The sequence below is a fragment of the Trichosurus vulpecula genome, chromosome 3 (genome assembly GCF_011100635.1).
Source record: "Trichosurus vulpecula isolate mTriVul1 chromosome 3, mTriVul1.pri, whole genome shotgun sequence".
Lineage (NCBI taxonomy): Eukaryota > Metazoa > Chordata > Mammalia > Diprotodontia > Phalangeridae > Trichosurus > Trichosurus vulpecula.
Window position 1 is genome coordinate 111,661,315 of NC_050575.1, and position 72,089 is coordinate 111,733,403.

General features: G+C 41.2%; 1 protein-coding gene across 1 annotated transcript; it reads right to left on the reverse strand.

Annotated features, from left to right (window-relative positions):
- Positions 1-516: 516 nt before the first annotated feature.
- BPIFB1 (BPI fold containing family B member 1) lies at positions 517-37,261 on the reverse strand. The gene is made up of 15 exons (XM_036749783.1): positions 37,153-37,261; positions 35,811-35,946; positions 34,330-34,434; positions 33,736-33,885; positions 22,849-22,930; positions 18,240-18,303; positions 14,889-14,974; positions 13,538-13,717; positions 10,249-10,302; positions 7,725-7,883; positions 6,970-7,037; positions 6,762-6,807; positions 5,079-5,142; positions 4,057-4,133; positions 517-609 (listed from the first exon to the last, which is right to left on the reverse strand). Exons 1-15 carry the CDS (start codon positions 37,259-37,261, stop codon positions 517-519), a joined length of 1,473 nt encoding a protein of 490 aa, XP_036605678.1.
- Positions 37,262-72,089: the final 34,828 nt, after the last annotated feature.

Sequence of the window (72,089 nt, forward strand, 5' to 3'; positions counted from 1 at the left end):
TTTTGATAATTATCCTCCCATCCAGGACAAGGATGGACAAGGAGTATAGAAGTGGGAATGGTGGATAGTTCCTGAATCATAGGGTCGTAAGATCATAGCATGCCTGAGCCAAAGGATACATAGAGGATGCTAGCTAGGTCAAGCCCTTCCATTTATAAATTAGGAAACTAAGGCCCAGAACAAGGAAAAAACCTGTCCAATATCTCATAGAAATTTAGTGGCAGAATTCTGTGCTTGAATGATGTGTCTGGGCCCAGGGTAAGGGAAAGCATGAGGTTGCCCCAACACCAAGTAGAATCCTTGAAGTATAGCCCTGACCATCCATCACCCTGCCCATACTAACCCTTTGAAGAGGGCCCTTTGGACCTCCTTCCTCAGGGAAAGAATGGCTTGGACAGGGGCCCTAGCACAAGAGGGGAAATGGGAAACCTATAGGGAAATGGGTCTTCATGTCAGCAGGGATGACATGGGTTCCTGCCTCATCCACTGCAGAGAAAGCTTGGGGAAACCATCTGATCAGGTTGAGAGCATGGTATTGCCATTAGCTTTCATCCCTTCCTGCTTTGTGAGAGTCCCGTTCATTCTCAATGTCTGGGCCTCTCCAAAGAGCTGCAGGAGGCAGTTGTTAGGAGTTTCATATGGACACAGGAGTGGGTTGAGGGCGGTGTCATGTGGGGGTCAATGCCCTTTCACTTTGGCCACATATGGCCTGGTAATGAAGCACTCCCTGATGCTATGCACAACTAATCCCTCCCTCCCTCCCCCATACATGGTGCTATTGAGACCACATGGGCACACACTCACTTGACCTCAGATCAGGAATGTTACCATAAGCTCCAAGTTGAACTGTCTTTGTACTTTAGCAAAAGATCTTGACCCTTTGCCACTTTTCCTCCTCTCTGTCTGGGCCAGGCCTTGCTCACCACGAGCAGGAAGAAAGAGAGATAAGCGTTTGGCATATTGCCTCTTTGCCAACATGGCAGTGGGGGGGGGCGTGGAAGGGAGAGGCAGGTGGATGTGTCAAATGTCTCAAATTCTTCCCCCACACACCCATGTACACACTTGCGGCCTCTAGACTGTCTAGACATTGCTCAACTACTTAATAAGGATGATTAGTTAATCCTGGAAACTATTTGATGGCCCCCTGGAGTAAATTTCTTCCCCATCCTGCATGGCAAGGGGTGCCCTGTGCCTCTTCAACTGAAGACACTTTCTTTACCTCTTGCCCAGGGACAAAAATTCCTAGTTTTAGCTCTATGTGCCCTCTTTTCAAAAAGATTGAGAAACATGCTTTTGTAGGTATGTGGTGCATACCCACGGAAGAAAGAGATCACAGAAACTCCAGGGGGAGGGAGAAGGAAAGCGGGGAAATGGGCTGTAATACTATCTACATAGCACTTTAAGTGTGTGCGTGTGTGTACGTACATATACACACGTATATAGTCTCAAAAAGATAAATATCGCTAAAGATAAAGATCTTCCTGTTTTTCTATACTGAATTTGGTTTTTGATGAAAAGTGTTAGGTTGAAAGAACATTTGGCTGTTTTGGGTCCAATCAGAGACCGTGAATGTCTCAATCAGTCCCAGAACCCTGAATATCAGAGGTGGGCTTAGGACAAAGACCACAGACTGTTAGGGCTGAGGGGGGGGTCAGAGAACACCAATCTAGAATGTCACCATTAGAAGGAACTTTAGAGATCATCTAGTTCAGTGCCTTTATCTTTATAGAGACTCAAGATGATGAGGTGATTTGCTCAAGGTCACATAGTTAGTGGAAGAGTGAGGACAGGCACCCAAGCCTTTTGGGACTGTTGGTTCAGTGCTCGGTCCATGACACTGTACTGCCAACATCCACAACCTGCTCTTTTCATTCAGAGACCATCTCAGCACCAGGAACCAAGACAGAGGCCACAGAGCTGGGAGAGAATAAATCAGGTGTACTGATCCAGACCCCCAGACCCACCTGTCTACCTGGGGAAGTTAAACAATGCCACCAGTGCAGGGACAGACATGTTTATTGATAAGTTAGAACATCTACAGACTAGGAAGTTCTCATGTTCTCCCACTCTCAGCTCCTCTCAAGTCTGACTTAGGAGCAACTTGGTGATTTCTTCTTCCATCATCTTCATCTCCTCTGACTTCCTTTTATCAATGGGTCTGCTGAGTCAGGATATTCTAGAAGGATGGCATGATCCAGAGTGCACCCTAGAAAAGGACAAACCGAGCCAGCATCCTGGATAAGGAGACTATGTCTGACACATAGAGCAGAGATCTATGAATTTACTGGTGGAAGTATTCATTCCGCCTACATGAATCACAAGCCCATGTGCCTTAGCAGATTGTCTAAGAATCACTATGGCTAAAAACAAGCAATACCCCAGTGACCAGCCTTCTGGTCTCTCTCTGAACCATCTCAATTCATCCTCAAATGGCAGACACAGTCTCTCACCCAGATGGTAGCTACTCTTTTGTACTTTGGTAGGCCCAAAGATTAAGAGATGGATGGCATCTTAGAAATAATCTAGTCCATTTATCTAACCTTATAGATGAAGAAACTCAAGTGACTTGTCCAAATTTCACGAAGTTATTTTATTAAGTGGCAAAGTATGGATTCAAACCCATGTCTTCTAACTCCAAGTCCAGAATTCTTCCTTTTGTGCCATTCTACCTGCTTCAAAACTTCATTCTTACTGGATGCAACTCCTCCAATAATACTAGCTAAAGAATATGAATTTTCTTGAGCTGGAAAGGTTACTCGAGCTGCAGGCTGAGGGCTAAGAGCCTCCCTCGAAGGTAAATAATGCTGCTAAGGACAGAGCAGGATCAGCTGAGACCTGATGGACAGTCAGATCGACAGTGGCCTGATCTCTATGGACATGGCAAAGAGAGAAGTTTGAGGCCATGTCATTGCTTTAATTTCCGCCTGAATTGCCTGATCACCTGTCTTTGAATTGTTGTGGCCAAATTCGGTGTTGTATGATGTATTGGTGTTGGTGTTGGTAGTGTTGGTGGAGGTGATGGTGTTGGTGGTGGTAATGGCATTGGCGTTGGGGTGTGTGTGTGTGTTAAATGGCCTAAATATATCCAGATGTATCACTTTCCTGTGAGACAGCATATGGTTCAATGGAAAGAAGACGGGACACTGGCCATGCTGCTTTTGGACTTCTTTGGATCTCTTCATCATGCCTTCCTTCCTCAGGAAACCTATCATCGGGAAATGTCATGATCCTGTAAGACTGAGTCTGCCTGGTTCTCACATCTCATCAATACCTCTTGCTCCTCTAATTGGACCCTCTGACTGGAGGGCAGGGCTTTGGGCTTCAGGAGGGGGCTCAGTGTAGTTTTTCTCCCCATTTCCCATAGGTGATGCTGTCTTTTTAACTTCTCTGAAACTCTCCACCGCATCTCTGTCCTTGGTACCTTCTCCACTACTCTCCTTAAGGTTAAGAACTACTTTTCAGCTTCCTTTTGTGTGTTATCTAGAGGGAGCTAGCGGCACAGTGTCACAGTGTCAGGCCCAGAGTCAGGAAGATCTGACTTCAAATCCAGCCTCAGACACTTACTAACTGTGTAACTCTGGACAAGTCACTTAAGTTCTGTTTACTTAGCTTCCTCATCTGTAAAGTGGGAGTGATAGCATTTACCTCCCAGGGTCGTTGCGGAGATCAAAAGAGATATATAATTGTAAGGCTCTTAGCACAATGCCTGGCACACAGTAGGTGTATTACTGTTATTATTATCATCATCATCATCATCTTCTTCCCCCATTAGATTGTAAGCTCATTGAGGGCAGGAACTGTCTTTGTTTTTATTTGTATTTGTATCTCCAGCATTTAGCAGAGTGTCTAGCATATAATATGTGTTTAATAAATGTTATTGATTGATTGATTTGATTTGGGAATCCAGAGCACTAAATTCTAGTCTGTTAGATTTTCTATGTGACTTTGGGCAAGTGGCTTTCCTTCTCTGTGCCTCCAAGATCGATGTTCTTTCCCCTTTACCATAAGGCCTCCCTAAAACAGCAGTGTCAGGGGCTACCAGAATGTCTTACTCACCTCAATAGGAAACACTTTGGTTTCATTATATCCAAAGTTCTTAAAGATGGACAAGAAAATTCCATTTCGCAACAAACCTTAAACAAAGCACATGTGTTTGAGTAGGAGAAGAGGGCCGTGCCCAGGAATCCACCATTTGTATTTTAGGAATCTTGGCTTCTTAGGACAGGCCCTGGAAGCTTCCACAGTGGAGGTATTCTCACTCCCACCAACTGGGGCCTCCCTGATATCCTATTTTCCCAGTTTCCCAGGACCCTTCTCTCCCTATTCACACCTTTGGGCAGCTTATGAGAAAGGTAGCACTTTTTGATATCTTTCTTCTGTTCCAAATCCCTTAGTGGCTCTCCATGGCCTACAGAGTAAAATCCTCTACCTTTGCTTGATCTATTCCTTATGGAATCTCCTTTCTCTCCCTACTCCTCCTTTAAAATCCAACTCAAGTTCATATTCTCTAGGCAGGTCTCTGATCTATGCTTTCCCCTTCCCCATTTCATAAAATATATTCTTCCTTAAATGTCACTAAGCATCTTGTTTGACCCTCTAATGCTCTTACATAATAAATATTGCATGTTGTGGCTATCTATGTTTGTATTTTATTCTATGCTGAACTATGAGTTCTACAAGGACAGGAACTATATCTTATTTTAATGCTATTTATCTGCTTTAACACCTAGGACAAGGCCCTGTGTACAATATGCATCTAATAAGTACTGATTGGCATTTGAGGCCCTTCAAAATCTGGTACAATCTCCCTCCATCTATTTATTTCCAGCCTTAGGTCCCAATTATTTGCTTACTAATCCCCCAGTTCAGTCTTCTCAAGGACCTCCAACCACTACATATACATTCTTGCCTCCCTGGCCATTGCTCAAGGTGCTCCCTTCCCACTGCTCCCATTTTCTTGCTAACTACCCATCCTTCAAGGTCCATCTACCATCCTGCCTCTTCCAGGAAGCTTTCTTTGACCACCTTGGCAAGGACAGGATCTACCTCCTCTAACCACCTTGAGTGGCTATGCTTACCATTCTGGTTTGGCAACAACACGGCGAGTAAGATTTCGCTTATCACGGTCCCCATAAGGTCAGGCTGCAACAAAGAAAAATGAAGCCTTACACTCTTGCCCATGCAGTGATTCTTCTCCATAGCCCTGTAGGCTTCAGCTAGTCCCAGGGGAAACAAGTGAGAGAGAATGTGTATGAGGGATTTAGTGGGGGAGGAGGGAGGAAGAGAGAATGGATGACTGATTGAAGCTTATCCCTACTGCTAAGTGGAACAACTGAAATCTCATGTCCTCTGGTGGGTAAGTGAGAAGATCAGATATGAAAGTTTGTCCATTGCTACTGTTGGGGTTAGGGAAGTTAGGAATTCTTAATGGTGGTCCCAGGGCAAAGAGGAGGGAGAGAACAGAAGATGGTGCCATCATAGGCTTTGTTAGCTTCCTACATCATACCAATGACCCTGGTGTATAGATGTGGCCTAAGAAGAGATCTCTTCCAGAAGCCCAACCCAGAAAAGAAGTGTCTGTAAATCCTTTTATTACCCTAGTTCAGGTGCTGCTTTCTCCACAAAGGCTCTGATTTCTCCCTGGTTGAAGGGAATTCATTCCTCCTCAGTTTTCTCATGGCCTTTGGACTGGATTTTCTTTTGTCCTCATCCTACTCTACCTTGTAAATGCTAATTTGTACATGTATAGTATCTCCCTTAATAGACTGTAAGCCCCTTAAATGGCAGAGGCCAGGCCATTTAGCATGTTTGTGCAATCCAGTACCAACCACATGGTTCTAAAATATAGTAGGCGCTTAAATGTTCATTGGATTGAATTGAAGTCATGACCTTATCCTTGGAATTATAGACTGTCAGAATGTACTAGGTCCCTAGAGATCTATAATATAAGTGAATTAGAGGTTCAGACAAGGTGCTAAGTGATATTTGAGGGAGCATATAGAGATCTAGAAGTTCAAGTATCTTGTTTTAGCAATGGGGACACTATGACCCAGAAAGGGATGCTCCCAACTTCACTGAGGCCGAAGCTACATAAACACCATGAGCCAGCTTGTTGAGGGAGACAGGAGTTCTAGGTTCAAATCCCAACATTTGGGCAGACTGATTTGGGTATGTGTGTCCTTGGATGAGTAGCTTTCTTTATCTGGGTCTCAGTTTTCCATACCTTAACTTCCCTTCCCTACCCTATGACCTAGGGAAAAGTCCCCTTGGCGCAAAGCTGACCATCAGCTTCCCACAGGTACGAAGTCACCATCATTTGACCTGAGAAGTCTAGGACCTAGAATTGGCTTATAAAGATTTAATTAGATGACGTCTAAAACTCATTCCAGGTTCAGTGATCCATGATTTTCACTCTAAGTGGAGAACATAGACAATGGTTTACTTAAGTCAGACCAGACATAAAACTCCATCCAAGAAGTACTTTTGTTTGTTCCTATTCATAGCATTTGGACAATGCTCAGCACTCAGCACTTGGTGTGGAAAGGAATTAATCTAGATGCTTGGTCTCCAGGACCCAAAGTGCTTGGGCTATGATGATGTCTGGGGAAAGCTGGGTTTAGATAAGTCTAAACTTCTGCCTTTTCCTTGAATGAGTCCATTTTCAGGGAAAAGGTATTTTGTGCCACTGTGACTCCAGCCTAGGCTCTCACTTCAGTCTCTGATAGGCACTGGACTCAACACTGACCAAAGCAAAGACTTACACTGAACAAACCTGTTCCCGAGTTCATCAGATAGATGCGTTCAGAGCTGTAACAGAAGAGCCAATGTCAGGATCTTTGAGGGCAGGAACTATGACTTATTTAAATTTCCATTGCCCTTCAACACCTAATACAGTGATTTACAGAGAGAAGGTACTTTAATAAGGATTTGTTGGATGAATAAATGAATAAATGGTGTTTTATGTTTTACCTGATTCCATTGAGGTTAAAAAAGAGTCTGTTCCTTTCAGTGTAGAACTGACCTTCAGAGCTGGCTTCCTGTTCAAAAAAAAGGTCATTGTGATTTGACCTGAAAAGCCAGAGATGTTGGGTGAAAGCAATCCTTAAAAAAATAGGAGCTTAAGGGGCTAAGGGGGCAAGGGACAGCTATTATAGGAGACTGAGGCAAAGGTCAAAAGTTCAATACCACTTCGAGAAGTCAGCTCCTGCCCTGTCTTCAGAAGAGATAATGGTCATGGAGGCATTTTAGAGAGTGGGGAAACAGAAGGAGCCTTAGATTTAGAGTCAGAGATCTGGAGTTTGAATTCTTACTCCACTACTTACTGCCTATGTGACCCTGAGCAAATCGCTTTAGATCTGTCTCAATTTCCCCGTCTGTCAAATTACAGGAGTGGACAAGTTAACCTCCAATATCTCTCTTCAAGCTCCACCAGTCAGTGCTCTGAGGTCCTTCCCACTGCTGCTCACCTGAGTGATACTGGCAGTCACCTAGCTTTCCTGAGCCTCAGCTTCCATATCTATAAAATGAGAGGGTTGAGATAGATGATTCTAACTTCCCTTTCTAGCTCTAACTCTATGATTCTGCATTATAAATGTTCCTTCTTGCTCTGACACTCTCTGTTCCAATGTCCCTTCCAAGGCTGATATGCTAGGAATCCACAAAAGACTTTGCCAACTTTTTTGAGGGGCTTTGAGATGATTGTGGCTGTTGGCCAAACTACTTACAATGCCCAAAGTGAAGAGAGGCCGGGTAGCTGTGTTGGTAGCAAACACCTCAAACACAATCAGCTGGGCTACTCTGGCACTACCATCTTTCAGGACGATATCTGGAGGTTGCTGGGTGAAGATCTTCACAATCTGAGTCGGTCCCAATTGTATGGAAGCCTGAATAATGATAACAACTCATGCACATCTACACTCTTTAACATTTTCTATAGCCCTTCTTCACAACTCTGTGAGGTATGTAGCATGTGGATTTATTATTCCCCTTTGAGAGATGAGTCAATTAGGGCCCAGAGGAAAAGTGACTTAACTTTGCTTAAAATCCTCTCACTGGATCCTCATAGCTACTCTGTGAGCAATGCAGGACAGGGATAGGATTATTTCCATTTTGCAGATGTGGAAAGTGAGACTCAGAGTAGGGTTTCATGAGAATGAAGGACCCGAATCTCATGTGACTTTATACCCTAGAGATAGGTAGCTCCAGGGTCCTGGATCACTTGAAGCAAGCCTGGAAGCATCATTTTTTTGAGGGGAGGGTATAGGCTTAGGACACAAGGGACAAGAGGATAAACTGTGAGGTAATACATGGAGAGTCCTTGGAAGATGAGAAAAGCAAGACACTAGCTTTGGAAGATATATTATTTTTTCTACTGGTTCGGGGACTACAGCTAACTCTTGATTTGTTACATAAGTGTACAGGGGGAGGAGCCATGGATACTCCCTCCATCTCCCCTCCCCTAGTAGGAAATCCAAAAACCATTTCTAAACGAAAAACTTAACTAACTGTTGCTCTGCCATCTGAAAGCCTCCACTGAGTGCATTTATTCTACTCTCTTTTGTTTCCAGAAGGGGAAAAGATGATATAAACAAATAAAAGTCAAGCTGATCTATAATGGAAAGAGCACTTGGTTTAGAATTGAAGGAAATAAGTTTAAATTTCAACTTTCCAACTGTGAGCCTGGACAAGTCATTTATCCTCTCTGGTCCTCAGTTTCCTTATCTGGAAAATGAAAGGGTTGGACTAAATGATCTCTACCATCTCTTCTAGCTCTGATAGCCCATATTCTTAGAGTTCTTCCAGGATCAAACCTTCTGATCCTAGTTAAAAAAAATAGCTAAAGTAAGTTTGGGTTTATTTCTAATTCTCTGCCCTTTTCCACTGGTAGGCTCAGCCTAGATGGAGGGAACCCCCAATAGGAAACAAAAATTCCTATAGTATTCCTCAACTCCAGAACATAAAGAGAGAAAGGGGACTCCAAATCTACACTAATCACTACAGAAATCACTACAAAAAACTATTCCTAGACCAGCTGAGTCCCCCTAAATCACCCTGTTCTGCCAGAGACCCTTTCCCTTCTATTATTAATGGATATTGGACTTGAACTGCTGCCATACATCCCAGCTAGGTTTAAAGCCTCAAGGATTACAATTAGCCACATGATGGTGGTTACTACTTTGCATTTTTTTTTTGAAAGGGAGGCTAATGGCTGCATTTAAACTCGACTTCCTTCTTCTCTAGTTTAGTCATTCTTGCCTAGTGTTTTTTCCCTCAGCTCCCCAATCCACCACCTATACAATACCTATTATTATGATAGAGTAAAAAGAACCTTGGATTCGGAGTCAGGTGGTCTGGGCTTACATCTTGGATTGATCCACTATTTTAGTGCTAGCTCTTTGTAGACCCTAAAGTGCTATATAAATGCTAGCCATTATATCCACTTGGGTAAGTCGCTTTCCCTCCCCCTCTCCTCCAACACACACACACACACACACACACACACACACACACGCACGCACGCACACTCACTCACTCACTCACTCTCTGACTCTTAGCTGAGCCTCAGTCTTCTCAACTATAAAATGGAGATAATACTTCATTTGTACTACCTATTTCACAGGGTTACTATAAGGTAAGTGTTTCAATTTTTGGAACCAATATCTGCTGTCCTTTTTCACTTCTACCAGCTGCTCTGCTCCTAGCTCCACCCTCACTCAGTACAAGCCTGATCCTTCTTCTCCATAATAGCCCTTCAGAAATTGGACATCACTGACTGTGTCCTTGAAGTCTTTCCTACCTTTCTTCCTCCCTCCTTTCCCTCCCCTACCTTAGCTAAGCACCTCCAGTTTTTATAACTATTTCTCAGGTAACTATGGCTCATCTATGTCATACCACAAGAACAAAGGACAAACCACAACACACAACCACACAGCAACCAGCCAGAACGCATTAGGCTGATTTATATCTGTTCTATCTATGAGCCAATTTATGCGTCTGTCTTCAGAGGCAATGGCCATCCCTCTGAAAGCTTTGGTGAACAGCCATGCTTCTGGAGAGGGAGGCAGGTATCCCAGAGCTGAGGAGTTACTGAGTCCAGAGAATGGGGCAGCAAAGAGCCCATCAGAAGGATCTCTTAGAGACAGACAGTTTGTTTGACCCTGGGCTCCTTGAGCCTATCCCATCCTGGAGCAACTGCAGACAGACACTTTACTTAAGAGATATGGAAAATAATATAGATAATAGACTAACCTTTGTATTGATTTTGTTGAGGACTGATTTCAATTCACGAGCCAACTCAGGAAGCTAAGGATAAGAAGAGACCAAAGCTTGTTAGAAGTTGAGTGATACCAGAAAACTGCTTTACTGATTGTGTGACCTTAAGAAAGCCCCTTCCCCTCTCTGGACCTCAATTTCCTCATCTATAAAATGGAGGTGAGAATCTACTCAAACTTAGGGCAATAACAAATTAATGGATGAATTGGAATGGAATGGAAAATAGATAATAGAAAATCCATTTTTCTCAGTAACAATGAGATCAAGGAGATATTCTTTACAGTTCCCCATTCTTGGAGCTAGAGGTAACTCTCAGGATAAGAGTGAGAAGGCAACTCAAAGGTTGCCTGGTTCATACCATATATGAACATGAATACCGTCTGTGGCATACTTGGCCATGCTGCTTACTCATACCACCAATTCAAGGCACAATTGTGAAGTCCTGGTGCCTCCTTTGTATCCCACCAGTCAGACAGTCAACAAGCATTTATTAAACATTTACTACGTATAAGGCACCATGCTAAGGAGAAAGTCTCTAAGGAGACAAAAACGTCAAACAATTCTTGTTCCCCAGGAGCTACATTATATAATGAGAGAGATAACGCAGACTTAAGTAGGTATGTACAAGATATAGACAGAGTAAATAGCAGACAATCTCAGTGGAGGAGGGACTGGAGCTGAGGGAACTGGGAAAAACTTCTCGAAGAATATCAGATTTGAGTAAATTCTTGAAGGAAGCCAGGGAAATGAAGACAGTACTAATGAGGGAGACCGTTCCAGGCATGGGGGACAGCCAGTGCCAAAAGCACAGACACAGCAATGTACTGCCATGTGTCAAGACTAGCACATAGGCCAGTGTAGTTGGACCATGGAGTGTACAGAGAGGAGCCACATGTAAAGAAGAGTAATGTGTAAGAAGGAGGAATGATACCCAAGAGTGGAAAGAAAGGAGGGAAGTGATCTGGTCACAAAGGGCTTTAAATGCCAAACAGAGTACTGGAGGTCATTGAGTAAGAGAATTACATGGTTAGATCAGCACTTTAGGAAAATCACATTACCAGCTATGGGGAGGTGGCCTACTGTAGAGTAATTAGAAGACTATTGCAGTAATCTAGGTGTGAGGTGTTGAGGGCCTGCATGGTACTTATATGAGAAACTTATATGAGAAATTCTGGAAAGGTAGAAATAACAAGATTTAGCAATAAATGAGGAGTGAGAGTGAGGATTTGATGATGATAGCAAGGTCATGATCTTGGGTTTCTGGGGGAATGATAGTGCTCTAGATAGTAATAGGCAAGTTTGGAAGAAAGGAAAGATTGGAAGGAAAGATAATAAGTTCTGCTTTGTGCTGGCTGAGTTTGATAAGTGACTGAATACGGGACAACTGGTTCAAGATGTCCAATGATATAGGATGTAATTCAGAAGAGAGATTAGGACTGGAGATACAGGTACATAATATATAGATAGGAATATGGCTACAGATCTTCATAGATACATACACACCCCCACACACACACACATATACATTTATAATCTGGGAATCATCTACATCAAGATGAGCATTGAAGTCATGGACACTGATGAGATCATCAAGTGATATAATACAGAAGGAAAAGAGAAGAGGACCCAGACAAACATGGATGACCAACATGGTTACCATGTGTGATATGGATGAAGAATTAGCCAAGGAGACTGAGGAATGGTCAAACAGGGAGAAGTAACAAGAGAAGATAGTATTACAACAACCTGTAGGAGAGAATGTATCCAGGAAGAGATCATCAATAGTGTCAAAGGCTGCAGAGAGATCAAGAAGGATGAAGACTGAGAAAAGATCCTTAGATTTGGCAATTAAGAGATCATTGGCAACTTTGGAAAGAGTAGTTTCAATTGAACAATGAGGTTAGAAATGAGATTTCAGATGATTTAAAAGAAAATTAAAAGAGAAGACGTGAAGGCAACAAGAGTAGATAGCTTTCTCAAGGAATTTAATGGAGAAAGGGAGGAGAGGTATAGGGGTATGGCCTGCAAGGAAGATAAGGTCAAGAGGGATTATTAAAGGGTGGGAGAAACTTGGGTGTGTTTGTAGGCACCAAGGAAGGTACCACTAGACCGAGGCTGAAGATAAGAGTAGAGATGATAGTAGGAACAGCATACTGGAGAAGATGGGAGAGGATGGCATTGAGAATACACATAAAGGGGTAAGGGAGCTTATAGGCAGCTCAACGGAGAGAGTGTTGGGCTTGGAGTAGGGGAGACTCATCTTCATGAGTTCAAATCTGGACTTAGACAACTGAGTCTGGAGGGGTGGGGATGACATAGCATATTCATAGATAAATCAGTAGAAAACATACATATAGTAAATTCAAAGAACTGTTAATGTTTGTGGAGGGGATGGTCTGAGGACAGGAGAATCAGGAAAGGCTTTCAGTAGGCAGTGGCCCTTAAAGAGAGCTTTGAATGGAGCTAAGGATTCCAGGATGCTAAGGTGAGAGAGGCAGACCTCTGGCCACTGGGGGCAGTCTTTGCAAAGGTGTATCGACGGTAGATGAAATGTAGGGGGAGTAATAGATGACAAGATGAAAAGGTAGATGGGAGCCAGACTATAAAGGGTTTTAAATGTCAAACGGAGGAGTTCGAACTTGATCCTAGAGGAAAGAAGGGACCACTGAACATCCTTGAGCAGGTGAGTAACATGACTGAGACTCTGCTTTAGGAAAAAAATCACTTTGGTAATTGTGTGGAGGATGGTTTGGAGAGGGAGGATGCTGGAGTCAGGAAGCCCAAGCACTGTTGTACTCCAGGTGAGAGGCGATGAGAGCCTGTATTGGGGTTTGTGTGGGTAGAGATTAGGTGAAGGATGGATGAAGTACTGTAGGAGATTTTCTCTTCCTCTCACAATGGAGGGAACTTTAGGGAGGTGTTGTCTTTTAAAAAAAAAAAAGCAGTTAGTTGTTGCAGTGGATAGAATGCTGGGCCTGGAATCAGGAAGTCCTGAGTTCAAATCTGGTCTCAAGATACTTACTAGCTGTATGACGTTGGGCAAGTCATTTAATCTGTTTGCCTCAGTTTCTTCAAGTGGAAGGTGGGGATAATAATAGCACCTATTTCCCAGGGTTGTTTCCCAGGATCAAATGAGGTAATATTTGTAAAAGGCTTAGTGAGTGCTTAATAAATGCTTGTTTTCTTCCTTTTACCAGATGAGAGATTGAGATGGATTCCACCCACATCTCACAGGCAGCCCCTCCATAAGGTTGGAGTTTCTTACCACAGAGTCCAGAAGAACTGTTAGCTCTTCGATGGGCAGCAGTGCCCCAATGGCAGCATTCACCACATCCTGTTTCACTATGAAACTGAATCCAAAGTCATCCAAATTGGGCACTGTCAGAGAGCTCCAGGAGTCATCGAACACCTTGACCAGATTTCCTGCTGAGTCCTGAAGCTTAGCCTGGGGAGACATACAGGAAAGAAGAAGCTGTGAGAGGATTCCATTTGTGTGGCCACCTCAGTCTGAGCTCTGATTGCATCTTTGGGTAGGAGAGCCCAGCTGGTGCAGGGCTTCCTGCTCCCTGGGTTATCAGTCAGAAACCCACAGGTATGCTATGGGGGCCAGCTTTAGCTGCTAGGAGCCTCAGAGCCGAGCTCACATCCTAGTTGTGATGATGAGTTGATCAGGAAAGCCAGTCACTCCCCTGCTTTGGCACTCAGGTGTTTTCCTCTGCAAAATGAAAGGATTGATCTATGATTCACTCCAGCTCTGTTATTCTCCATTTTAAGGGCTCCTCTGGGTTTGACAGCTTATGTTCTAGGTTTTAAGGGCTCACTCATTTCCAACATTCTATGCTCTGCATTCTAAGGTCCTTTTCAACTCTGACAATATATGTCCTTTTTTTTCTAAGACAAAAACAAACCAAAAACAAGCTATTCAAGGGTGCCTGAACCCATATATTCTCAAAAACTATCAAGAGGCAATATGACTTGGTGATCAGAGCATGCTTTAAAGTCAGGAAGGCCTGGGTTCAAGTCCTATCTCTGATACATTGGCAGTGTCACCTTGGACAGGTCACAATCTTCCAATGCTGTAGGAAACTCTAAGGCTTTAAATTATAGAGAAGGTATCATCCCTATACCAATGATATCATAGTTCTAATCCTGCTTGAATGGAACTAAAGTTGTATGGAGTGTGGTTCTATCTATCTATCTATCTATCTATCTATCATCTATCTATCTATCTATCTATCTATCTATCTATCTATCTATCTATCATATATCTATCTATTTCTAGTCCCCAGTATACACATAACCTAGAGGCAAGAAAATGGAAACATCAGAGTGAGTGGTTAGTCCCAAACTGGAATGGTACTGATTATGCATTGCTTCCAAGAACAGTGAGCCTGAGCGGGGAGGGGACTTGTTTTGGAGAGATTCAATATCTTTTTAGGGCTTCAAAGAGAGCCAGAATCTAGAGGACTTCTGAGCTTTGTTCAGTGCGCACATCAGCCCCCTCCCACTATCCAGGAAGACATACTGTTTCTTTAAAGATTTTAAGGACTTATCTATAAGTTCTCTCCCTGATGGGCGAACATAAGCATATCCATGAGGATCACAGCTATACTCACATTCAGATCTAGCTCAAAGTTGCTGTCCACAGCTGAAGATGACAGGACCTTGAAACTCAGGGAATTGGATCCAATTGACACTGATGCTGTAAGAGCATAGCAGAATATTTGCTAAAAATACACAGTATGTTACATAGAATATACTGGACGATAGTATGAAGTATTGGAAATAGACATGGGCTACGGGGCTTGGGGAGGGCAGTGTCTCTAAGGTCCCTTAGAGTTCTGTCATTCTGGATTTTAAGGTCCCTTCTAATTCTGGTATTCTATTTTCTAAGGCCCCTTCCAGCTCCAACATTCTACGTTCTCAGGTCCCTTCCATCTCTGACATTCTTTGGCTTTATGATTAAGGTGTTTAAGGACTGCTGCTTTGAGATGAGAGTCTGATCAACTCATTAATCTGTTAATAGCCCTGCAAGACCACTGCGGGGCCAGGGAAATGTGAAAGTGGGAAAGAAAGGGAAATGGAAAAGCAAAATTATGGCATCTTGCCCTAAAGAGCTTAGAATGTAAGAATTTAAAAGCCTCCACAGTCTACCATCAAACTACCTTTCTAGCCTTATCTCTCTTCCCTGATATGAAACTTCTGCTCAAAAGTGCCACCTCATTATACCACCCTCCATCAATAGTTCCCTGCTGTTTAGTTGTTTCAGTCATGCCCTACTCTTTGTGACCCCATTTGGGGTTTTCTTGGCAGACATACTGGAATAGTCTGCCATTTCCTTCTCCAGCTCATTTTACAGATGAGGAAACTGAGGCAAACAGGCTTAAGTGACTTGCCCAGAGTCACACAGCTAGTAAATGTCTGAGGCCAGATTTGAACTCCGGTTTTCTTGACTCCAGGCCCAGAGTTCTATCCACTGTGCCGCCTTCTTCTTCTTCTTCTTCTTCTTCTTCTTCTTCTTCTTCTTCTTCTTCTTCTTCTTCTTCTTCTTCTTCTTCTTCTTCTTCTTCTTCTTCTTCTTCTTCTTCTTCTTCTCTTCCTCCTCCTCCTCCTCCTTTTCCTTCTTCTTCTTCTTCTTCTTCTTCTTCTTCTTCTTCTTCTTCTTCTTCTTCTTCTTCTTCTTCTTCTTCTTCTCTCCTTTCTCTCTCTCTCTCTCTCCCTCTTGTCTCTCTCTCTCTCTCTCTCTCTCTCTCTCTCCTTTGTCTGTCTCTGTTTCTCTGTGTCTCTTTCTTTCTCTATGTCTTTCTCTGACTCTCAGTCTCTCTCATTGAAGGGTCAGGTCCACATAGCAGTTTAAAGAGTGACATAGCATCCCCATGTGGCCAGGATGAGAATGGTACCTAAGACCTTGGTTAAGTCTACAATGAACAAATGGGAACAGCTAACCCTATCCTCCTATACATTTCCTCACTTCAGGAAGGCAGCTACATTTTGGTGATTCCCCTCCCCACCTAGTCTACCTTTCAGTCTCTCTCCACACTACCCAGGAATGACACCCCCATTTTACTTCTCTGACTCTCAGGCTCCTCATTTGTAAAATAGTGAACATAATACATTATCAATTGTAAAACTTTGGCTGAGAAGAAAGTGCTATGCAATTGTAAAGTGCTAAATAAATGTGATTTTTTTTTGCGAGGGGGAGGATGTCCAGATCCCTGTGATTTAGTATGTGTAGGAATACAGAATGACAATTCAGATGTAATTCATAGCCTTAGAGATTTGCTTGAGGACAATGAGATGCTAAGGGACTTGGCCACAGCCTTATAGTTTGTGTGTGTCAGAGGCAAGACTTGAATTCTAGGTCTTTCTAAGCCTATGGTTCTCTTCTATCCCTTATGGCAGGACACATATCTCTACTGATGATGATGTTGTTGATGGTAGTGGTGGTGATAATGATGGGACAGCATGGCATAGAAAGAATACTAGCATGACAGGTAGAGGACCCGGGTTCAAATCCCACCTCTGCTACTTTCTACCTATATAATCTTGAACAAGTCACTTCCCCTCTCTGGGCCTTGGTTTCCTTTTTTGTAAAATGAGAAGGATGACTCCTCAGATTGTTTCTGGCTCTAGATGTATGAGTCCCAAATGAAGCTAAATTCTATTGCCCTCTAACTTCTACCTATTTCTCCTAGTTCTGGCCTCTGAGGTCAAGCAGGACAAGTCCAATCCCACTGTCCTATGATGTCAAAACCCTATGGGAAAGGTGGGAAGAAGACCTTTCTTTTGGATTCCTACTGACTGTACATGGGACAGATGGAATGGATGGCATGAGGGACCAACATTCAAGCAAATCTTCATGATTACCCCAGGTCTTTATGAAGCACTCAGCTCTAGGTAGTTGACAATACTTTATACTTTCCCAACTTTCCTTGTTCTCTGCTCATTGAAATCCTTCCTTTCCTTCAATGCTCCTGTCACATGCCTTTCCTAATTTTATCTCTCCCCCTAGCTTAAAGCAATCCCTCCTTCTTGAATTTCTCGCTGTGCTTTGTTGGCATTTCTCCTTGACAAATATATTTCACTTCAGTATTTCAAGAAATTAATTGGATTTTATTGGTATGTGTCCTCCCTTCTCTGCTGACCTAGTCTCCAAACTACACCCTTTTATTAGACAGTCTTCATTCCACGCAGAGCACTGGAGGAAAACCATCAGAGTCTCAATCCAATTTTGTTGTATTTATCTGTGTCTATGTCTTACTCTCCTACTGGATTATAAGCTCCTTGAGATCAGGAACTGCATCTGAACCATCTTTGTGCCTAAGTGCCCAAGACAGGGCCCTGTACATGGCACGTTTTTAATTTGCTGAACTGAATTCCCAGAAGATGGAATATTCCTTTCTCTTTCAACCTAATTATACTGCCTAGAAGCCTTTGGGCTTCTATCTTCCCTACAATTTCTCTGAAGAACTTCAGATAACCCCAGAACTTTAAAATATTTGAGTTTCTAATACTACCCTGCCTTATGTTCATTTATAGTTGCTTGTAGTATATGTCTTTTCTGTAACACTGTAAATTCTACAATGGTAATGAGTTCTGATACTTCTCTAATAAAGTCTCTGGGTGACCATAGGCAAGCCATTTATTCTTTCAGTTTATTCTTCATTTATTCTTCAGTTTCTACATTTGTAAAATAGGATTAATAACACTTGACCCATCCACCTCCCACAATGGTTGTGAGGAAAGGGCTCTATAGATCTTAAAACCATACTAGAAATAGGAGTGGGCATGAGAAGTACTGGGGCACACAACAGTCACTCAGTGAAGATGAGAGTGGCTGGCCTGGGGAGGGCTCCCCTCCTGCCACCCATGCCCCAAGGTTTATATAGGCTGCTCAGCCCAAGAGGCAGAGAATAGGACTCATTTGATAAGGAGAGAAAAAAAAACATGAAATGCCTAGGACTTACAGGTTGACCAAGCATAGATTTTGGAAGTCATGCTCTTAAAGGCCTTCTCAATGACTGGGCATACCTATAACAACAAAAAATTTCGGATTTCAGTGGAAGCTTAGTGAGAGCACCAAGCACTGCTATCAGCCTGGCCTAAAGGCTTATGCAATCTCCCATGGAGACATGAAGCAAGGTGTCACAATGTTAGTATGAGACTGAGTAAGGGTTTCATCTCCTAGATTTTCAAGTGGAAGGAAGGAGGGAAGGAAGGAAGGAAGGAAGGATTTAGTAAGCTAAAGCTTAAGTTCTAGGATCAGGATTGAGAATTAGATAGGATTTCATTGATCATCTGGTCTAACCTATACACCAAAGGAATCCCTGCTAAGACATACCTAACAAGTTAACTCAACAATCTAGCCTCTTCTTGAATGGAGGAGGAGGGGGTACATCATCTCTTGAGGTTGATGATTCAATTTCTCTTGGACAGCTCTAACTGCTAGAAATTTTCTCTGACATCTAGTCAAAATTTTTCCCTGTGACTACTACCCATTGCTCTTGATTCAGCCTCCTGGGGCTAAATAGAGGAAGTGTAATCTTTCCTCCACATGCAGCCTTTCTAAAATTTGAAAACAGTTATTGGTCAAAGAAGAGTAATTAGGCATGATGAGAAAGCACATTGAAAATGTCTGTGCAATTTCAAGTCAGTGACAACATCGGATTAAACCTATAGAAATTTAGTTTACACACAACTATTCAACACAGTGAAACATGACATTGCTTCACACAAGACAGCTCAACAAAGGAGTTGTAAGATGGGAGTACAATATGGCTGCAAAGGAGGCAAAGGTCAGTTGTACCTCTCTTCTTGAACTAGACTTTAGATTGCTATCTGACCCATATGATTATTGGCAGTCCAAGTATTTAGTCTTATCAGTTGTAGAATTTGGTGAAACCTGGGAGTTGAGTGGGAATGGGAAGCAGACGTCCTGTCTAAAATATCCTGGACAAGCAGTCAACCAACCTCTGTTTGAAGATCTCCAATGAAGAGGAGACCAATGCCTCCTGAGGCAATCAGCTGCACTTTGGCACAGTACTGATTGTTAGGAAATTCTTATAATGAGCTAAAATCTGATTCCCTGGGGCTTCCATCCATTGCTCCTCCTTGTACCCTCTGGGGCCCAGTAGCAATGAATGAAGGAACAAATATGAATTAAAATACTAAGGGCCAGGGAGGCAGAGCCAAGATGGTGGCTGGAAAGCAGGGACTTGCATGAACTCCCCCCCGCCCGGGTCCCTCCAAAACCCTATAAAAAATGGCTCTAAACAAATTCTAGAGCTGCAGAACCCATGGAATAGCAGAGGGAAGCAGGACTCCAGCCCAGGACAGCCTGGATGGTCGCTGGGTAAGGTCTATCACCCAGAGCTGGGAGCAGAGCAGAGCCCAGTGTGGGCTGCGCCAGGACCAACCAGACCAGAAGACGGGTGGAATAGGCCCTAACACCCTGAAACAGTGACCTGTGGCAGTTACCAGACTTCTCAACCCACAAACACCAAGGACAACAGAGAAGGTTAGTGGGAAAAATGGGAGGGGACAGAGTGAAAGGAGTTTGAGGTTTGGCCACTGCCCTGGGGGCAACCGAGGTGGTGCAACTCTGAGGACAGAACTACAGCTGCAGTTGCTTCTGGCCCCAGGCCCACCTGGTGAGAGGAATTAAGTGGGGCATCCAAGCAGGAGTGCAGAGCCTGCTTAAGATCTGAATCCAGTCCAGGTTGGCGGTTCTTAAGGGAGGAGGAATGCTGGTGTGGCAGAGCTTGTTGTGTAGAAATAGCTCTGAAAACAACAGCATAACCCCTCAAGCTTGGGACAAAGTACTCTCTACTCTGTAAGCAGTCATACCCTGACAAAAAACTCAAGGGTCAGGTAGTTGGCTGCGAACATGGCCAGGCAGTGAAAATGGACTCAGATTCAGACTCAGACTTTAGAATCTTTCTTTGTTGACAAAGAAGACCAAAACATACAGCCGGAAGAAGTCAACAAAGTCAAAGAGCCTACAACAAAAGCCTCCAAGAAAAACATGAACTGGTCTCAGGCCATGGAAGAGCTCATAAAGGATTTGGAAAAGCAAGTTAGAGAAGTAGAGGAAAAATTGGGAAGAGAAATAAGAGTGATGTGAGAAAACCATGAAAAACAAGTCAATGACTTGCTAAAGGAGACCGAAAAAATGCTGAAGAAAATAACACTTTAAAAAATAGACTAACTCAAATGGGAAAAGAGCTGAAAAAAGCTAATGAGGAGAAGAATGCCTTGAAAGGCAGAATTAGCCAAATGGAAAAGGAGGTTCAAAAGACCACTGAAGAAAATACTACCTTAAAAATGAGATTGGAGCAAGTGGAAGCTAGTGACTTTATGAGAAATTGAGATATTATAAAACAGAACCAGGGGAATGAAAAAATGCAAGACAATGTGAAATATCTCATTGGAAAAACCACTGACCTGGAAAATAGACCCAGGAGAGATAATTTGAAAATTGTTGGACTACCTGAAAGCTATTATCAAAAAAAGAGCCTAGATGTCATCTTTCAAGAAATAATCAAGGAGAACTGCCCTGATATTCTAGAGCCAGAGGGTAAAATTGAAATTGAAAGAATCCACTGATCATCTCTTGAAAAAGATCCCAAAAAAAGAAAACTCCTAGTAATATTGTCGCCAAATTCCAGAGTTCCCAGATCAAAGAGAAAATACTGCAAGCAGCCAGAAAGAAACAATTTGAGTATTGTGGAAACACAATCAGGATAACACAACATCTAGCAGCTTCTACACTAAGGGACTGAAGGGCCTGGGACATGATATTCTGGAGGTCAATGGAGCTAGGATTAAAACCAAGAATCACCTACCCAGCAAAACTGAGTATCATGCTCCAAGACAAAATATGGATTTTCAATAAAATAGAGGACTTTCAAGCTTTGTCAGTGAAAAGACCAGAGCACAATAGAAAATTAGACTTTCAAACACAAAAATCAAGAGCAATATAAAAAGGTACACAAGAAGGAGAAATCATAAGGGACTTACTAAAGTTGAACTGTTTTGTTGACATTCCTACATGGAAAGATGATGTGTATAATTTATGAGACCTCAGTATGAGGGTAGCTGAAGGGAATATACATATATACATACACACACACACACACAGACACACACACACACACACACACACACACACATATATATAGACAGAGGGTACAGGGTGAGTTGAGTATGAAGGGATGATATCTAAAGAAAATAAAATCAAATTAAGGGATGAGAGAGGAATATATTGAGAGAGGGAGAAAGGGAGAGATAGAATGGGGTAAATTATCTCACATAAAAGTGGCAAGAAAAAGCAGTTCTGTTGGGAGGGAAGAGGGGGCAGGTGAGGGGGAATGAGTGAATCTTGCTCTCATTGGATTTGACCTGAGGAGGGAATAACATACACACTCAATTGGGTATCTTATCCCACAGGGAAGAAGGAGGAAGGAGATAAAAAAGGGGGAACAATAGAAGGGAGGGCAGATGGAGGAGGAGGCAATCAAAAGCAAACACTTTAGAAAAGGGACAGGGTCAAGGGAGAAAATTGAATAAAGGGGGATAGGATAGGAAGGAGAAAAATATAGTTAGTCTTTCACAACATGAGTATTGTGGAAGGTATTTGCATAATGATATACATGTGGCTTATGTTGAATTGCTTGCGTTCTTAGGGAGGATGGGTGGGGAGGGAAGAGGGGAGAGAATTTGGAACTCAAAGTTTTGAATGCAGATGTTCAAAAAAAGTTTTTGCATGTAACTAGGAAATAAGATATACAGGCAATGGGGCATAAAAATCTATCTTGCCCTACAAGAAAGTAAGAGAAAAGGGGATAGAGGGGAGTCGGGTGACAGAAGGGCAGGTTGACTGGGGAACGGGGCAATCAGAATATATGCTATCTTGGGGTGGGGGAGGGTAGAAATGGGGAGAAAATTTGTAATTCAAACTCTTGGGAAAATTAATGCTGAAAACAGAAAATATTAAATAAATAAATAATGATTTAAAAAAAAATACTAAGGTCCAAATTCTGTGCCAAGTGCTGGGAATACAAATAAAAATCAAGACAGTCCCTGCCTTTAAGACTATCTGTGAACTGAGGTTCACAGACTTGGTGGTTTTGTTTTGTTTAATTTTATATTTTAATTGTTATATCTTAATATGATTCATTTCCTTTGTAATCTTGAATATTTTATTTTATGCATTTGAAAACATTCAGAGAAGGGGTCTGTAGCACTCACTGGACTGGCAAAGAGGTCCATGACACAAAAAGGTTAAGAACCCCTGGTCTAATCCCTCTTTACCATGATAGCTTTCCAGACATTTGAAGACAGTGCTCATACCATCACTTTCTTCCTTTTTTTTTCCAGCCAAAACATCCATGGTCAAATTGCATTCACTAATTCATTACCCAAGGTTCAATTCACACAACTGAAATGATTGCTTCATCCTGAGAATGGCCCAGTCATTACCATTATAGAGGAGAGGTCACCAGGTCAGTTATTGGCATGAATGGATTCCCACAATCCTATGCTCTCCCAACCATAATGAAACAACATCACACTTACCTCCCTTCTCACTAAAGTGGGCAGGGCTGGCATCAAGACATCAATGACCTTGTTAGCCAAGAATCTGACTGCAAAGGAGAGCCTGCCCAAAATAAAATAGGGAAATTTGAAAACCAATAGTAACAGCCATAGTGGTACCAAATGATGCTTCTATTTAAATATTTTGAGGCTCTGTAATGGTGTTGGTGTGAGGACTCCTTCCACTGATACAGATCAATTAGTAAGAGTTCACATTTATCTAGAACTTCGAAGCTTGCCTATATGTTCTCACTTTATCCTCCCAACACCCCTTTGATATTGATGCAATTATTATCCTTATTTTACAGATGAAGAAAATTGGGCAGACAGAATTGAACCTTACTTAGGCTTATACAACTAGTAAATGTTTGAGGTATGATTTGAACGCAGATTTTCCTGATTCCATGCCCAGAGCTCTATCCACTACTCCACATCGGCAAGTAACATAATCTATAACTTAAATAGTCTCCGGGGGTTGCTGTGGCCAAAAAGAAATAATCAACCTGAGACTCACTGGGTGACGAATTTCTTTAAATTCTGTTAAGCTGGTCCTTGGACAAAGGATGCACAATCCATTACCTGGCCATTACTGAAACATTTCCAGCTTGGTAGGATCTGTAAGAACCTGTGCTTTTCTAAAACAATCTTTAAGAACTTAGATTTACTGCCAGGTTATAATAAAGCATGGGAAGATATTTTAGTAAAGTCTTTACATATAATATTACTTGACATATAACATATGTACAAATAGTATATATTACACAACATGAATGTATATATACACATGGATATAAACACACATACCTATTTACTTGTATATACTAATATAAAAACAGGAAGATACTACATTGGATAGAGAGCTGACCTCAGAGCCAGGTAATACCTGGGTTCGAGCTATTAGATTGACACCTAATGGTTGTGTGACCCTGGGCAAGTTCCTTGCTCTCTCAGTGCCCTAGGTAACTCTTTTTCCCCTCAACTTCTTTACTTTTATTATTTTCCCATTTTCTTTCTTTAAAAAATTTCTGTTTCCATAGCTTACAATTTTATTTTATTCTCAGTTCCAAATTCTCTCCTTATCTTCCAGCCCTACATCACCCATTGAGAAGGCAAGAAATACAATCCTCATTATGTATATGAAATAAAACAAAATGTATTCCTGCATTAGCCATATTCCAAAAAAAGAAAAAAAAAGAAAAAGAAAGAGGAAAAAAGTATAGTTCCATCTGCACTTCGAATCTATCAGTTCTCTATCTGGAGGTAGGTAGCATTTTTTCATCATGAGTCCTTCAGAATTGTGATAAATTGTTATATTGAGCAGAGTTACTAAGTCTTTCATAGTTGATTATCTCTACAATATTTCTGTTACTATGTAAATGGTTCTCCTGATTCTGCTCATTTCACTTAGCATCAGTACATATAAATCTTCCCCAGTTTTCCTGAAACCATCCCCTTTATTATTTCTTACAGCATAATAATATTCCATTACATTCATATAGCATAACTCATTTAGCCATTCTCTAATTGATGGACATTCCAATTCTTTACCATCACAAAAAGAACTACTATAGATATTCTTGTACAAAATATTCTTGTCTTCTTTTTTCATCTCATTGTGGGAATAGACCTAGTTCTGTGTCAAATGATATGTATGCATAGTTTTATAGCTCTTTTGGCATAATTCAAATTTGTTTTCCTAAATGGTTGGACTAGTTCACAACTCCACCAAAGCTCATTAGTCTACCTATTTTTCCACATCCCTTCTAGTATTTGTCATTTACTTTTTCTGACATGTTGAAATGGTACCTCAGAGTTGTTTTAATTTAGAGCATCTTTCATATGATTATTGCTAGCTTTGATTTCTTTCTCTGAAAACTACTTATTCATATCCTTTGACCACTTATCAACTGAGTGGCTCTTATCTTTATAAATATGGATAATTTCCTTATGTATTTGAGAAAATAGCCCTTTATTAGAGAAACTTGCTATAACATTTTCTCTCAGTTTCTTTTCTTCTAATTTTGGCTTCATTGGTTTTGTTTGAGTGAAAACTTTTCAATTTTGTGTAATCATAATGATAGGCTAGGTGGCACAGTGGATACAGAGCCAGGCCTGGAGTCAGGAAGACTCATCTTCTTGAGTTCTAACCTGGCTTCAGACACTTACTAGCTGTGTGACCCTAAACAAGTCACTTAACCTTCTTTGCCTCAGTTTTTTCATCTGTAAAATGAACTGGAGAAGGAAATGGCAAGCCAGAATCTTTGCCAAGAAAACTCCAAATGGGGTCATGAAGAGTTGAACAGTTCTGACCAACTACAACCACCACCACTACAACAAAAGAGCCAGTAAAGGAAATAGAGAAGGGGTTGCTAGAGGGGAAGGAGAACCAACAGAGTTGTGCTGTCTTTAAAGCCAAGAGTAGTCTTGTACAGTAGCATCAAACTCAAATAGAAATGTGGCCACTAAACTTTACATAAGGATCCCCACATATTGACTTAGAAGACCACACACTAACATTATCTGTGTTCTATTATATCTTTATTTATTTTAAGTATTTGCACACTGCATTTTAATCTTGTTGGGCCCTATTCAGTGAGTGTATTCATTCAGGCACATTAGTCATCTCTGCTCTAGTAGGGTGAAATGGTCACATGGGTCAGAAAAGCTTCAGCAAGAGTAAGGAAGGACTAAATAAAGAAGTCATTGAAATTGTAAGAAAAACATTAAAAGACCTCAAAATTCTCATGAGCACAGGGTTTAGTTGTGATTTCAAAAGACTAATGGGTCATGAAGCATGCTTCTCATCTACTGGCAAAGAAGTGATAGATTTTAGATGTTGAATGAAGCATACATTCTAAAAATGGCCATTATTTCCTTATTTGCTATAAGGGAAGGTTCTTTTTGGGGGGAGGGTGCAAGGGGGATGTTGGGGAATAGGGTAGTCATTGGGAACTGAAAGCAATGTAAACAAGAGTATCAATAAAACATTTTTAAAAGACCATTGAACCTGAGGAGACCTGAATATTTTACCCCTTTTTGACCATTGCCAATATCTGTAGTGGGGCAGCTAGATGGTGCAGTAGATAGAGCACTGGACCTAGAGCCAGGAAGATCTGAGTTCAAATTTGACCTCAGACACTTACTATCTGTATGACCCTGGGCAAGTCACTTAATCCTTATTTGCCTCAGTTTCTCATCTGCAAAATGGAGACATCCTGGAGAAAGAAATTACAAATCATTCCAGTATCTTTGCCAAAAAAAAACCCCATGGACCCAAGAACTGGACTCAACTGAACAACAACATCTGCTGAAGTCACAGGAAAATGAACTTTATGCTACTATAGAAAACAAATAATCACATTTTCTTGTGGTTTAGCAAGTTAGCTAATAGTTAATTTGTTGTTGTTTGTTTCCTAGATATAAGTTATGTTTCTACGTCCTACATTTATCATCTAAGAAGCCAAAGATTGTCACTATCCTCAGAAGTTTATCAACAACAAAAAGCCATTTCTGTTGTCCCATTAAAGGACTCTCTTCTCTCTGCCCATGCTACAATCTCTTTGCCGAAGACCAGACTGCCGCTACCAGAGACTGTGGCCAGGATAAACTTAAGGTTTGAGGCTCCCCTTTCCTAATTAGTGGGTGCCTCTTCTAGGCACTATTTCTGGAAAGTCCCTGCCATGTTTACTTCTAACCTCTTCAGTCTCCTCCTCCAAAATATCCTTCCCTTTTTTGGAAACATGAAGCATGATCAAATTAATTCTGCCATTGCTTCTGAATGGACTTTATTCATCATTCTTACCCACAATTCCTCTATGAGTATTATTTCCCTGATTAGAATGTAAGTACTCTGAGGGCAGGCAAATTCTTTGCTTTTATATTTGTATCCTTAGCACTTAGCTTGACTTACATCAAGAGCTAAATAAATATTGATTCATTAATTAATTTATTCAAAGATTAGTGAAAATAAAGGAATGAGAATCAAATGAGATTATCTATCAAGCCCTTTGCAAGCCTTAATGCTAGATTATTGCTGCTATTATATTACTATTCTTGTAATTTTTAATAGGAAATTGCTGTTGCTCTGTTTTATTGCCACTAGGGCTGCTTGATGGGAATAGATGAAGCTGTGTTTTAGGTCATTTGATGCTTCAATTTGGGGAACACTAAAGATTTGATGAAATGTAAAGCACATTTTACCCCAGCTCCTTTTCTGTTTGTTATAAAAACTGTGTATTTCTAGATAATGAAAATATATGCTTGTCTAATTCAACTTGTCAAAATTGCTCCTAATGGCTACTTGACGTTATTAATACCTTTAGAAGTTTGGGGTTTTTTGTTTCCCCCCGAAAAGCAAGAATTCATTGACTATAAGAAAACAAACTGAACATGAGATTGTAAAAGACTTTGACATGGCCTATGATGACTTAGCAACACATTACACTTATATAATCCTTTGCATTTTAAAAAACCCTTTCCTCAGATGAAAAACAGGAGTTAAGTAACTTGTCCGCAGGTGTATAACTAGAGAATGCGTTTTTTGATTGGAAGTCCAATGCTCTTTAAGCTACTGTGTAAATGCACGTGTTTACCTAGTAGGAATCTTGTTTCCTCCACCCCTTCCCATCTCCCTGGGCCACCGAAAAGTGAATTCACCAATGAAGGAGAAGAATGAGAGATCTTTAGGTTCCACCCCTTAGGGCACTCCCATAAAAGGAGAAGTCAGAAAGTCAATGTTCCTGAATGGTTCCAGAAAGAAATCAGGATCTTGAAAGAAGTGATAAAGTAATAAAAGGCAGAATTTGTGGCCTGCAGGAGAAATAATTAACAGAAAAGAAAAACTTAAATCCAAGGGGTCGAGTCTCTTTAAAGAAGCAAAGAAAAATAACTTAGTGGGGAATACCAATACTCTGAAGTGAAGGAGAATCTGGAAGGAAAACAACAAAACAGTAATATTAAAAGTAGGATAACCTCCACATAAGGAAAACAAACTGATCTCAAAGTCAGGATATGTGGAGGCAGCTTAAAGATCATTTGCTTCCCAGAAAAACATTAAGAGCAAAAATGCTTGAATATGATAACGTGAAATGTTCTCAGAACTTCTGAATATGGAAATTTGATAACACAAAACTTTTCAGCCACCAGAGACCGCAAACAAGAATGAAATATTACATTCCGAAAAGCCAAGGCCCTGAAGATGTAGCCCCAAATGAAATACCTTATAAACCTGAATTTAATCAAAAAGATTTCATCAACAGGAGTAGGGACCCTGAGCTTAACTGATTAAGAGATGTTGAGATTTTATTGTTTATAAAAAAACAAACAATCATATACCTGGACTGCTTTAGTACTTGTGCTGATTAGATTTATGACGGTAATTAGGCAAGTAGCGTAAGAACTTATAAGTGAAGTTAGTGCCTCTTATAAATATCTTTGACTCTAATAATATAATTCATCACATTCACATCCATAAGGTGCTTCTCGGTTGCTTTTTTGGGTGACCTAAAACTTTAAAATTGTTTGGAGAATATGTTACTACATTACTCATCGCCATACAACCAGCACCAGACACATATTTATGATGAAAAGATAGGCTTTTGTGTCAGCAAGAAGCTCAGGGTCATTAAAGCACTATGCCATTCAATCCAGCCCTCTAGCTTCCTTCAATTCATTTCTTGGCCAAGTTCACTTTCTCTTCACCATCCAAGTTATATTTATGGATGAATTTTCTTTAGATTTTCTATACAATTACATGTGCATTCATCAGCCATTTTTTCCCATGGGAAGAGTTGGTTTCTTTTTCTTCTTCTTCTTCTTCTTCTTCTTCTTCTTCTTCTTCTTCTTCTTCTTCTTCTTCTTCTTCTTCTTCTTCTTCTTCTTCTTCTTCTTCTTCTTCTCCTTCTTTATTTTTAGCTAATGTGGCTTTCACTTAGATAAGGCTCAGCAGTGTTCCCAGATTTAATGCAATCCATACAATGTTGTTTGCAAAGAGGAACATCTGGAGTACCTCAAAAAAAATCTCTTTTGAGTTTGGATCCTGCAACTGACATCCTGTATAACAAAATACTTCTTTGGTGAGATTTATCTCTATTTTATAACTCATTTGGCATCAAGAATCTGAGGGTCATAAAATAAATTTATATCCACTATATTTTCAATCAATCATATGATTTTAGCATATGCATAAGATATATTCTGTTAGAGGAAAGATTTTATAGGACACATTTTACTCTACCAAATGAAATTTTTTTATAGTTAATGAACAAAAAGAACAATGCTATCTTGTATTATTTGCCACTTTCACTCTTTTTTTATTGGCTATAAACATGTGCTCTGCTGTTTAATATTGTTTGTGAGAGACTAGCTGTTCTCTTCTTGACTTCGATATCCTCAATATGCGTATCCTCAGTATGATATCCTTATAAAATTCTGTAGAGATTGGAAGGAGATATGGACTATCCATTGTTGGCATTCTCTTGATTGTTCTAGGAGTACAATAATAAGTTCCCTGACAAAATACTTGTCTTTCCTAGGGTTGGCTGCCTTTGACTCAACACAGTATTCTATATTTGGTTTGACTGGGACAGGATAGAGTGTGACTCTCTCCTCCGAAGTCCTGAATACCAGGCCTCTGCAAATGCAGTCTAAGATGAAAGAGCCTTCTTGGCTGCCATATCCCAATATTGATGCATACAAGGCTTATGACTAGTCCACATAACAGCTCTTCAAATCTTTTTTTTTGGACAAATTTCTATATACCATGTCTACCTCATCTCATACTCACAAAGTTGATACTTTTTTAACTCAAGTGCAAGAATGCACATTTATCACTATTAAATTTCATCTTATGTAATTTGAAAAAAATAAAGGGGACTCCTTTGATAAAGTGAAGAATCAAATCAGATGGATGAGAAGGTACTTTGAAGAATTATAAAGTGCTATCTACATGTAAAAATGTTATTAGTGAGGCAAAGCCAAGATGGCAGGTGGAAAGCAGGGACTTGCATAGGGCTCTCCCCCAGGACCCTCCAAACATTGATAAAAAATGGCTCTGAACAAATTCTAGAGCTGCAGAACCCATAGAATAGTGGAGGGAAGCAGGGCTCCAGCCCAGGACAGACTGGATGATCACTGGGTAAAGTCTATCACCTTGAGCTGGGAGTGGAGTGGAGCAGAGCCCAGCATGCGCAGGGCCAGGACCAACCAGATCAGAAGACGGGCGGAACAGGCCCTAACACCCTGAAACAGTGACCTGTGGCAGTTACCAGACTTCTCAACCCACAAACACCAAGGACAACAGAGAAGGTTAGTGGGAAAAATGGGAGGGGACACAGTGAAAGGAGTTCAAGGTTTGGCCACTGCCCTAGGGGCAACCTTGGTGGTGCAGCTACAGAACTACAGCTGCAGTTGCTTCTGGCCCCAGGCCCACCTGGTGAGAGGAATTAAGTGGGGCATCCAAGCAGGAGTGCAGAGCCTGCTTAGATCTGAGTCTAGTCCAGGTTGGCAGTTCTTGGGGGAGGAGGAGTGCTGGTGTGGCAGAGCTTGATATGTTGAAATAGTTCTGAAAAAAACAGCACAGCCCCTCAAGCTTGGGACAAAGTACTCTCTACTCTACAAGCAGTCACACCCTGACGAAAAACTCAAGGGTCAGGTAGTTGACTGGGAACATGACCAGGCAGCGAAAAAGGACTCAGATTCAGACTCAGACTTTGGCATCTTTCTTTAGTGACAAAGAAGACCAAAACATACAGGCAGAAGAAGTCAACAAAGTCAAAGAGCCTACATCAAAAGCCTCCAAGAAAAACATGAATTGGTCTCAGGCCATGGAAGAGCCCATAAAGGATTTGGAAAAGCAAGTTAGAGAAGTAGAGGAAAAATTGGGAAGAGAAATGAGAGTGATGTGAGAAAACCATGAAAAACAAGTCAATGACTTGCTAAAGGAGACCCAAAAAATGCTGAAGAAAATAATACCTTAAAAAATAGACTAACTCAAATGGCAAAAGAGCTTCAAAAAGTCAATGAGGAGAGGAATGCCTTGAAAGGCAGAATTGGTCAAATGGAAAAGGAGGTCCAAAAGACCACTGAAGAAAACACTACCTTAAAAATTAGACTGGAGCAAGTGGAAGCTAGTGACTTTATGAGAAATCAAGATATTATAAAACAGAACCAAAGGAGTGAAAAAATGGAAGATAATGTGAAATATCTCATTGGAAAAACCACTGGCCTGGAAAATAGATTCAGGAGAGATAATTAAAAAATTATTGGACTACCTGAAAGCCATGACCAAAAAAAGAGCCTAGACCCCATCTTTCAAGAAATTATCTAGGAGAATCCACCGATCACCTCTTGAAAAAGATCCCAAAAAAAGAAAACTCCTAGTAATATTGTCACCAAATTCCAGAATTCGCAGATCAAGGAGAAAATACTGCAAGCAGCCAGAAAGAAACAATTTGAGTATTGTGGAAACACAATCAAGATAACACAACATCTAGCAACTTCCACACTAAGGGACTGAAGGGATTGGAACATGATATTCCAGAGGTCAATGGAGCTAGGATTAAAACCAAGAATCACCTACCCAGCAAAACTGAGTATCATGCTCCAAGGCAAAATGTGGATTTTCAATAAAATAGAGGACTTTCAAGCTTTGTCAGTGAAAAGACCAGAGCACAATAGAAAATTAGACTTTCAAACACAAAAATCAAGAGAAGCATGAAAAGGTAAACAAGAAAGAGAAATCTTAAGGGACTTACTAAAGTTGAACTGTTTTGTTGACATTCCTACATGGAAAGATGACGTGTATAATTTATGAGACCTCAGTTTGAGGGTAGCTGAAGGGAATATATATATAGACAGAAGGCACAGGGTGAATTGAATATGAAGGGATGATATCCAAAAAAAATCTAATTAAGGGATGACAGAGGAATATATTGAGAGAGGGAGAAAGGGGGGGATAGAATGGGGCAAATCATCTCACATAAAAGTGGCAAGTAAAAGCAGTTTTGTTGGGAGGGAAGAGGGGGCAGGTGAGGGGGAATGAGTGAATCTTGCTCTCATTGGATTTGACCTGAGGAGGGAATACCATACACACTCTATTGGGTATCTTACCCCACAGGAAAGAAGGAGGAAGGAGATAAAAAAAGGGGGAACAATAGAAAGGAGGGCAGACAGGGGGAAGGAGGAAATCAAAAGCAAACACTTTAGAAAAGGGACAGGGTCAAGGGAGAAAACTGAATAAAGGGGGATAGGATAAGAAGGAAGAAAATATAGTTAGTCTTTTACAATGTGAGTATTGCGGAAGGGTTTTGCATAATGATACACATGTGGCCTATGTTGAATTGCTTGCCTTCTTAGGCTAGGGGTATGGGGAGGGAACAGGGGAGAGAATTTGGAACTCAAATTTTAAAAGCAGATGTTCTAAAAAAAAGCTTTTGCATGCAACTAGGAAAGAAGATATACAGGCAATGGAGCATAGAAATCTATCTTGCCCTACAAGAAAGTAAGGGAAAAGGGGATGGGGGGGTGGGAGTGGGGTGACAGAAGGGAGGGCTGACTGGGAAATAGGGCAATCAGAATATGTGCCATCTTGAAGTGGGGGGGAGGGTAGAAATGGGAAGAAAATTTGTAATTCAAACTCTTGTGGAAATCAATGCTGAAAACTAAAAATATTAAATAAATAAATAATGATTGAACCTAAAAAAAAAAAGAAAGAAAAAGATACTTATAGCAGCTCTTTTTGTGGTGCTTAAGAACTGGAAATCAAAAGAATATCCATCAATTGGGGAATGGCTGTAGTATATCATTATAATTGAATATTATTGTGCTATAAGAAATGACAAGTAGGATGATTTCAGAGAAACCTCGGAAAGACTTACATGAACTGATGCATAGTGAAGTGAATAGAACCAGGAGAATGTTGTATACAGTAACAGCAATACTGTTTGATGGAGAACTGTGAATGACAGCTATTCTCAGCAATACAATGATCCAAGGCAATCCCAAAAGATTAATGACAAAGCAAGCTATCTGCCTCCAGAGAAAGAACTGATATTGATTGAATATAGACTGAAGCATGCTATTTTTCACTTTCTTTCATTTTTTTCTTATTCAAATCTTCTTGTACAAAATTACTAGTATGGAAATGTTTTATATAATTTCACATGTATAACCTATATCTGATTGCTTACCATCTCAGGGATGGGGGAGGGGAGGGGAAGGAGCAAGGGATAGAATTTGTTACTCAAAACTTTAAAAATGTTAAAAAATTACAAAATTGAAAATGTTTTTCCACAATCAAAATCAAAATTGTCCATTTTATCTCCTATGATCTTCTCTTTCCTTTGTTTGGTCAACCTCCCAATCACAATGTGAGTTACTTGAGAGGAGGGACTGACTTTTCTATCTTCAACTCCAGTGCTTAGCACATAGTAAACACTTAATAACTTTTTCCATCAATTTGTTTTCATTTGTTTAAGAACATTTCTCTTATCTATTATTATAATAAGTATCTTCTGGCATCATACTATAATTTATTTGTGATGTGGCTTTTTCAGTCTAGGCCATGTATCCATTTGGAACTTATTCTCATAGATGGAATTTTTTTCATCTGTAAAGATGGGGATAATACTAACATCTACTTCAAAGGGTTATTGTAAGGGTCAAATGAGTTAACACAAGTGAAACATTTTATAAACCTTAATGTGCTGTATAAATTCAATTTTTTAAAAATTATTCTTTTGTTTCTGAATGTTTTATATGTAGGCTGTTCCACTAATCGACTATTAAAAATTTTTTAACCAATATCAAAAAAAGTTAAATAATAACTTTTTTTAAAGTTATCTTAAATAATAAGAAATGACAAATACTCACTTTTGTAGAAGACTGATGCTTAAGTTATTGGGGCTGTTGGTACACTTTCTGAGGACTAAATAAGAGTTCCCTTGATTGTCAGTTTCTGTATGGAGTTCAGCTATGATGTCAACTTCCACGTGCAGCTCAATGAGTTTTTTGGTAATTATGCTAAAAGGGAATAGAGATACCCCAGGAAATTACCCTGAGCCTCACCCATTCTCCCAACAGAACTCAGCAGGCAGAATTTAGCTAAAGAGCTGGCAGGAAATCGGGAGCACTGAGTGTCTTCCCAGAGCAGAGAGTTCTGAGAATGCTAGGTTTGTGACAGAAGTTATAAAGTTAATCTCTCGAGCTTATTTCCCTGACTTTCTTTCCCATGTGGGCCAGCTTTCATGCCCAGACCCTTTGTCATATCTATGGCTACCAGATATATCATATCCTCAAGGACTTAGGTGAGATTGGATTTAGCCTGGGCCCAATAACAGGGGTGGAAAGCCAAGGGACCCTAGGGAAGAGGAATGGGGAGTGCGGCCCTACCTTGGACAAGCGCTATTCCTTGAGGCCCCAGCTTCAATGAAGGAGATGACCCAAACCCTTGGTGGGATTACTCACGTGTTGAGACCAGCCACCATATCCAGGGGGATCTTGACCTGGGGATGACTCTCCTCAGAAAGTTGAAATGCCAACTGGGGCATGCTAACCTCAGTGACCTTCAGCCTGCAGTAAAGGAATGACAGGCAAGCACAGATGAGTCCCAGGCTCCTTGCCCCTAGGCCCACGATGCTGTCTTGGGACCAAGGTACCTTCATTCTTAATGGGAGAAAAGGAGTTTGCACACAACTCATTCATGTACAAAAAAGCAAATCATTTGAGGCAAATATAAACCATGAGACCCAAGCACACTTTCTTGTGGTGATGCTTTATAAATGGCCTTATTTCATATCTTAAAGAGAATGTTATAGAATGGCAGATGACTACTTTGTTTGACTTTTCTTACTGAATTGACTGAATTGGCCCTCTTGTTGTAACTTATAGAATCCTAGGATCTCTGAAATATCTCTGAAACCTTAAAAGTCATTGATTCTAGACCAAAATTTCATCACACACATGCACACATATACATACAAACACACACGTGCATACATGAATACACATGTACACGCAGGCATATAAACACACAAACACACCCTCATTCCTTTCACATGAGGTCAGCAGCTGCCTAAGGCCTGACACGCTGAAGAGTCCTTTGGTGGACACTTTTTAATTAGACTGTTTATAAATGTACATTAACAGACACACACATCAGTCTTGCTCTTGAGGGACTGTAGGGACTGATTTTGTGCTGAATTGCCTGTTACACTAAGGGTCTGGTTCTGGAGGAGAAAGTCAGCATATAGGGTACCACATAGGGGTGTGTGTGTTTGTATGTGAGAGAGACAGAAACAGAGAGAAGAGAGAGAAACAGAAAGACAGAGACGGAGAGACACGAAGAGAGAGAGAGAGAAAGAGAGACAGAGAGGGAGACAGAGACAAAGATGGAGAGAGACAGAGAGAGCATATAAATGTGTGTTCAAGGGCAAATGTCAGACTTTGATATGGGTCTATAACACCTTGTCCTATTGGTGCTACATAAACCCCTCATCCCCAGATTTCCTCTCCTCACTTCATACATGCGCTTTATCTCTCTGACATACTTTCATATACTTTCTGTCACAAACATGCACACATACATGGGATCATACATGAAGATGTAAATTTAGACCTCATGGATTATCTAGTTCCAATCTATTTTACAGATTGGGAAACTGAGGCCCAGAATGCTTAAGAGACTTGAACCCAAGTCGCAGGACTCCCAGTCCAGGGTTATTTGTACTGCTTCATGCTTTCTCTTCATTTCTGGGCCAACTAGACTCTAAGCTCCTTAAGAGCAAGGTTTCTCCTTGTTTAGCACAATACATAGTATATAATACTTAATAAATGTTATTGAATTGAAATGAATCGACCAATTATTATTGTAAGTAAGTGACATTGGAATCTCTCCCTCAAGAGACTGAGTCCTATCAGGATGTACTTGGTGTCCCCAAGCTGCTCACCATACAATCTGCTTCAGGAAACCACTGATAAGGCCTCCAATCAAGGGGATGCTGTTGTCATTCCTCATGGCTTCATAGAGAGGCAATTCTTTTAGCACCTGAATAGCATCCTGATTTGTAAGTTCCTGGGAAAAAACTGAAAAAAAAATTCCTTGAAATCATACTTGCTATGTCTATGGAAATATACGATTTATGAAACACTTTCCAAAAAAATTTTTTTTAATTCTTTGAGCTAAGTGGTGCAAATATTATTGCCATTTTGCCCAATAGGAAACTTGGGTGTGGGGGCTTGATTGAGCTTAATTGGGGCACAATAGAGTAGCAGGTACTTCCTGTCTGCTCAGCTGCTGGACCACTGTGCCTGTTGAGCAGAACTGTAACTAGGGTATAGCTGTTGGAGTCTTGTACCAGGGCATCTACATCCAGGGATGTGTACTGCTTTACCAAGAGAACAGGCTTCCTCCTTTTGGTTGTCCTCAGACTGTTGTGCTTCCACCTTCTAGTCTTCCTGTGATCCATCCTATGCCTATAATACAAACCTGCTCCTTCACCTGCCCTGTGCCAAGGTTTCTTCACCTTAGCATCTCTCTCTCTCAGGGTCCACCTTCCTCTCCAGAGAATGGGTCTTCCCGGGGGTTGGATTCTCCCCTCCTGTAAAAACTGTTCTCACAACTGGAATCATCCATACTTCCACTCTCATCCATTCCTCTCCTTGTTTTCTGTACCCCTGCTGCCTACGTACTTTCCCCACTTGATGCTTATGTGTCACCACAACCAATGAACCAGCCAGCTCTTCCCCAATGAAAGAAATCCTAGTTACATCTGCAACTCAGAGCTAAAATCCTAGTGTCCATGTATGTGATCCAGTAAGCTCTCCTCAAACCTCTGACCATACACTGAACTGAACCCCTCACTCACACCCAGAACAAACATTAACCCCAGGCACAGACTGATTCTTGACTTTGTTTGTAGACTAAACTGTATGACTGGCCTCAGACTGAGCCCCGACCCCAGCCATATCTGAGCCATAATCTGAATTCTAAGTCTTGTCATGTATTGAATCCTGTCTCTGGTCTCCATATGAGTATTGTTGGTCGTGATACTGCATGGCTCTTCTAAAGCAGGACAGACAGTCAAGGAAGGCCTTGGTAGCAGCTGTTTCAAAGAGTTCTGGGTACAAGACTATGATGTCAGCTATTTTTCTCTAGTATCCTGGTACTTGAATCCTTTGACTGATGTGAACATTGCTACCTACCAGTTTCCTGTTGTATGGCTCTAATAGTGTCAATGTGTGACAGTGCCTCCTGTTCTTCTATCCTTCTGACCTAGCACTGTGACTTACCTTTGTTTAAGACTTCTGGACCAATGTTCAAAATTGCCTGGCCATTTGGTGTAGCTTGGGCTGACGATATTATAAGCAAACCCCAGAGAAGTGCTAGTGGCTGGAACATCTTCATTCCTGAAATCAGTAGAGAATATGGAATAATCACAATGCCTTATGGAAGGGAAATGCTCCTATTAGAAGGGCCAGGCAAGAAGAAGAATTTTGGACACAAATATATAATAAAATCAAGGGAGATGAGGAAGGAAGGAAGGAAGAGGGAAGAAAAGAAGGAGAAAGAGGGAAGAAAGGAAGGAAGGAAGAAAGGAAGGAAAGAAGGAAGGAAGAAAACAAGCATTTATTAGGTTCCTACCATGTGTCCAGTACTGTGCTCAGTGCTTTACAGGTATAATCTCATTTGATCCTCACATTAACTCTAGGAGGTAGGTGCTATTATTATCCCTATTTTGTAATTGAGGATGCTGAGGCAGACAGATCAAGTACCTTGCCCAGAATTACACAGATCCTAAATGTCTGAGGTCACATTAGAACTCAGGTCTTCCTAGCTCCAGGCCCAGCTCTCTATCTACTGCCCCACCTAGCTGCCTATAGATATTTCATTAAATGCCTTTGCTCTGAACTAATTTTGTCATCTGGCTGACTAGTAAAAATACACTGTAATTTAAACCTGGGGTACCTGGAGTTTTCTGGAGAGTCTCATTTGCAAGAGAGTATGACCCAAGTGCTACCTAAAGCACCTTTTAAGGCCAAGGATATGACAAGGATATGGCCAGCTCCTCTCTAAGGTGATGTTTCTGACTCTTTAAAGTGAAAACTTAATATATAAGATAGCTTATATAGGTTCCTCGTAGCTCAAATGTTTTACAGTTCTAAGAGCTTCCATCCTTCCTGTCCACCATATCCCCTTTGGACATTTTGCTGGGGTTTGCAGCAGGACAGGAAATATTCATTCAATATCCATCTATTAAGTGCCTCCTGAGTGAAGAACCTTATGCTAGGTGCTAGAGGGAATAAAAATCAGCTAGACCACTATCCCTGCCCTTGTAATGCTCACAGTCTATACGGGAATGAGACACATACACATAAGAAACAAGATTGCAGTTCATTAGAGGAGTGCAGAGTATATCATGTAAAATGCCAGGCTGGATGAATCAAAAGCTGGAATTGCTGGGAGAAATGTCAACAGTCTCAGATATGCACCACTCTGATGGCAGAAAGTGAAGAGGAATTAAGACTTATTGGAGGAAGCAGCAATTGAATTGGGTGGGAGTAGAGTGTAAGAAGACTGGATAGCACTGTTGATTTTCCCAGGTTTCACTGCCAACCCCTCTTTCTTTCTGCCTCCTTCCTTGTATTCAGGGGAACTCAAGGCCTGGAGTAAAAGAGGAATTCCTTTTTACCACATGGTTGGGGATCACTGGCCTGCAGGGAAAAATCCAAACACATTAACCTAACATTTGAAGCCTTCCAATATCTGACACCACCCTATTTTTCTAGCTCTGTCCCATATCAGCTCCTTGCCTGCATAACCCCACACCCCTTTCATTCAGGCTTGTTTCCCCATTCTTCCCCTTTCCCAGGCTCATTCCCTCCTCCTGTACCTTTGCTCTGGTCCACCATACCTAGGATGCCATACTCTGCCTTCAAGGCCCGGCTTAATTTCCAAACTCTGACAGAAAGCCTTTCTTGCCTGAACAATCCAGTCCAGACATCCTTGGAGCTATATACCCTTGACTCCCTGATTCTTAGCTCACACTGCCTTGTGATATCTCTTGTATTATTTAACTCTTCCTTAATTAACAGAAGAGCAGGCTGGCTTTCAAAGACACAGAAGAACTAGAGACCAAATTGCCAACATTCGCTGGATTATGGAGAAAGCAGATTTCCAAGACAAACATCTACTTCTGCTTCATTGACTACACTAAAGCCTTTAACTGTGTGGAGCACAACAAAATGTGACAAATCCTCAAAGAAATGAGAATACTAGTACCAGATCATCTTACCTGTCTCCTGAGGAATCTGTATGTGGGCCAAGAGGCAACAGTTAAAACCGAATATGGAAGAACTGATTGGTTTAAGATTGGAAAAGGAGTACAACAAGGCTGTATGTTGTCACCTTATTTAACTTATATGCAGAGTATATCATGTAAAATGCCAGGCTGGATGAATCAAAGGCTGGAATTGCTGGGAGAAATGTCAACAGTCTCAGATATGCACCACTCTGATGGCGGAATATGAAGAGGAATTAAGAAGCCCTTTGATGGGGGTGAATGAAAAGAGGGCAAAAGCTGTCCTAAAGCTTAACATAAAAAACCCTAAAATTTTGGCAACTGCTCCCATCACTTCCTGACAAATAGAAGGAGAAGAAATGGAAGCAGTGTTAGCTTTTATACTCTTGGGCTCAAATGTCGCTGTAGAAGGCAACTGTAGTCGTGAAATTAAAAGACCCTTGCTCCTTGGAAGGAAAGCTATGGCAAATCTGGAGAGATTACTAAAAAGCTGAGATATCACCTTGCTTACAAAGTTTCATGTAGTCAAAGCTATGGTTTTTTCCAGTAGTGATGTATAGTTGTGAGAGTTGGACTATAAGGAGAGCTGAGCGCTGCAAAATTGATGCTTTCAAATTGTGGTACTGGAGAAGACTTTTGAGAGTCCCTTGGACAGCAAGGAGGTCAAATCAGTCAATGCTTAAAGAAATAAATTTAGGCTATTCACTGGAAGGTCAAATACTGAAGCCGAAACTTAAATACTTTGGCCACATAATGAGAAAACAACTCATTGGAAAAGACCCTGATGTTCAGGAAGATTGAAGGAAAAAGGAGAAAGGGATGGCAGAAGATGAGATGGATAGATAGTATCATGGAAACAACATGCATGGCTTTGAACAGACTTTGAGAGATAATGGAGGACAGGCAGGCCTGGCATGGGATGGTCCATGGGGTCATGAAGAATCAGACATGACTGAGCAACCAAACAATAAATACAACAATATATCCCAAAGACCAGGGTTCAAGCCCTGGCCCTGATCCTCACTAACTCTGTGACCTCTGGTAACCCCTTCATCTCTCTAGACCTCAGTTTCCTTATCTGTCAAATGAGGATAACAATGCTTTATATTACCTACCTCATAGGGTTATTGTCAGAAATATGCTTTGTGAACCTTTAAGCGCTACAGAAATAGAAGTCATAATTAACTCTTGTGTGTGTCTTGTCTTGCCAAATAGACTATGAGCTTTCTGAAGCCAAGGGCTATCTTCTCCTACTCTTGTTTCTCCCACAGTGTCTCTCCATTGGCTTCCTATCTCACAATTTTCTCTCCTATTAGACTGTGAACTCTTTAGAGTAGGGGCTATAGTTTTGCCTTTCGTTGTATTCTCATCACTGAGTACACTGCCTGGTACATAGCTGGTGATTAAAAAATGCTCGTTGATTGACTGATCATAAAGGATCAATCACATTTTATAGATCCATGATTTCATCTCTTTGGGTATTCCCTCTGGCAACATAGATTCCAGCCCTCCAGGCCTTTCTAGACAAATTTAATGGATTGTAATGGATGAAAAACTCCATCTTCTGTTGGCCAAGCCTCTGCTGATGGGTTATGGATCTCACTGCACTTGTCTAGGTTCATCTTTAGACAACACACAGTGTATATCACCAGGACTAATACCTGAAGTCCTTGCAGCTGGATAGGAGGCAGTTGTTCTCTACTAGTAGAGCCTTCAAGAAGTCAAGGTCACTGTCATGACATAATGGGACATTGGAAGAGGAAATTAAATTGTTGCTTGAATAATCTAATTGAGGCCTCCTAACAGAGAAGTTTTGGCCTGAAGGTTTGAGATCTCTCTACAACTTTCATGCAGGGAACTGCTGCTGAAGGTTGTATCTTTTGTGAATCAGTGGCGTCACTGAGAGACATTTTGTCTTAGCATCGTTGGAGAACACATCTGGTGACTCCCACCTCTACTGCCACGGGGAATTGTGAGTGGAGGAGGCCAGCCCAAGGCCAAGGCCAATCTGATGGAAAACAAATGACAAAACTAAAACAAAGGTTGGAAATGAAGACTAGAACCAACTACAGAGGAAGGTGAGTGCTGTAAATGGGTTAGAGCAGAAAGCATACTGGACATGGAGTCACAGAATGTGGGTTCAAGGCCTGCCCCTGGCTCTTACTAGCTGCATCACCTCAGGTAACTCAGTTTTCCTTTCTGAGACTCAGTTTCATCAACCATAAAATGGAGATAATCCTCACACTAACTCAAAGGGTTGTAATGAACAACCTTAAAGCCCTTCTAGAATATGAATAGTTATTATTACTTTTTTAATCACTAGGATATAGAAGGTAGAAATTAAAAATGGAACAAGCCAGGCAACAAGGATAGGATCCAGGAATGATGTAAACATCAAAGGTCATGATAGAAGTAGTCCAAGCTGACACAGCATGCCAGACACCAGCTTTAGGTAGAGTGAAGAATTCTGGGCTGGGACTCAGAAGGACTGGGTTCTATCTTAACACATAACTTTGGATAAGACATTTCACCTATGTGTGGTCCCAGAGGATAGAACTAGGAGCAGTGGGTGGAGGTTACAGAGAAGTAGATTTTAGTTTGACATAAGGTAAAACTTTCTAGTTATTAGATCTATCAAAAAATAGTATATGTTGATTCAGAAAATAGTGAGTTGCTCATCACTAGAAGTCTTTGCCATATGATATATGATCATTTATCAAAAGAAAATTCCTGTTCAGGTATGGATTAGACTAGACAGCCTCTGAGATTCCTTATAACTAAGATTCTAATTCTCCGACTCTCATTTTCCTGATCTGTAAAATAAAGGGGCTAGCCTAGATGATCTTTGAGGTATATGTCAGCTCTTACAATCGTATTAGAAAGGAGGGGGCTTCCTGACGTGATGGTTGCCCACCCAGCTTCCACAAGAAAAGCCTGGAATATGCACCAGATGGAATAATGATCAAGAAATTCAATCAGAAATGGTGACTTCTATCCTAGAACTACATAAGAGGCCAGCAAGAAGCCCAAGGGCAATAGGAAAGCCCAGCATAGCATTTTAGGACTAGCAGCTAGGGATACACACACACACACACACACACACACACACACACACACACACACACAAATACAAATGTGGGCAAGCCCACAAGGCTCTGTGTCCTGAGGCCACAATAGAAGAAGACTCTTCTGAGAAAGCCCCAAGATGATCAGAAAACTCTAAGGTGGGGATGTTGGAAAGGGGGCAGGTAGTACTTCATTGTGATCAACGGCCAGCCTGGTACTTCAGCACCCAGGACCTCTGAGGGCCCCAACACTCCATACTGAGATGCCAGAAAAGATCTATCATACTGAACCTCATAGCTCCAGAGGGACTTAATCCTAGGAGACCACACCACCCAACATCACAGTAGGTGGAAAACCTTAGTTCTGGCACTAAGCCCCAGTTCAGTAAACTAAACCTGGAGAGACATATAAATTAGATCCTGACTAGTGTCAAAAATTATTGCAAATCTGGAGATTGTCCCCTAAGGAAGGAACAATTAACTCCCTAACAACTACAAGCACGGACTCAAAGAAAAAAGTTAATTTTCCACAAGGATTCTATGAATACTTAACTAAAACATCTCCCTTAGGCTGTCATGGGACTATTTAGCCTTTGGTGATCAGAGGCCACTTGCTGTCTCACCTTCTGCAGAACATATGCTTCGTGGCAGTGATGACCCCCTGACAATTATGACACGTGCTCCATGAAGAAGGCATATGGGTATGTAACAGATGGCAAATAATAACTCTGCCCTTCATCCCACCAAGGACACACAGCAGACAGCTGTCAAACATGAGCAACTCTATAAACATATCTAGGACATTACCTGCTGACAGCTCTCTCCCTCAGGGTAATTACCTGTAAAAATCAGCAGAAGTCATGCTGTAATGCTGATGATGCTCTAAAGTGGGAAAGTGGAAGATTTTCAACTGTGAGGGTAGGAACAGTGGGAGTATTTGAGTATCTCTCTCTGAATGAAAATTAAGTAATTAAGTATAAGTGGAAATCGAGTTCCTTAGAACCTGTACCCTCCTCCTCCCCAGCCTGGAGCATTGGGGTTATGCTCTATTTGAGCATTGCATCCTAAACCATAGAAATTCAGAGCTGTGAAGGACCTCAGAAACTCTCTATTTCTAACCAGTTGTAACAACCACCCATTTCCCTTCGGGGTCAATGAGAACAAGCCTAATCTGTCTCCCACATGACAGCCCTTTGAACATCTAAAAATAATTTTCTAGTCTCTCATGAGTCTTTTATTCTCCAGGCTAACGATCCTAGATCATTTAACCAATCGCTACACGGCATGAACTTGAGGCCCTTCACTACTGTGGTTACCACCTTCCTCTGGATTTTCTTTTAGTTTATCAACATCCTTCCTAAAATATAGGACAATTATCTCTATTGAATTTTTTATGGTAGATTCAACTCAGAGTTCTAATCTATCAGAATTAGAGATGGGGAATCTGGATTCTTGTCATTCAGTGTATAACTGATCTTTCCAGCTTTGTGTCATCAACAAGTTTGACAAAGGTGTCTTTAGATGCACATTCATTGATTAAGATGTTAAATGACAAAGGACCAAGGACAGATCACTGGGGACTCAGTTGGAAAACTTCCAAGTCAACACTGAACAATTAATTCATTGGATCTGGCCATTCAACTATACCTGAATCAATTTAATTGTATTATTTATCCCACATCCTTCCATCTTGTCTGTAAGAATAGAAGAATTCATCAATAAATGAAAGCACAGATTACTTTTCATCCACACAAAAAGCCACTAATTAAATCTCAGTTGTTCACACACTGCTTTGCACAATAGGCACCCAATAAAGATTAGTTGAATTAAGCTGTCTGTGAACTTTTCACAAACTGCCTTCCATCCTGCTTCATAGCTGCCTCCTCCCGCACAGTGAACAACCATTTGTTATTATTATCATTATTATCACTATTATTAATCTTACTACTAGCTAACATTTGCAAGGGATTTTACAAATGTTATCTCGGATGAATCTCACAACAATCTTCAGAGGCAGGTATCATTGTCATCCCCATTTTGGCTATGTGGAAACTGAGATAGACAGAAATGAAGTGACTTTCCCAAGTTTACACAGCTAGTGAGTGTCTGGGAACCAATTTGAACTCAGGTCTTCCATCACCAGGTTCGGCAGTCTCCAACGCTGTACTGCCTAGCTGCTTAAGCACAGGGCAGAAGCCAATCAAAATATTGCCCTGATAAAGACAACAAGGGAGGCAAATATGGCATTGCCATCTCAGAACCAATCTGAATGAAACCTCTAATCAAATAGGAAAGGTAGCCTAAAATATGTATATGTATATGTATGTATGTGTATATATATATACATATATATATATACACAGTTTCAGACTAAACAATAATAAGATCGGATACAAACAAGTTTTAGTCACTCAGGCTGATTCATCACAGCTCATCTACCTAACCTGAGGATTTCTGGGAGCTAGTAAATTCCAGCCTCACCAACCATAAGGAGAACTTAAATCAGCAGACAGCAGCAGAATTCCTTGTTCCATTCAGGAGTTGTCTCCACCTGGGAAATCTCCACAGTATTTTACAGCAAAGCAAAGCTTGTTATACAATTCACGTCATTTTTACCTGCACTAGCTGGAGTTTCCAGGTCTTCACTCGTCACCCCAGTCAGGTTACCGTCTCCTGGTGGGACCATGGGATGGTCTGTCCTTTTATCCTGAGAACCTGCCATCAGGAATGGGTGTGCTTCCCTTTGGGGCTGAGTGGCTGTAGCCTCCATTGTATTTAGAGTCCTCCAAGGTAAATATTTGTGAGACCCGCTGAACTAAAACAACACCCTTAACCTGAATTAACTCATAGCTCAAGTTGCCTGGGTCCCAGGAAAAGGAAGTTGGGAGGATCCCCATCAGGCTGGGAACCCCAGTGGGTTAGAGCTCCTTTGCTAGAGGTTGTGCCTGAGCATGAATTGTAAGAAACATTGGCCATCATTTTCTGAAAAAAGAATGGTCTGTGGAACATGAATCTTCTGATGCCTTGGCAAATACCAGACTGTAAGGCTTGGGAAGATCCTGGGTATATGGAATCTAGAGATGGAAGGGGTGTTGGAGAGCTTCTCATTTTGAAAATGGGGAAACTATAGGCAAGATTGATTAATGGCTTCATCAAAGTCACACAGGTAGTGAGCAGCAGGACAGGGATTTGAACCCAGCTACTCATCTGCAAATCCAAAGCACTTATTTTTTTTTTAAATTATGAACCTAATAATTGTCAACATATACAATCATTCTAACACAAAGATTTGTGTATGAAACTGTGAACTTCTGTTATGTTGAGATTTTTTAAAGTGTTCATTAAATTTGACAAGGTAGTGACAAAATGATCCTGCTTCTATTCCCTTTTGAAACTTTAAAAATTGTCTCCCATGTTTCTGATGTTCTTTCCATGACAGCTCTTCAGAAAACATTTCTTAATGCCAATTAGCAGAGAGTTTCAGAGAAGGGTCCAAAATAGATGAAATGGAGAGATCCCTCTACCTGCCTTTTTTCTTCCAACTTATCCCCAAGTGGCCCCCTGCAAGTGAGCTGTCAATAAGGTGCACTGGGAAAAACCCTCAGAAAGGCCTCAGAATCCAAAGTCTTGGGTTTTGGTCTCAGCTCTTCTGTCTTGTGATCTCGATTAAATCATCTCCTTTCTGGGTCAAAGAAAGGGTTTTTCATTCCTCCTTTTCCTTCCTGTCTTCCTTCCTTCCTTCCTTCCTTGCTTCCTTCCTGGCTTCCTTCCTTCTTTTCTTTCTTTCTTTCTCTCTCTGTTTCTTGCTTTCTCTTCATTCCCTCCTTCCTTCTTTCTTTTCTTTCATTCTTTTTTCCATTACTTATTTTTTAAGTTTTTTTTTTATTTTTAGTTTACAACACTCAGTTCCACAAGTATTTGAGTTCCAAATTTTCTACCTCTCTCCCCTCCCCCCTCCCCTCAAGACAGCATGGAATCGGATATATGTTCTACATATACCTTCACATTAAACATATTTATACAATAGTCAAGTTGTAAAGATTTTCCTTTCTTCCTTTCTCTTTGTTTTTCTCCCTCTCTCCCTTTGTTTATTTCTTAAATAATTTATTTTATTTCCTTATTTTTTATTAAATTTTATCTTATTTTCAATTCCAAATTCTCTGCCTCCCATTAACCTTCATCTACCCATTGACGAGGCAAGAAATACAAAGCCCATTTCAAATATGAAGCCATGCAAAACAAATTTCCACAATAAACATGTCCCTCTCCACCCTGCCCCCATCCCAAAAAAAGAAAGAGAAGAAAATATGCTTCAATCTCAACTCTGAGTTCTTCGGTTCTTATGTGGAGGTGGACAGCATGCTTCATCATGGGTCCTTTGGAATGATGGTGGGTCATTGTGTTGATCGGAGTTACTAACTCTTTCACAGTTGATTATCTTGGGAATATTGTTGTTACTATGCAAATTATTCTCCTGGTTCTGCTCACTTCACTCTGTATCACATTAAATATTGGTATTTCTATTATTAGAATTTAGAGATGAAAGATACCTTAGTATCATCTAGTCCAAACCTTTCATTTTACAGATAAGAAACTGACAACTGGGATTATATAGTCATTCAATAAGCATTTTTAAGCACCTACTATGTGCCAGGCACTATGCTAAGTGCTAGAAATTAGAGTTTCTAAGATAGTAAGTTAGCTAGGCCTTGAACCCAAGTCCTCTGAATCCAAATCTGGCATCCCCTTCCACCATGTTGTGCTCCACCATGTTGTGATACATAGAGGTAGGTATTCCCCAATACAATTACTCATTTCATTCCCAGAAGCAGCTCCAAATGACTCTGGGCTGTTTCGACAAATCAAACCTGATCTCAAAAAGATCTGTCATCACTGAGGAGATTTGAAAAGCTAAGTCTCAGCTCTGAAGGCCATTCTTTGGAGAGGTATATTAGTATAGTACAAAGAACACTGGTTTTGGATCAATCCAACAATCAACGTCTGTTAGTGATGTTAGATTCCAAGAATAAAAAAAAAAACTAAGTGGTTCCTAATAACAAAGAGTTTATGTATTAACATGTGAGATAAGGATGTAAATACAGGTAGAATGAATATAAAAAGAATAAATATGAAGTGGTTAAATATAAGGTACTTAAGGAAGGAAGTTAGGTGGCACAGTGCCAGTCCTGGAGTCAGGAAGACTCATTTTCCTGAGTTCAAATCCAGACTCAGACACCTCCTAGTTGTGTGACCCTGAGCAAGTCACATAACCTTCTATATCTCAGTTTCTTCATCTGTAAAATGAGCTGGAGAAGGAAACAGAAAATCTCTTCAGTATCTTTGCCAAGAAAATCCCACAAGGGGTCACAAAGAGTCAGACATGACTGAAAATGAGTAAATAACAACAACAAAGTTAGGGAGAGAGGACCCTAGAAGTTGAGGAGATCAAGAAGGGTTTGCTATAGAAGGCAGGGTGTGAGCTCCATTTTGAAAGAAGAGAAGGATTCTTTGAGGCAGAAGTGAGGACGGAGTATATTCTAGGAGATGGGCACAGCCACGCAAAGACGGGGGAATTGAGGAGTATTGAGTGTGAGGAACCAAAGAGAAGACCTGTTAGTCAAATTGCAGGATGTAGCGGGGAGGGGGAGACCAAAAGATCTAGATTCTAATGCAGACACACATAAATGGGGGAGAGAAGAAGGGGGAGGGTGGGGGAGGGGAGAAGGAGGAAGGGAGAGAGAGAAAGAGAGAGAGAGAGGGAGGAGAGAGAGAGAGAGGAAGAGGGAGGGGGCAAAAGGGGCGGGAGGGACGGGGAGAGAGAGAGAGAGAAGATAGAGGGAGGAGAGAGGGAGAAGTAGAGGGGGGCAGGGGGAGGGGGAAGGGTAAGGAGGGAGGAAGAGGGGGAAGAGGGCTGGGGAGAGGAGAAGGAGAGAGGGAGGAGAGGGAGAGAGGGGACGGATAGAGAGCCACGCGGCCCCCCAAGGGATGGAGTAGGGAGGAGAGGGAGAGAGAGGGAGAGAGGGGAGTAAGAGAGGGAGGGAGGGGGGACAGAGAGGGGGGAAGGGGGAGGAGGAGGGAGGGGGGGAAGGAGGAGGTGGAATGGAGGTAGAGAGAGACAGGGAGAGAAAGAGAGAGGAGGGAGCGTTATATAGCATATACAGAGTCTATACTATATTAATAGTGTGTGTATGTGTATATTTATATAAAATGGCCACTGTGTGTGTGGGGGGGGGGGGTGCGCGTGTGCATCCCTGAAAAAGTCAAAGCATCACAGAATCAGAGATTGCCAGGGCTGGAAGGAACCTCAGAGGTAATTTACTCCAGTGATGTCAAATTCAAATAGAAATAGGGGGTCACTAAACCATATATGAGGATTCCTGCTGGCTGCATGTTGACTTAAAGAAGCACATATTAATATTATCTATATTCTACTGTATTTTTGTTTATTTTGTTAAATGTTTCCCCAAACCATTTTAATCTGGTTCAGGCCCACTCAGGAATGCTGTAGACAGCAGGTATGGGCCATGTGTCTGGCACCTCTGATCTAGTCTATCTCATATACCATATAAGATCTTCCTAAAACAATTCAGCTTGAACATCAGTGCCTTTTATATTCTTTATATGCTTGGGCAAGAGCACAATTTTTATTTATTTGTTCCCATATTTGTTCATTCCTTAATTTTTATCCTGGACCTGATGACTGCGATTTCATCGTTGAAGGGAACCTTTGTTGTAGACCCTTCCTCATTAGATGAGTACCTCCCACATTGCCTGTAGCCTCAGAGTATTGCTTGGGGACAACAGGAGATTTAGTGACTGGCCCAAAGTCACAGAGTCAGTATTATGTCAGAGATAGAACTTGAGGTCAAGAGTTCCTTACTGTTACCAGGCCACATTTGGAAGAAGAAGAAGAAGAAGAAGAAGAAGAAGAAGAAGAAGAAGAAGAAGAAGAAGAAGAAGAAGAAGAAGAAGAAGAAGAAGAAGAAAAGGATGGAGGGAGGGAAGGAGAAAGGGAAGGAAGGATGGAGGGAGGGAAGGAGGGAAGGAAGGAAGGAAGGAAGAAAGGAGGGAAGGATAGAGGGAAGGTCGTATTAATATCTCCATTTTATAGTTGAGGAAAATGAGGGAAATAGAGGTTGAATGAGTTGTCCAGAGTCACATGGCTAGTAAGTGTTTGAGATCAAATTTGAATTTCGGTCTTCTTAAGTCCAAGTCCAAGTCTATCTCTTGCACTGCCTACTTAGGGAAGAAAAAAATAGTTGTTTTCAAATATTTAAAAGGTTTCTATGTGGAAAAGGGATTAGACATGTTCTGCTTGGCCTTAGAGATCAGAACGAGGAGCAATAGGTGGAAAGTGTAGAGGCTGATTACAGCCCAATATAAGGAAAAATTTTCCTACCCTAAAGTGTTGAAACTGGTTTGTTTTGCATATGATTGTTTATTTCTTGTCTCCCCCACTAGATTGTAAACTCTTTGAGGGCAGGGACTGTCTTGTGCCTCTCTTTTTGCATCCCCATAGATTAACACTGTGCCTGGTACTTAGTAGACACTTAATAAATGTTGATTGATTGTCTCGGGATATGGTGAGGTCCTCTTTCCTTGAGATTTTTGAACAAATAGTGGACCTTCACTTGTTGGGGATCACAGCTCTAGAACTAGAAGAGATCTCAGAGGAGAAAGCATCTACTCTAATCCCTTTATTTTGCCAGCAAATATACTGTGGTACAGGGAGTTTAAATGACTCATCCAATTCCTTCATTTTACAAGTAAACAAACTGAAGAAGTGGGTGCTAACTTGCCTTGTCTGAGGTCACACTAGTAGTAAAAGAGAGGCAGGACTTGAACCTGGGAACTCTGACTCCAGGCAATGCTCTTTCTCCTGTTTCGGGGTTTGTAGGGGTTGGCCTCAGAGGTCCCTTTAACAGGGAGATTCTCTGATTCTGACTTTCATTTCTCCTGACTCCAAATCCGGGGATAGTATCAGACCACTTTGTATGGCTATAGTTGCCATTTCCATCATTCCAATGAACAGAGCATGTGCAAGAGCACTTTTTAAATTCACTCATTCACTTATTCACTCATTCATTCATTTTGGCTTGGACCCAAGGATCTGTGATTTCATCAGCATAAGGAACTTTTCTTGTAGGAACTCACTCCCAAATGGGCACTACCAAATGACTTATAGTCTCAGAGAATTGCCTGGGGACCTTGGAAGATTCAGTGACTGACCTAAAGTCACAGAGCCTGAATAGGACTTGAATCCAGTCTTCCTGACCCTCTATCCCTTATGTTGTGCTGCTTCTAGAACACAGAGCCAGATAATTCTAAAGAGCCTATCCATTAACAGGTCTTTATTGGGCACCTCCTGTGGATCTAACCCTGTCATTTGTTTTTGGTGGAGAAGGTAGAAGGTTTCCTTGCCCTCCAGGAATTCACATTTTTAACTGTGGAGACCTACAAGAAACAGAATAGATCCTGACAGTGAGTGAATAATTTCCTTAAACTTAAATTAAGTGATAGGACTTCAGGCAATGTAGGAATTCATTAAATGAAATTTAAATATCATTTAATTGGGATAGGCAGTATTATTAGCATTGTCATTCATACATGGACAGGAAGAAGTATATTCCAAGACAGTAGAATCTCAGAGCTGGGAGTGTCTTTAGAACACAGAAAATCAGAGCTAAGAAGGACTCTTAGAATATAGAATATTAGAGCTGGACAGGATTTTAAAATACAAAATATTAATTTTTTAAAAAGACATCAGAACTGGGAGGGATTATAGAATAGAGAACAGAGGATGTCAATCTGAGAGAGCTCTTAGAATAGAGTATCAGCATTGGAACAGATCTTAGAGATCTTCTATTCAACACTCTGCTTTAGATGTAACAGGGACAGGTAGGTGACGCTGTGAATAGAGCTCCAGGCCTGGAGTCAGGAAGACCTGGGTTCAAATTTGACCTCAGAAACTTATTAGCTCTATGACTCTGGGAAAGTCATTTAATCCCATTTGCCTCAGTGTCTTCATATGTAAAATGAGCTGGAGAAGAAAGTGGCAAACCATTCCAGTCTTTTTGCCAATAAAATCCCAAATGGGATTACAAAGAGTTGGACATGGCTAAAAACAACTAAACAAAACAGCAACCATGGCTTACTACAACTCAACACTTTGGGGAATTTTTCCTTGGATGAGGTTGGGACTCTGTCTTTCCTTGTGAGATAGTTCATTCACTCTGTCTATTGAACTATATTCCCATCTGTCTAACTTCTCTGATTGGTTTATTTGCTATTAACTTGTATAAATGGGGTTTTTCTGCTATTTTCTATGTGCATTTGGTAATAAGGCAGTCAAGCCTTAGCTTGGGGCAGTCTTTCCCTGTTAAAGGACTTCAATGAGGGATACAGCTTGAACTTAAAAATTCCCCTAGACTAATAATATTTAGGGGGACATAGAGATATAATTCTATCTCCATTCCACCTCTCTAAGAGCAGAATAACCAGCCTCTAGCCTCAATATCCTCCTGGTAGGAATCAAAATCTTTCTTGAAAAAGGGAGAGTGGAGGAGACTAGCAGAATCTATTCTTACCTCCCTGTTAGTCACATCTAGACAGACACTTGTGGACTACACACACACACACACACACACACACACACACACCTTACCTGAACGTAAAAGCATTTATTAAGCATTTTCTGTATGCCAGTGACCCTAGAATGCCTTGTGGCCAGCCCAAAGTTGATCATACTGGGCATTCCTTTGGGGCAAGGGCCAGGTGGGCAGTTCATACTGGTTGGGTGTAGTTAAGCTAGTGAGAGAAGGCAGATTAGGGGAAACCTATTGACAGAAAGGTGGTAGACTCAAGGTGCAGAAATGAGATACATGTTTTTGGACACAGCCAATCTAGTTATTTGTTTTGCTTGACTATACATATTTGTTACAAGGGTTTTGTTTTTCTATATTTGGGTTTTTTTACATGTTTTTGGACACAGCCAATCTAGTTATTTGTTTTGCTTGACTATACATATTTGTTACAAGGGTTTTGTTTTTCTATATTTGGGGTTTTTATGTGTATATGTAGGGAGGAGCATGAGAAAATAAATATTTATTAATTGAAAAAAGTAAATTTTTAAGACTATAGATTGGGAGAGAGAAGTGGAGCTGATGGGAGACGACTGTCAAGAGAGTGGCAACCCTGGATCCTGACAAGGGAGGTGAGCCACATTCCCCACTCCTCCCCTAGAATGCCAATATGGAGGAGGTAAGGGTATGCTCCCTTCCTACAGAAGTCAACAGGATCTCACAATTTTCAAACGGTCCCATGCTACCTCTCCTGACTACAAACAGGAAGCCTTCACCCCTGACCAACATCATTCCCTTGAGGCAAAAAAACAAAAAGGTTGAAGGGACTTATGTGGTGTGCCCTGCCTTTCTGTTCCTGTAAGGAAGTTAATTGTGGACCACTGGAGGGAGACCAAGGACAAACAGGCCTTTGTGTCCCCAAAGGACCCAGATGCTGGTGATTCAGACGCACAACCATGGCTGGCTAGCAGCTCAGCAAATTCAAGCCGTGTCAGCAGGGAAGCCAGACTTTATAGAGGGTCATTCATGCCTGTGAAACCTAATCAACTGACTGGAGAAAGTGATGGTAGGAAAATGACAAAGCAGGAAGCACCAGGGGACAGACCTTATCTGCTCTGCACTGGGCTCTGGGGGCTGCCATAAAGAGCCATTCTGCAGGAGCAAGGAGCGTGATGGGACTTGATCTTCTTCCAGGGAATAGCTGGGCTACAGGAACTGGAAAAGAATGGGATTCTGATGTCAGAAGGCAGTGGAGTGTCCATGAATGGCACAGATTCTGGGCACCTGCCTTCCTCTTGTTGCTCCACATCCCCAGAGGGCCATTGCTGGCATTTGCTAAGTACTCATTCATATTCCTTCCAAGTTAACTTTTGCATTGGGATGAGCTCATCAGATCTTAGGAAGAGACTGCTTGTGACTTAAAGGACAGGTCTCTGAGACCCAGACCCCAACCCTGGAGCAGGAAAGGCATGTACAGAACTGTGCAGCTTCTCATGCAAAGGTCTTTTACTGGCATACCTGGGCTTGGCATGTAATTGTCAAGATTCTTTGTGCTGGGGGTTCAGCTCCTGTACTTTTCCACCTGTTTGACTTTTGACTCTAAAATATTTGGGCAAAGGTCATAGATTTAGTGTTGGAAGAGACCCGAGAGGCCAAGTCTTTTACAAATGAGAAAACTGAGATTCAAGGATGTCAGTTGTCTGAAGTGGGATTCAAAGTAGGATGTTCCTGACTCCTAAACTAGCACTCTACCGCATTACCTAGTTGCTTACTAGGTACAGATCCAAATCAAATCATCTAAGTTTGAATACCTGCTTTACAGCTGACTCACTCTCTGGCCTGGGACATCATCTTTCCTTTTTAAACCTCAATTTTTTTCGTCTTTAAAATGAGGATAATAGTATATGCAATATCAATATCATAGTGCTATTTTGAGAATGAGCTTTGAAAAAAACAGACAGACGCCGTAAAATCTTATAAATGTGAGCTATGACTACTATTAGGAGAAGCCAGGTGGCACAATGGATAGAGTACTTATTTCCTGGAGTTAGGAAAACCTTAGTTCAAATCCAGTCTCAGACACTAGCTGGGGCAAATCACTTAACCATGTCTGCCTCATCTATAAAATAAGTTGGAGAAGGAAATGGCAAACTGCTTCAGTGTCTTCACCAAGAAAACCCCGAATGGGATCATGAGGGGTTAGACGTGACTGAAATGATCAAGCAGCAACAATTAGTATTAGACTGACGCATCCATTTCTCCAATGGTACTCACTTGGCCAAAATAATGGCCCAGTCGGCCCAGTTTCCCCAACATGAAGTGATGGGTTGACTACGATCTCTAAGATCCCTATAATCTAGGATCATGCGGAAAAGCTCTTAGAAGTCACCTACTCCAATTTCCCACCTTGTGCAAAAATCTCCCTTAATGTATCTCTGATAGGTCATCAGCCAGTCTTCAGTTGAAAACTTCAGCTCATTATTTCATTTGGAAGTCCATTTCACTGTTGGACAGTTGTTAGTGTTAGGAAGTTCTTCCTTATATTGAGCCGAAACCTTGTGTAGCAGGCTGACAGATTGAATGTCCCTAAACATGGTGTCACCCTGCATGACATTTCCCCCTAGCTCCTGGGTTTCAAGATAGTACAAGAGATGAAATATTGTCCAGATATTAAAATGTCAAGCCAACTTTTTATATTTTTGGCTCATGTTTCCATTATGAAAAGTCAGCCTAAGGGGCTCCATGCTTAAACCTTGCTTAAAATCTTTGTGTACTTAACGCTATCATCCTGCAGGGGAGAGTGTTCTGGAAATGTCCTTGTAAATGCGTATTTCTATCCCTACAACATTGTAATGAGGGAGGACCCAAGAGAGGAGCTAGGGCACCAATTCCATCTCCTTAAGATGATGTTATCCAGTCAACATACTTTTGCCTTTCCGTGGAAGCTGTTTACTCCTGTCTATAAAAGCAGCAGGCCGCACCCAGCTGTAATCTGCCTTGGTGTATTAAATAAAATCTTTTTGCCTCTCTTTTCCTGAGTTTGCCTTGTTGACTAAGGTGAGGCCCAAATCAATATTTCTTCTAACACCACCCCACAGAGGCATTTCAGTCTCTGGTTTCTTTCCTTGGCACCTATGGATTCAAATACTTAGTATGTCATGATGACATAGCTTGATGAGGGGAGGAAGGAGAAGGGAAGCAGATTTTTTTTTTACTATTAATTTTTGAGCTAAATAGTCTTTCAAAATCTTTCTGGTTTTCGAGAGAACATCGTATACAGTGACAGCAACATTGTCCAATGACCAACCTTAATGGAGTTATCTCTTCTCAGCAATGCAATGACCTACGGCAATTCCAAAAGAGTCATGATAGAAAATGCTATCGACATCCGGAGAAAGAACTGTGGTGTCTGAATGCAGATCAAAGCATACTATTTTCTCTTTTTTTGTTTTTTCTTCCTCATGGTTTTTCCGTTTTGTTCTGATTCTTCTTTCACAACATGACTAATGTGGAAATGTGTTTAACGTGATTGTACATGTATAGCCTATATTAGATTGCCTGCCATCTTGGAGAGGGGGGAAGGGAGGGAGGGGAAAACTTAGAACTCAAAATCTTATAAAAGTGAACGTAGATAACTAAAAATAAACTAAATTTTTTTCTGGTTTTGCATTAGCCATTTTAAATGGAATGTTACAATAATAGGCATCATAAAAGTAATCAACTAAAATTAGCATTGTCCTTTGGAAATTTGAGTTACCAGATAGATGGAAAATTCAGTTTGTTGAAAATGTAGTATATGATCCCATAGCTTTTATATCATGGAATTAGAATGCAAAAAGAAATACTAACCCTCCTCTTCAGATCCTTTCCCTCCCAGGAACAGATAGGATATCTTTTGAGTGTGCACACTTGAGTCTTGTAAAGGAATAGGAGAAAGGTGGCACACTCTTGTAGAACAAGGGGAACTAGAAAAGATTAAATTCTATGGTGACTCCAGGATTCAGAGTAGCTACAGATTTTTGGCTGATTTTGGGGTGATGTTGATTGCTGTATGGCATAGTCTCCAACTGCTCCAAAGTGCTCAGGCAAATTCTCTGTTCTTGGTATGGCTGAACATGTCCCAATTGCTGGTGTTCTCATCTATTCCCTTACAGTCTCACTAAAAAGATGCACAAAGGTAAATGAGGAAAGGAGAAAAGAGAGAAAGGGCGCACAAAATGAAAAGAACATTCTTTTATCCTGTCTTGCAGTGCTTATTGTTGATAAAAGGACCATGTAACTCTGAAAGTTGAGAGAGACACATTTTGTCCCATGTCAGGATGGTAGAATTTGCTTTTCCAAGCCCTTAGTGAATCATTACCTTGGCTTTCTACAGAAAGAAAGAAGAATCTCACAAGTTACATGTGCAATGTTTCTCAGGGATAAATGTCAAGTCCTGCATTTTGATTCAAAAATTCAACATCCCAAAGACAGGATACGGATGCTAGACAAATGTTTGCTAAATTGAATGAATTGACAATCAGGCTTTCATGGGAGCAGAAAGCTTGGGAAGAGGGTTGTTTATGAACTCACTATGTGCAAATAGTGTGACTTGGCAGAGCAAAAGGAAATTTGATCTTAGGTAGAATTAATAGGATGATAGGATTTAGAGTTGGTAGGATACTAGGGAGGGCAGCTGGATAGAGTGCCAGATCTGGAGTCAAGAAGACTTGTCATCCTGAGTTCAAATCTAGTCTCAGACATTTACTAGCTGTGTGAAGTCACTTAACCTTGTTGCCTCAGTTTCTTCATGTGTAAAATGAGTAGGAGAAGGAAATAGCAAACCACTCTGGTATCTTTGCCAAGAAAATCCCAAGAGGTCATGAAAAGTTGGACACAACTAAAACATGACTCAATAACAACAAAGTCCTAATATAGAACCTCATCATGGCATGGAAGGGAACCTGGATTCTTAAAAGTGGTATCAGTAGAATGCAAACTCTAGAAGGTTGTGCTAACTTAGGAAGGCTTCTAGCCTAGGTCCTGTGAAGCTGTATGGCTCCAGCACTCACCAACTAAGTTCAGAGAGGCTTCCACAAATTGATCACAATGGGATGCGTATTTTTGGTTGCAGAATCTCTTAAAGAACCCCTATTTAAGAAATCCTAGAGGAACTGTGCTCTTCTGTGGTGGCCTATACCCACGAAATCATAGGCTGTGGAAGCTCAATGCCTCTGTGTTTTGTGGAAGATCAGAGATATAGCTGCCGCACTGCTTTTCAATGTACCAAGGAGTGTGGCCCAAAGGAAAAGGCCCTGGACCAGGAGTCAGGAGGCTTGGGTTCTAGTACCAGCTATGCCATTCACCCCATACATTGAGAGAACTGGCCTAGCCCCAATAGTGACATTGTAGTCACTTTTGTATTGACCACATTGACACATTGTAGTCAATAGAGACTTTGTTTTTAATATGGCCCTACCTCACCTGGCTAACATGAACACTCCTACTTCATTTTCTTTGAGTACTTCGGGAACCATCACAAAACTCACCTCTTCCAGGAAGTCTTTCTTAATTGCTCCTTTATTCTGTGTTGTCCTGGCAGTTGGTACAATCATTTTATGGCTCTCTATGTGGCTCTCCGGTTTTTATTTTGTGTCTTTGTTCTCCTTGGCAAAGTCCTAGAAGGGAGAGATTGTATCTTCAAACCACCCCCCCCCCCAGCCCTGCCCCCAGTAGGGTAGGCTTTCAGTCATGGTTATTGACAGCCCAGAAAGATCGCAGGGTACCTGGTGGTGGTGACAAAATGCACCTGCTAGAAACAAGAAAATCCTACTTCTGGCATCGGGGCTGCTCTGAATTGGTTTTCCTTCAAATTGTCATGTCTTGTCACATGAACACATGGACCTTCTCTCCTTCCTGGGTAGGGTAGTTTCTAGGGGCTGTGAAGGGCTTGAAGCCATCTGTGGGAGTTTTCAGTGCTCAGACCATCCCAAGATGTTTAGGAGAAACCCAGGACTGTCTCTTGAGAGAGTGAGGTACAAAGGGACCATTCCTGAGTGATTTAGAAGGGGTCTGGAGAAATGGGAGTATCCCAGGAGTATCTCTGTGGGATGTAAGGGTCCCAGAATGGCCAGAGTAGTAATGAGGCTGCCATTTATATAGGGCTTTGTGGTTTTGAAGGTACTTTTATATACGTTATCTCATTTGGTCCTCATCACAGGCTTGTAGTATAGGTTTTATTATTCCCATTTCACATATGAAGAAGAGGAAACTCAAGAAGGTTAGGTGCCTTATCAAGCCTATGGTCATACAGCTAGGGTGAGTGACTGATCCAGGTGTGGGTGGGAGGGTCCCACAGGAGGTGCAGAGTATAGAACAAATCACATAGTGTGCCATTTTCTCATTTTCACCTCAATTACATTTAAATCCATGAGAGCTCCGGCTAAAATTAATATCAAGACTAGGTCAGGTTACAGAGAACATTCCACTCACTCACAGTTAAGTGGGACATCTCTTTTCAATTTCTACTCCTTGTTCCTACTTTGGCTGTCTGGAGTCCAACAGAATAATTCTAATCCTCCGTTCCCATGATAACCTTTCAAGTACTTAAAGATACTTATTATGTCTCCTCTGGGTATTTTTTTTAATCCAAGCTAGATATGTCCAGGTCATTCAACCCTTCCTCACATTCTGGATTTCTTGCCATCTTGATCACACTGCTCTGGACATGGTTCACTTTATCAATATCCTTCCTAAAATGTAGGACCCAGAACTGAGCAGTCCTTTAGAGATAGTCTGACCAGGACAGAGGATGGTGGGACTTTCTTAGAGAAATCATGGGCTAGAAATGAGTGTGTTTGGCCAGAACCAAAGGATAGTCCTTCATGAGTCAAGATCAACTTGGAAGGATAAATTATCCAGTAAAATGCCATAGGTATCTTTACTTAACCCTGTATTATTGGACTTTTTTTTTATCATAGGTGTCATGTTTATCAGAATTGTAATTGGCACAAACTTCTTGATGATAGTCATGGACCAAAGACTGTCAGGTTAGAACACATAATGAGGTGGGCTAAAACACTAATAAGAATCTAATAAAATAAGATTCACAAGTACCAAATGAGAAAGGCATTGCTAAATAGTATGTGGTACTTTTTTTTTCTTTAAAAGCAAACATCTGATGGTTTTAATGGATTGTAAGCTCAATGGGAGTCAACAGAGTTTGGCCAGTGAGCTATTGAGTCACAATGCAGAGGACGGCATCTGGGTCTCAAGAGGCTTCCTGTACCCTTCCCTGCTTGAGCCACTCTTGGCAGGCCTGTGTTCAGTTCTGGGAAGTACCTTTTAGGAAGGGCACCACTGATAGAATGGAGAGCATCCAAGAGTGCCAGAAGAGCATGACATACGAGAACCGGTTGAAGGAACTAGGAAGGTTTAGCCTGAAAAAGAGAGACCTAGGGTGGGTATGATAACTATCTTCAAATATTTGAAGAGTTATGCGGAAAAAGGATTAGACCTTTTTCTGTTTGTCTCCAGCTTCCATGGAAGCATGTTATAGTGGAATTAGTATTGCATTTGTAATCAGAGAACTTGGGCTTGAATCTCAACTGTGTTGTGTACTAGCTTGTGATCTTCAGAAAAAGTCATTTATTTCTCTGAACCTCATTTTCCTTATGTGGAAAAAGCAGGGGGTAAGGTAGAATTAGATGATCTCAAAGGGTCCTTGTTGTTGATTAAATCTGGATTTGAACTTAGGAAGATGAGTCTTCCTGACTTCAGGCCTGCCTATCTACTGCCCCACCTAGCTGCCTTTAGGGCTGTAGTGGAATATTTTTGATCTTTCAGAAAATAGAGAAACATCCCACATGTTATGATACAGTCCTGATACAGAAGGGGAAAGAGACAGGGAGAAGAGGGTGTGTATATGTGTGCGTGTGTGTGTGTGTGTGACAGACAGACAGAGACATAGAGATACAGAGACAGACAGAGACAGGCAAGAAAGACAGACAGAGACAGAGAATGAAGAGAAAGGCAGATACAGAGACAGACTGACACAGATAGGTATACAGTGAGTAAGCAGAGAGGGAGAGCGATTGACAGGCAGAAAGCTATCAGTCCCATAGGAGTAGGTCTGGGTTGGACACAGCCCTAGCTTTGATTAAGTGCCACCTAATTGATTGAGGTCTCTAAATTCTTCCTTAGGGCAAAGAAGTTGCTCCCACAGCACCACCCAGTGGTGATTTAGTACCTTCTCAAATGCCTCTTTCAAGGGTGAATCATAACATTGTTTGTTTGTTTGTTTGTTTCCCTTGAGAATTACAGACCCAACAGTAGTAATAGTAGGAAGCCCAGTCTTGGGTTTATAGGGGTGAAAGATTTGGAGCTGGAAGGGACCTTATGGCCACATAGTCCAACATTCTCATTTTGTTGTTGTTCAGTGGTTTCAGCATTGTCTATCTCTTCATAACCCCATTTGAGGTGTTTATTACAAAGATACTGGAGTGGTTTGCCATTTCCTTCTCATTTTACAGATGAGGAAACTGAGGCAAAGAGGGTTAAGTGACTTGCTCAGGGTCACACAGCTAGGAAGTGTCTGAGGCCAGATTTGAACTCACGAAGATGAGGCTTCCTGACTCCAGGCCTGGCGCTCTATCCACTGTACCACCTAACTGCCCCTCATTTTACAGATGAGGAAATTGAGACTCAGAGGAGTTAAATGATTGCCTCAGATAATACAGGTAGTAAGCGATAGAGCTGGGACTGAGTCCAGGTCCCTCTGTCTCCAAATCCAGTGCTCTGTCTACTGTGCTATGCTACTGGACCTACCTTGTGCCCTCTTCTAGGATGGGTCTTGTCCCTGACTTATTCCCATGGGCACCTGGGGCTTCTGCGTGTCAGAGGAATTTTGCTCCAGAGGTATTTTCTCCGGATCATAATCATAGAATTTCAGGGCTGGAGTGTTAATACAAAGGCTGCTAGAGTTGAAAAGGCCTTTAAGACAGAGAATATGAGTTCCGGAAGGAACCGTAGAATATGGTATATTAGCGCTACAAAGGAAGTTTATAGACTAGCTATTCCAATCCACCCCCCTCCAGTTATACAGGGTGTTCCTGACAAAGTTGACAAAAAGAAAAATGACAAATGTTGGAGAGGCTGTTAAAAAAAAAATAAGCACGTTGATGTATTGTTGTTAGGGCTATGAATTGATCCAGCTATTCTGGAAAGCAATTTGAAACTACCATATTTCCCCATGTATAAGAAGCACCTTATTTTGGGGGCCCGAAATTTGAAAAAAAAATATATTACATAAAGTTATTGAACTCAAGTTTTATTCATCATAAAATTCAAACAATAATACAATGAAATTCATGGACCTTCTGCTCATAGCTTTCAGGCATCTTTTGGGCAAGTCTAGTGTGTGTACACATGCTTAGTCCATTCCGTTTCATGAACCTGAAGCACCAATTGTGTCCTCCTTTGAAATCAGTAACTTCTTTTTCATCAGTAATTCTTCTTGCCTCATGCTGAACCGTCTTTGTGGACATAGGAATTCCAATTGCCCTTTGCTCTTCAATCCATATCTTCAATTCCCTCTCTAAATCAGGCCATTTTTCTGACTTGCCTCTCATGGCCTTCTTCTGCCATGGCGTTTTCAGTTTCTTCTTCCCATAGCCAGTCTCAGATTGTTTTCTCAGTTGGAGGAGAACCAAACTTACATTCAGCAGCATGATTTCCATTCACTTTTGCAAAGTGGATCACTTTTAACTTGAATTCAGCACTGTATGAAATTCTTTTCTGAGCCATTTCTGGGCAGAACATGGCAAAATGTAACCTGATATACCGGTAACAAATGCGAAACAATGAGCGCAAAGACAAGCGTGAAAAAGCAGGAAATGCAAGTAAAAAAAATCTACAACCACTGTATGACGCACCCCGTTTTCAGACCCCAATTTTTTTGAAAAAGGGTATGTCCACAAAAGTTAACAAACTGCATATCCTTTGACCCTGTGATATCACTACTAAGCCAAAGAGATCAAGGAAACTAGAAAAGGGAACATATGTACAAAAATATTTATTGCAGCTCTTTTTGCAGAGGCCAAGAACTGGAAACTCATGGGGTGTGCATCAGTTGGGGAATGGATGAATATATTGGAATATCATCGTAACATTGCTGTGTATGAACTAAGTCAGAGTGAAGTGACCAGAACCAAGAGAACATTTTGTACTTTGTATAAATTTTGTACAAATTGTGTACTTTGTATAAAGACAAACAACTTTGAAAGACTTAAGAAATATGATCAATGCAGTGACCAACCACAATTCCAAGAGAAAGATAATGAAGAATGCTATTCATCTCCTGAATGAAAGGTGACAGACTCAAGAAACAGAAAAGGACATGCATTTTTATATGGCCAGTATGGGAATTTTGCTTGACTATGCATATCTCACGAGTTTTGTTTTTGTATTTTTTTCCAATGGGTGAGAGAAAGTAGAGAGAAAATACATGCTTCTTAATTGAAAAACTAAAAATAAAATTGAATTAAAGTAAAAAAATAAGGAGTGAAAGGAACTTTGAAGAAAGTGACCAGATCAACCTTGAATTTGTGATAGAGAAGGAAAGGAGAGCTGGGTATGGCATGACGTTCACCCTCAATTTTGAGAAAACAGATTTCAGAGGATTCAGAGAAAGGATAGGTGGGATCTGACAGACTAAAAATTTAACAGAAGTTAGCCAGTAGGAACAGGAAATTCAAGAATGAAATCTTAGAATGAGAAAGAAAAACAATTCTAGAAGTATGGTATAAAAGAAAGGGTACTGATTCTGAAGTTAGAAGACTTAGATTCAAATTCCATTTCTGGTGCTTACCATCTCTGTGACTTTGGGCACATCCCTTAACAGCCCCTCCCCCACTTTGGCCTCAGTTGTCACTTTTATAAAATTAGAGGATAAAATATGTTCCCTTTCTATTCTACATCCATGTATGTAGAATATGTTCCCTTTCCATTCTACATCCATGATCCTAATGACAAAGATGGCATTATCTAAAGAGGCCAATAGAGATAGGCAGGGAATTTATCAAGTGGCTTTTAAAGAGACTTTTCCAAAGATATGGACAGAAGACAGAAGTAAGGGAAGGTAACAGGATGAATGTACAGGCAAGACAAAGTTTTATAAGAGGAATGTCAAGAATGCCAAAGATCAGAATGAACTGAGACTGGCTAGGAATGCTAAGAACAGGGAAAATGGTGGGGCTTTTGTTTTGATTTTTATTTTTGTTATTAAAGCTATATTGAGTGAAAAAGTAAGATCTAAGGATTAAGACTGCTATCCAGCTTAGATAGGATGATAATAGTAACAGGTGATAGGAGGTAGAATTATTCAACTCATTTAACTTTTGTTTTCTCTGTCAAGGAGAATAATTTCGGGATTGAAAGAGACAGAATAAAAATGGCTGATAGGGACTTGGAATCCATGATAAGTAATGACAGCATAGGAAAGCATTTTGTTGCCTTTGATAAGTTCAGATTACCAGAGGTGCAGAAGAACAATACTGCAGATTAATGAAATAACTAATAGACTTGGATACTGAGCCCCTGTGAACTTTGAAAAGTAATGGAGAATAGGAGGAAGCAAATGTTCGTATGAGAGAGACACAGGCACAGACACGGACATGGACATGGACATGGACGTGAACATGGACACAGACACGGACATAGACACAGAAAGACTGTGGAGTTTGCAAATTATAAGCCATTAAATTGCCCCTGATTAATGGCAAAAATTCTTGAATATCTTTTTCTTTTTTAATGGTGAGTGAACATTTAGGAAACAAAGTAGTGATTCCAAAGAGCCAGCATGATTAAGTCTGGTCTAGTCATTTCCTTCTTCCATAGGGTTTCTAGATCAGTAGATTCTAAGAGGTCTAGATACAAAATAGCAGGTCACCAAGATTTTAGCAATCTGACAAAGTTTCTTATGCTGTCCTTGTGGACATGTAGGCTAGGTCACAGCAGAATTAGTTCTGGTCCTGCTGATCATGCCTTATATTTAGTCAGGTTTAGGAAACAATCGTGTGAAACACCGATAGTTACAGCCCTTCTTTGAAGCCAATGGGTTTTATTGTTGTTGCTGGCACAGTAGTGGAAAATTACAACTTGACTATTCCTTGACTTGTGCTGCAAGTTTTCTACTATGATAAGGCTCTTCCATTGTTTTCCTACCCTCTTTATTCAAGCTACCAAGGTTTCCCTCCCCTGGTGCTATCCTTCTGCTCTATCATTTTTCTTTTGAAAGAGATGTGCATGGTTTTAGTGCACTTCATCTCAGTGAGTCAATAGACTGATATGGGTACAAACTCAGACTATTTGAGAGGCAGAGTTTTAAGAATGAAGGCAGTGAGAATTTACAGTATGCTGCCTTGGTCAGGGTCCATCTAGAAGACTGGACACCACAAACTGGTCCAACTGGAGAACAATTTGAAACTATGCCCAATGGGCTACAAAACTGTGAATATCTTTTAACCCATCAATACTACTGTTAGGTCTGTACTCCAAAGAGATCAAAGATAATATACAAATATTTAATAGCAACTCTTTTATGGTTGCAAAAAATTGGAAGCCAAAGGAACATCCATTAACTGGGGAATAACTGAACAGGTTATGTTATAGAATACTATTGTACTATAAGAAATGATAATGGGGATGATTTTAGAAAAAAAGCTGAGAAGACTTATATGAGTTGATGCAAAATGAAGTGAGCAGAACCAGGAGAACATCATATACAGTAACAGCAATGTTGTACAATGATCATCTATGAAAAGACTTAGCTACTCTGATCTACACAATGATCTATAACAATTCTAAAGGACTCATGATGAAAAATGCTATCCACCTTCAGAAAGAACTGGTGAACTCTGAGTATAGATTGAAGCATAATTTTTTTTATTCATATTATATGCTTTATTTTTATTTTTTTCTAATTTATTTATTTATTTTTAGTTTACCACACACGGTTCTACATAATTTTGAGTTCCAGATTTTCTCCCCTCCCTCCCCACTCCCTCCCCTGAAGCATAATTTTTTAAACTTAAAAATTTTTTTCTTGACTTTTTTTTTACAACTTGGCTAACATCGAATATGTTTTACATGACTTTATGTAGCACTTTAAGGTTTGCAAATCACTTTTCAAACATCTCATTTTGTTCTCACAATAACCCTAGGAGGTAGATGTGATTTTTGTTGTTTCCATTGTGTCTGACTCTTCATAATCTTATTTGGGGTGTTCTTGGCAAAGATACTGGAGTGGTTTACCATTTCCTTCTCCAGTTCATTTTACAGATGAGGAAAGTGAGGCAGATAGCTTTTCAGTGACTTATCCAGGACCACATAGTACCTGAGATTGGATTTGAACTCATCTTTCTGACTCCAGACCCAGCTCAGTATCCACTAGGCCACCTAGCTGCATGACCCATAGGTTTAAGGAACTTTAAGAGAGAGATGGGGAATGGAAGAGGGCAGTTTCTGTTAATCCAAATTAATATCTCTTATGAGAATTAGGGGAAGATTTGAGGTGGGAAGGGTAGGCCTCTGGGCCTCTACCTTCCATTTGTTGTGGCCTCTGCCCCACAGGAATTCTTAGGAATGAGAATTCACTAGATCAGCCTGATATCTCAGTAGGAAAACCAAAGACAAAGTCCTCATCCTCCTCGCCTTTGTTCTGGACAACTCCATCCTCCCTCTCCTGGTTACCTCCCCCACCCCCCCAAAACCCCTCCCCACACACACACACACTGTGGGGCTTAAATAAGACAGGCCCGGAGTAGACTCCAAGTTCTAAGGAAGCTCCCACAAATATCCAGCCACTCTCACACCTCCCTACTCTTCCTGCCAGTTTCCTTGGTCCAAAAAGGCAAAAAGGGAACGAAAGAGAAAGATGCCTAGCCCCTTTTCACCTCCTGATGGATTCAGGCCTAGGAGAGATCCAAAGTTTAGACAAGAAAGATTCCCTACTCTCATGGAGTTCCTAGTATAGAAGTATATGACACCTGTATAAATCATTAATAACATCATGTGACATTAAATGTCAAGTGCATCAGAGAGTTTCAGACTATCAAGGACAAGACATAGATAGGGGCTGAAGGAAGAGGCAGAAGGGTGAGTGGCAAAGGAGCAGGGCTGGGAATGAAAGAGATTGTTGCTGGGACTGGGCCTTGGTTTTTCTGGTTCCTCCAGCTGTCCACCAAGGCTTCCACGGCTTCAGAGATTGTCAGGGCCCTTAGAGACTTTCTACCCAGTTTGAAGGCCTGGGAGTCACTGCTGGATGGCTTGGTTATTCATTACCACTTGGGCAAGCCAGGGAAGCCAGCAGGCTGAGATTAGGAGAAAGAGCATTCTGGGGTTGGGGAACAAAGGCAAAGGTATATTTCACTGCTCTGGGCCTCATTTTTCTTCTCTATAAAAGGAAGACTTTAGACTCAATGAAGGCCGAGGTTCTCTCTAGCCATCAATTGGTGATGCTATAAATTGCTGTCTGAGATACGTAAGAAAAATCTGAGAGTCCCCAGATATCCTCAATGAGCTCAAATCTACCTGTTCAGATAAATTACATTCCAAGATCAATGATTTCCTTTACTTCCCCTTTCTGCCTACTAAATTTCTATCTCAAACCTAATCTCTACTTTATTGGTAATGACCTTCCCCTGGGCTGCCCCAGAATCTCACACAACACTTTGTTTGCACCTCTAGAAAGAAGTCAGCATGTTACATTAATGTGTCTACAAGACTGCAAGCTTCATGATATTAAAACTCCACATTTCTTCCCTTGCCACCAATCCTGTGTGACAAACCTTGGCACTCAGCAGATGCTTAATAAATGGTTGTTATTGGAAAGCAGAGGTAGTGAGCCCAGTTTAGGCCCCCTTATATGCTACAAATTAGCTATGTGACCATAGAACTGAGTTTCTTTCAACATAATATAAGGAACTTTGGTGTAAGCCCAATTCTTACAGCTCAGAAGGCCAGGACAGACTCTGTAAATTTTTGGTGACCAGAGATGGTTCACCAAAAAGCGGGGCAGGGAAAATCTACCAGCAACTTGCCCAAACCCCCAAGTTTGAAAAGTGCCAGAATTATTTTTTCTTCTAGGGTCACTTAGAGCCCTGGTTGACTCTCAGACTTCTCTAGGTGCCCCCAAATCAGTTGGAAACTAACTGGACCTTCCATGTGCCACCCCTGTGAGGATGTTACTCACTTCTTACTCTGTTTTCTTTCTGGGGCTAGCTGGACAGAATGAAGTCCCTTCTCAGATTCCCCTCTTGCTCATATATAATCTTAGCTCTCTATCTCCTACTACATTAAGTTCAAACTTTTCTACTTGTCATTCAAGGGCCTCAAAAATCTGACTAAACAGTGCCTATCAATTCAATTCCATTTTACTCCCCTCCACCTACTCTTTGCCTCAGCCAGGCCAGACTAGACCAGACCAGACCAGACCAGAACAAGCTTACTCTTCCTTGGCACTGCCAAAGAGGCCCTGAGCTCAGGCCTCAGTGCCTTTACTTAATGCTGTTTCCTTTGCTCTGAATGCTCTCTCTCACCCTCTTCATTTCAGGCATGTTCTCAGGCTTTCCCCCATGCCTGGAATTCTCTCCCTCCTCATCTCTACCTCCTGACTTCCCAGGCTCCCTTTGTTGTTATCATTCATCCTTCATTTTCAAAGAGGACCAATGACACCATGGGGTGATGACTTGACTCTTGCCTGCACTGGATTTAAGTGAGGCAGAGTTTCACAAAGTCATCAGCCTCACTCTCTCTTCTTAGAGTCATTGCAGTCCAGTGGCCGGACCAAAGTCAGGATGGGTGGTGATGGCCCAGGATGCTGTGGATGACCATGGAGTCCTTCTGACCAAGTTCTAAGTGCTCCACAGCACCTGCTTCAGCTGCCTTCATGGCCCTTGGGATGAATTGTTCTCATCCACCCATTCTGCTGGGGGAAGTGTTTACACACTCTAACTCACCTATGATTTTAAAGCCCATGGTTTAATGCCAGTGCTTTAGCCCATCTGGTGAGAAGGTTTGGCCACTGCACATGTTACAGCTTCTTGGAGACACGGGTGAGGTTGGGTGCGGGTGAACACCAAAGGTGGATGAGCAGCCCTGAAAAAAGCTCATCAAGCCCTCCTACCAGAGGTGCTGGTCCTTCCTGAACACCCCATACACTGTCTAGGTCCCTTTAAGTTTGAACTAAAATCCCATCTTCTACAGGAAGCTTAAGGACAGCTAGGTGGTGCCATAGCACACAGAGCTCTGGGCCTGGAGTCTGGAAGACTCACCTTCCTGGATTCAAATATGACCTCAGACACCTACTAGCTGTGTGACCCTGGGCAAGTCACTTAACCCTGTTTGCCTCAGGTCTTCATCCATAAAATGAGCTGGAGAAGGAAGTGGCAAAGATACTACAGTATCTTTGCCAAGAAAACTCCAAATGGGGTCACAAAGAGTTGGACACAACTGAACAACTTTTTAACTCTAGACAATGCTCTACAAACTGTAGTGGGCTCTAAACCCAGATCTACTGAATCCAAATGCGGTCCTTGCTCCACAATGCCCAAGAAAAAGAAATATTAACATTGAATTCTAAATTATAGGGGCAAGTCCTCCAGGAACAATTTTGTTAATTTATTGTGATCTAAATCCAAGCATTGTTCTGCTAGAGAGGAAAAAATCCAAACTGACAGTTCCTTTATTCCCTTGCTTATCTTCTTCCTGCCAGACAATTTTGAAGTCACGTTTATAAGCATTTCAAATAAGGAAAAATTCACAATATGATAACATACAGCTTATGCTACTCAAGATAAGGTTTTTACCTTATATTTGGTTCATCAACTCAGAACAGAGAGTCACTTAATCCTGGAGAATTCTTTTCCTAAAACCATTCAATCCCTTCAGGACCATTCCCCTCCCCAGGCCAGTAGTCAGGAGATCACCGTTGGATCAGTGCCCTAATCCCTTCAGGAAAAGGGGTGGGGGGCGGTGTGGATACAGTTTTCTTCTGAGCATGGTGCTGAGGACTTTTCTCATTTTAAATCTATTTAACATCTTGAATCCACCTTCTGGGGATTTCACTTTCCTTTTTGACCTTTCCCACCTTTTCCTAAAAGAAAGAAATTTAAGGGATGTTGTGATGTGTTTGTCTTTCATTCTTGAAGAGGACCATGACATCAGGGAGATGATGACATGACTTGCAGATGATTTTGATTTGAGTGAGGGAGGGCTATGCAAAGTCACCAGACTCTCTTTCTCCTCCAGAGCCATCTGGGTCCAGTGGCCTGATATTCACCAGGATGCCTGGAGATGGCCCAAAATGCATTAGGAGACCCTGTCCCTTTCAGGCTAAGGTCTTTTCAAGTTCTCACTTTGAGTGAGGTCTATTCAGTGAATAGACCTCTCTAAGAAGTGAATTTTGGGGAGGCAATAGGGGTTAAGTGACTTGCCCAGGGTCACACAGCTAGTAAATGTCAAGTATCTGAGGTCGAACTTGAACTCAGGTCCTCCTCACCCCAGAAGAAAGAACTTAGGCAGGAGAGCAAGGGTGGATGGGGGGAATGATTTTCATGGAGGGCTTTGTTTTCCTGAGAAATTTGATTAAGTACTGATAAAAGTTTCTTTCCCTCCAGTAATTCTAGAAAGGACTTTAGAAGGGAGAACTATTTATTTCTTAATATTTTCAGTTGAACTAAAAAGGAGGTTTTAATAAGCCTCTACAACTCCATCACACTGTAGCCAGATTAGTGTGGGAAGTTCATAGGGAGGGCCACATCTTTGGGCTTCTACGCTCTGCAGTATTGGGAGGAAGAATTTCAGTTCAAAGTTGAGTGGGTGGAGAAACCTAACCTAGGAATGAGTTGAGGTCTGCTGGAACAGCTGGTAAAACTCGAATGTTCTCATTTTTTTTCAAACCAAATAGCCTAATCCGAAATTCTTGGCTGGGGATTTGCAACTCTAAACTGAAGGATACACAAGAGTGCCCCTAAGGTCTTTTTATTTATTGTATTTTTTTGTCAGCCACCCAGGCAAAAGCAAACAGCTTCACAGCTGAGCACCTTCAAGATCCCTAGGGTAGAAAGCTGGGACTCTCCTCCTGCTCTGATTTTCTTCCTTCTATCTATGCATATGGGCCTAACCACTCCCTAGGACAATGTCCCAGAGGGAGCTATAGGTTCACTGCCTGGGTCTTTGGAGTTAGAGTAACAGGAACTGCTTGCTATATGGCACCCAGAATAGCTATTCTACAGAAGGACCTTGCTTTAAATCAATCCCATAGATGAAAATCCAAATTTGGAAGCAAAGAACTATAAAGTTGGAAGGTCATCTAGTAGAACCCTGAACCAAGATGTGAATTGCTCCTACCTATTCCCTGACAAATGATTGTCCAGCCTCTGCTTTTAGGAACTTCCCTATCAAGTGATGGGGAGCTTCTTACTACCACCTGAGAAAATCTTTTCCATTTTTGACCAGCTCTATTCTGTAGGATGCTATTCCACATACTTAAGCCCAAATCTATAGTGTACATGAGTGGTTGGTTAATTCTTCACTTTGAAAAATGATTCTTCATATAGAAAGACAAATGTGAACTGACTCAAAGTAAAGTTAGCAGAACCAGAAAAACAATATTTGTTCAGTCATGTCTGACTCTTCATGACCACATTTGGGGTTTTCTTGGCAAAAATACTGGAGTGGTTTGCCATGTTCTTCTCCAGCTCATTTTACAGGTGAGGAAACTGAGGCAAACAGGGTTAAATGATTCGCCCAGGGTCACACAGCTGGTAAAGGTGTGAGGCTGAATTTGAATTTAGACCTTCCTGACTCCAGATCTAGCCCACCTATCCAGCTACTCCAGAAAAACAACATATCTAATAACCAAAACAATGTAAATGGGAAGAACAATGCCTCAAAACTGAATGCTGTACAATTATAATGCCTAAGTTTAGCTCCAAAGGAAAAAGAGAAAATGCTTCTCCTCTCTCCTTTGCAGAAGTGGGTTACCATGGGTGCATGATACTGCACAGAGTATCATTTTTTTTTTCACAATTTTGGTTAATTTCGTGTTTTGTTTTTTTTCTTTCCTTTAAAAAATTCTTTGTTATAAGAGATATCTCTCCGGGAAAAAGAAGTTCCAGCAGAAAATATAAAAGATGTAAAAACAAGATATTTAAAAAATATATTTAAATAAGAGAAAGAATTCTTCACTATGCAAATGGATTCATCATCGGATTCTTTTAAATAAATTTCCTAAAGTCTACAAAAAATATGGTTTGAGCAATCATAGTTGAAAAAGCACTTTTGGAATCAGATGACGGAGGTTCCAGTCTCCACTCTGCTGCTGGCTACTTACATGATAAGTCACTTAAGCAACCAAGCCTCAGTTTCCTCCTCCATAAAACTGAGAGTGGGGAGTGGACAAAATGAGCTCTCAGGAATCTTGTATCTCTAAACTCTATGGTCCTTATTCATGTAACAATCCAGGAGCAGCCTGGCATAGCAGAGACAGGAATGAGCCTAGGTCTTGACATCATCTAGATGTGTGGCCCAAACAACTGATAGGACTCTTTGGAGCTTCCTGTGTGTTAAGCTCATAGCCATCTGTAAAGGAGGCATAACAAATCTTAGATTGTATGGTGATGAACCACAGGTCCCATGGCTAGCTGATGAAAAGTTGATGTTTTAGAGCTAGAAGGACCTATGCAAATCACCTGGTCCAACTTGCTCATTCTACAGATGGGGGAAACAAGACCAGATTAGGGGAAATGACTTCTCCAAAGTCATACATCTGCTTAGTGGCAGAGCTAGGATTTAAAATAAGGCATCTTGATTCCCAGAGGCAATTCTTTCCATTAAACCTGACATAGTGTTATACCAGAAGCGAGTGAGACACGCCACAGAGTATAAGTTTTGAATGGAGAAGTTTATTAGCCGGCGGTCATTCGGGGAAAATTCCCAAAGCAAATGATCACGTTTAAAGGGAGAGGGTAGTTTATATAGACAATACAGGATTCAGTGCTTAATTATCTCTTAAAGTTTACATATGTTACTTTGCAGACTCAGCAATGATACGTTAGAGGAACCTCCTGAATAGATTGTAAATACAACATATCAGATAGTTGACAAAGTGTCAATTGGAATTACAACCCAGGATCTCTGTGTCCAGTTTGCCATACATCCCACAACATGACTCATGAGATAAGAGCTAGGAACAGTCACATAATTCAAAAGAATATCTGGGGCTGAGGCTTTCATCCTTCAAG

What these genes read in the sequence shown, in the direction of transcription:
- BPIFB1 (XM_036749783.1), bottom strand. Translation starts at nt 37,261, where the DNA reads ATGTTCCAGCCACTAGCACTTCTCTGGGGTTTGCTTATAATATCGTCA. An exon ending in ATGGTGGCTGGTCTCAACAC is followed by an intron (nt 33,886 to 34,329) that starts GTGAGTAATCCC and finishes ATTCCCTTTTAG; the next exon opens with CATAATTACCAAAAAACTCA. An exon ending in ACTTTGAGCTAGATCTGAAT is followed by an intron (nt 13,718 to 14,888) that starts GTGAGTATAGCT and finishes ATGTCTCCCCAG; the next exon opens with GCTAAGCTTCAGGACTCAGC.